Raw genomic sequence first — 52,718 nt, 5'->3', positions numbered from 1 at the left:
ACAGGAATTTGAGACTGGTCTGGGCGACATGGTGAAACTCCGTCTCTACTAAAAATAAAGTGGCCGGGTGCGGTGGCTCCTGCCTGTAATCCCAGCACCTTGGGAGGCGGAGTGGGGCGGACCACGAGCTCAGGAGATCGAGACTATCCTGGCTAACACAGCCCTGTCTCTACTGAAAATACAAAAACAAACAAAAAAATTAGCCAGGAGTGGTGGCGGACGCCTGTAGTCCCAGCTACTCAGGTGTCTGAGGCAGGAGAATCACTTGAACCTGGGAGGTGGAGCTTGCAGTGAGCCGAGATCGTGCCACTGCACTCCAGCCTGAGCAACAGAGCAAGACTCTCTCAAAAAAAAAAAAACAACAACTTAGCTGGGCATGGTTCTGCATGCCTGTAGTTCCAGCTACTCATGGTTCTGCGTGCCTGCAGTCCCAGCTACACAAGAGGCTGAGGTGGGAAGATCACCTGAGCCCAGGAGTTTGAGGCTGCAGTGAGCTGAGATCATGCCACTGCATTCCAGCCTGAGCAACTGGGGTGAGACTGTCTCAAAAAAAAAAAAAAAAAAAAAGTGAAGTTAGGGCTGGGTGCAGTGGCTCACACCTGTAAGCCCAACACTTTGGGAGGCCAAGGCATGAGGATTGCTTGAAGCCAGGAGTTCAAGACCAGCCTGGGCAACATAGCAAGACCCCATCTCTATATTTTAAAAAACAAAAACTCCATAAAAGTGAAGTTAGATTAATAAATACTTGTTGCGGGGCATGGTGGTTGGAGCACACTTATAATCCCAGCTACTCTGCAGGCTGAGGTGGGAGGATCCTTTGAAACCAGGAGTTGGAGGCCAGCCTTAGGAACATAGCAAGACCCCATCTTCAATAAAAATAAAAAGCACTTGTTAAATTACAAGTGGGTTTTGGATAAATGGATTGATGGGTATATATGAAAACATGATCCTGGGTCTTACAGAAATGTTTAGGAGAGTCAGTTTTCAGAGGGGTGGCTGGAAGGAGCTATGCATGAGAATGGAGAGGTTGATGTGAAATGTGAGTGGCTATATACTTTACATGATTTGGTGGTGCTAGAGTGGAGAAAATAAAATATTTGGGACTCTGCTAAGTGCAAGGTGCCCTGAAGAAGATATCTACATATCCTGGTAGAGTATCTGATTGTTAGGGAAGAGGAAATTAATAGGTCAATAGGCATTTATAGAATATTTCCTGATTCAAAGATACAAAAGGTCTTGTTTTCAAGGACAGAACAATCTTGTTTGTGGTATGAAACAGTATATAACGTTTTCTTTGAATAAATATTGAATTATTATGTGCAAAGATATTTGGAGGAACAAAAATCACCAAGGTAGGGTTGGTTCCTACCTCTAAGTAGTCTTCATTCTACTTAAAAGATGTCCGGTGGCTCACACCTGTAATCCCAGCACTTTGGAAGGCCTAGGTGGGCGGATCACGAGGTCAGGAGATCAAGACCATCCTGGCCAACATGGTGAAACCCCGTCTGTACTAAAAATACAAAAAAATTAGCCAGGTATAGTGGTGTGTGCCTGTAATCCCAGCTACTCGGGAGGCTGAGGCAGGAGAATCGCTTGAATCCGGGAGACAGAGAGGTTGCAGTGAGCTGAGATTGCACCATGCACTTCAGCCTGGGCAACAGAGGGAGACTCTGTCTTTAAAAAAAAAAAAAAAAAAAAAAAAGACATCTGAAGGATGTAAAGTTACAAGATGGTGGACCAATGTGATACTCTGCAGAATGTGCAAATGGTCCACATTTTTTAGATTACATCATGACAGAGAACAATTAACATAGCCCTGATGAAAGACCATGACTGTATACTGTTGTTTATCCCCTCCGTGGTGGACTGCTTCTGACCAACATGCTTTAGAAAAGAATGTTGGTTGGGCATGCTGGCTCAGGCCTGTAATCCCAGCACTTTGGGAGGCCAAGGTGGGCGGATCACCTGAGGTCAGGAGTTCGAGACCAGCCTGACCAACATGGAGAAACCCTGACTACTAAAAATACAAAATTAGCTGGGCCTGGTGGCACATGCCTGTAATCCCACCTACTCAGGAGGCTGAGGCAGGAGAATCGCTTGAACTCGGGAGGCGGAGGTTGCAGTGAGCCAAGATCGTGCCATTGTACTCCAGCCTGGGCACCAAGAGCGAAACTCTGTCTCAAAGGAAAAAAACAAAAAAGAAAAGGATGTTCGCCAGGTGCAGTGGCTCACACCTGTAATCCCAACACTTTGGGAGGTTGAGGCGAGAGGATCAGCTGAGCCCAGGAATTCGAGATCAGCCTGGGCAACATGGTGAAATGCTGTCTCCACGAAAAAAAAAAAAAAAAAAAAAAATTAGCCAGGCGTTGGTGGCATGTGCCTGTAGTCCCAGCTGCTGTGGAGGCTGGGTGGAAGGATTGCTTGAGCCTTGGGGGTCGAGGCTGCAGTGAGCTGAGCTTGCGACACTGCACTTCAGCCTAGGCAACAAAGCAAGACCCTGTCTCAAAAGAAAAAGAAAAAGAAAAAAGAAAAACAATGTATTTGCTAAATCAGTGGTCACAAACCACAAATGTGAGGCTATGTTAATCTGCTCCAATAAAGATATCCCATCCAGCAGACAATTAGCACTGGGATTCCCACTTGGTTAAATTGGCAGCAGCTTCATCCAGTTTATACAGGGGTAAGACTGGAAAAAAGAAAAAAAGAAGAGATGTGTATGTAAACAAAATGTAAATTTAAATATGATAATGAAAGCGAGTCGCATGAGAGGTTTTTTTTTTTTTTTTTTTTTTTTTTTGCTGAGGGGGATGATCAGAAAAGGTATTTGTTGAAAAGATGGCATTAGAATGAGCTCTTGAAGCCAGGAGCAGTGGCTCATGCTTGTAATCCCAGCACTTTGGGAGGCCGAGGCGAGCAGATCACTTGAGGTCAGGAGTTCAAGACCAGCTTGGCCAAAGTGGTGAAACCCCATCTCTACTAAAAAAATACAAAAAACAAATTAGCTGGGCATGATGGCACATGCCTGTAATTCCAGCTACTCAGGAGGCTGAAGGGGGAGGATGGCTTGAGCCCAGCAGGTGGAGGTGGCAGTGAGCTGAGATCAGGCCACTACATTCTAGCCTGGGCAACATAGCGAGATCCTGCCTTTAAAAAAAAAAAGGAAAAAAGAATTCCACCCAGTGCAAGAGGCAGATGAAGAAGCATAGTTATGAAATCCAGTATGTCATGACATTTAAAGTTTGTTAATAGCTATGTGTATAGGTGTGGAGAGGAAGAGACACCTATCTTTTCCTGAGGAAGCAGGAATGGGGACGAGAAGGGCTTTAGAGAAGAGGTGACCACTGAGTTGTCTTAAGGGAGTGGAGGCTAGCAGGCTTTCCAGGCAGTTGAAGCAGAAATAAAGGCCTAGAGTCAAGAAACAGCATGGTGTGCATGAGAAAGCTATGAGTGGTATTTACTGGTGGAGCTACTGCTTGTGGTAAAAGACAGGGAAAGAGATGGGAAGCAAGAGTCAGATCCTGAAGATTGTAATGATTATTAAAATTTAGCCTTTAGGGGGCCGGGCGCGGTGGCTCACGCCTGTAATCCCAGCACTTTGGGAGGCTGAGACAGGCAGATCACGAGGTCAGGAGATCGAGACCATCCTGGCTAACACGGTGAAACCCCGTCTGTACTAAAAATACAAAAAATTAGCCGGGCATGGTGGCGGGCACCTGTAGTCCCAGCTACTTGGGAGGCTGAGGCGCGAGAATGGCGTGAACCCAGGAGGCAGAGTTTGCAGTGAGCTGAGATCGCACCACCGCACTCCAGCCTGGGCGACAGAGTGAGACTCCATCTCAAAAAAAAAAAAATTTAGCCTTTAGTAAAATGGTGCAGCCACTTTGGAAAAGTGGCAGTTCCACAAAAAGTTAAGTGTAGAGTTACCGCATGACCCAGTAATTCCACTCCTAGGTTTATACCCAAGAAAACTGAAAACATATGTCCACACAAATACTTGTACACAAATCTCCTTAGCAACATTATTCATAATAGCTAAAAAGAAGAAACAATCCAAATATCCGTCAGCTGGTGAATGGATACACAAAATGTGGTCTATCCATACAATAGAATATGGAATATTATTATTATTATTATTATTATTTGAGACAGAGTCTCGCTCTGTCGCCCAGGCTGGAGTGCAGTGGCCCGATCTCGGCTCACTGCAAGCTCCGCCTCCCAGGTTCACACCATTCTCCTGCCTTAGCCTCCTGAATAGCTGGGACTACAGGCACCCGCCACCACGCCCAGCTAATTTTTTGCATTTTTGGTACAGACGGGGTTTCACCGTGTTAGCCAGGGTGGTCTCGATCTCCTGACCTCGTGATCCGCCTACCTTGGCCTCCCAAAGTGCTGGGATTACAGGCGTGAACCACCACACCCAACCAGAATATGGAATATTATTTTTTTAACTTTCTTTTTAACACTCCTTCCTGCACACTGACAATGGAATATTATTAAGCTGTAAAATGAGGTACTGGCCAGCGTAGTGGCTCACACCTGTAATCCCAACACTTTTGGAGGCCAAGCGGGAGGGGAGGATCACTTGAGGCCAGGAGTTTGAGACCAGCCTGGGCAACATAGTGAGACCCTGCCTCTAAAAAATAAAAAGAAAAAAATAGCTGGGTAGGTTGGTGAGTACCTGTAGTTCTGGTGAGTGCCTGTCATCTTAGCTACTTGAGAGGCTGAGGTGGGAGGATGGCTTGGGCCCAGGAGTTCAAGGCTGCAGTGAACTATGATCACATCAGTGCACTCCAGCCTGGGAAACAGAGCAAGAGCCTATCTCTCTCTCTAAAAAAAAAAAAAAAAAATTGGGCCAGGCACGGTGGCTCACGCCTGTAATCCCTGCCAGCAACAAGAACAAAACTCTGTCTCAAAAAAAAAAAAAAAAAAAAACGGGTGGTGGCTCACACCTGTAATCACAGCACTTTGGGAGGCAGAGGTGAGCGGATCACTTGAGGTCAGGAGATCGAGATCAGCCTGGCCAACATGGTGAAAGCCCATCTCTCCTAAAAATACAAAAATTAGCTGGGCATGGTGGCGGGCACCTGTAATCCCCAGTTACTTGGGAGGCTGAGGCAGGAGAATCGCTTGAACCCAGGAAGCGGAGGTTGCAGTGAGCCGAGATTGCGCCATTGCACTCCAGCCTGGGTGACAAGAGTGAGACTCCATCTCAAAAACAACAAAACAACAACAACAAACCCAAAAATTAGCCGGGCGTGGTGGCAGGCGCCTGTAATCCCAGCTACTCAGGAGGCTGAGGCAGGAGAATCGCTTGAAGCCGGGAGGCAGAGTTTGCAGTGAGCTGAGATCGTGCCACTGCACTCCAGCCTGGGCAACAGAGTGAGACTGTCTCAAAAAAAAAAAAAAAAGAAAAGAAAGAAAAAAAAAGGCATCCTCTTCTTCTTCTAAATCTTAAATGGAATACATGTCTATTAAATATTTGTTATGAATCTCTAGTATATAACTTTTACCAAGTTAAGATATTTCCTTCTGTTCCAAGTTTAACATTCGTTTTGTTTTAATTATAGATTTGCATTTTTTAAAATTCCTTTTACAATATCAAATGAGATAATCAAAAAGAACTAAAACCTCATCTTTTATAACAGGAATCTAATTGATTTCTATAAAACTGATAAAGTGGCTGGGTACAGTGGCTCAAGCCTGTAATCCCAGCACTTTGGGAGGCTGAGGCGGGTGGATCACCCAAGGTCAGGAGTTCAAGACCAGCCTGGCCAACATGGCAAAATCCCATCTCTACTAAAAAATACAAAAATTAGCTGGGCATGGTGGTGCATGCGTGTAATCCCAGCTACTTGGGAGGGTGAGGCAGGAGAATTGCTTGAACCCAGGAGGCGGAGGTTATAGTGAGCTGAGATCATGCCACCGTACTCCAGCCTAGGCAATAGAGCAAGACTCCATCTCAAAAATAAATAAATAAATAAATAAATCTGATAAACTGGTCGGGCATGGTGGCTCACGCCTGTAATGCCAGTACTTTGGGAGACTGAGGCGGGAGGATCACTTGAGCCCAGGAGTTTGAGACCAGCCTGGGCAATATGGCGAAACACTGGCTCTACAAAAAATACAAAATTAGTCTAGTGTGGTGGGATGCGCCTCTAGTCCCAGCTACTCGAGAGGCTGAAGTGTGGGTGGGCGCGGTGGCTCACACCTGTAATCCCAGCACTTTGGGAGGCCGAGGTGGGCAGATCATGAGGTCAGGAGTTTGAAACCAGCCTGGCCAACATGGTGAAACCTCGTCTCTACTAAAAATACAAAAAAAATTAGCCAGGCGTGGTGGTGGGTGCCTGTAGTCCCAGCTACTTGGGAGGCTGAGGCAGGAGAATTGCTTGAACCAGGGAGGCGGAGGTTGCAGTGAGCCGAGATTGCGCCACTGCACTCCAGCCTGGGCAACAGAGCCAGACTCTGTCTCAAAAAAAAAAAAAAAAAAGAGAAAGAAAGAAAAGAGAGAGGCTGAAGTGGGAGGATCACCTGAGACCAGGGAGGTTGAGGCTGTTGTGAGCTATGATTGCACCACAGCACTCAAGCTTGAGTGACAGAGTGAGACTCTGTGTAAAAAAAAAACAACAAAAAAAACCCACCACACTGATAAATCATAATATTATTTCATATTATGATGATAAGTACCAGAAAAAAACAGCTAGGCCTAGCAAGGTGGCTCATGCCTATAATCCCAGCACTTTGGGAGGCTGAGAAGAGAGGATCACTTGAGCCCAGGAGTTTGAAATCAGCCTAGTCAGCACGACCCCCATCTCTACAAACAAACAAACAAATAAATAAAAATAGCTAAAAGAAGTGAAAGTCTCTGATTCTGGGAAGCTAGTCTAGAGGGTAGGCTGGGGTGAAGAAGAGGATTGCTGTTTTTGTCACATAACTTTCTCTTCATTTTGATTTGATTTATACAAAGTAAAGGTAATTTAGAAACAAATCTTCAAGTTTCCCACTCCACTTTTAAAAATTAAGAAATGATAAACATGCCATACAATTCACTCATTTAGTATACAATCAAATGGTTTGTAGTATATTCATGAGGTCGTACAACCATCACCACTACCTAATGTCAAAAAATTTAAAAAGTTATTTATTTTTAAATTTTTAAATAAAAATTACATATATTGATGGTATACATGATGTTTTAAAATATGTATACATTGTAGAATGACTAAAATAAACTAATTAAAGAATTCATTACCTCACATACTTTTCATTTTTTCTGATAAGAACACTTAAAATCTACTCAGCAATTTTCAAGTATACAATACATTGTTATTAGCTATAGTCACTGTGTTGTACAATAGACACTTGAACTTATTCCCAAGTCTAACCAAAACTTTGTATCCTTGGACCAATGTCTTTTATTTTTTGAGACAGAGTCTCACTCTGTCACCCAGGCTGGAGTGCAGTGGTGCGATCTTAGCTCACTGCAACCTCTGCTTCCCGGGTTTAAGTGATTCTCCTGCCTCAGTCTCCTGAGCAGCTGGAACTACAGGCGTGTGCCACCATGCCTGGCTAATTTTTTGTATTTTTAGTAGAGACGGGCTTTCACCATGTTAGCCAGGATGGTCTAGATCTCCTGACCTCGTGATCAGCCCGCCTCAGCCTCCTAAAGTGCTGGGATTATAGATGTGAACCACCGTGCCCAGCCCAGGCCCTTTGACCAATATCTTACCAAACCTGCCCCCGCCCTCCACTTCCAGAACATTTTCCTTACCCCAAAAGAAACCCCTTACAAGTCATTCCCCCTTTTCAACCCCTTATCCCATCCCCAGCTATTTTTTTTTTCTTCTTTGTTGAGATGAAATCTTGCTTTGTTGCCCACTGCAACTTCTACCCCCAAGGTTCAAGTGATTCTCCTGCCTCAGCCTCCTGAGTAACTGAGATTACAGGCACACACCACCATGCCCAGCTAATTTTTGTATTTTTAGTAGGGACAGGGTTTCGCCATGTTGACCAGGCTGGTCTTGAACTCCTGACCTCAAGTGATCTGACTGTCTTGGCCTCCCAAAGTGCTGGGATTACAGCCATGAGCCAATGTGTCCGGCCAACTAATCTATTTCCTTTCTCTTTCTTTTTTTTTTTTTTTTTTTGAGACTGAGTCTCACTCTCGCCCAGCTAGAATGCAAAGGTGCAATCTTGGCTCACTGCAACTTCTGTCTCCTGGGTTCAAGCAATTCTCCTGCCTCAGCCTCCCAAGTAGCTAGTATTACAGGCACGAGCCACCATGCCCAGCTAATTTTTGTATTTTTAGTAGAGACTGGGTTTTGTCATGTTGGCCAGGCTGGTCTCGAACTCCTGACCTCAAGTGATCCTCCCACCTCTGCCTCTCACAGTGTTGGGATTACAGGCATGCATCTCTGAATTTGTCTATTTGGACATTTCATATAGATGGAACAATATTCCAGTCTTTTGTGACTGGCTTCTTTCATTTAGCATAATGTTTTCAAGGTTTATCCATGTTGTTGCATATATTAGTAGTACTTCAGTTTTGGGCTTTTTTTGCTTGTCTTAAGAAATGGGGTCTTGCTCTGTCACTCAGGCTGGAATGCAGTGGTACCATCACAGCTCACTGCAGCCTCGAATTCCTAGGCTCAAGCAATCCTCCTGTCTCAGCCTCCCAAGTAGCTGGGACTATGAGTACAAACTACCATGCCCAGCTAATTTATTTTTTGTAGAAACGGGGTCTTGCTAGGTTTTCCAGTCTGTTCTCTAACTCCTAGGTTCAAATGATTCTCCTTGCCTCAGCTTCCTGAGTTGCTGAGATTACAGGTGTGAGCCACTGGGCCTGTCCTACGATGGCCTCTATCACTGCTGCAATTTAATTTAGTATGGAAATACTCAATGCTATTTAAAAAAAATAGATATGAGGAATGAAAGCGAAGAGATCAAACTGTGATTATTTACAGATAATTTGATTGTCATTGACTAAAACAGACAGGAATTTTTTTTTTTAGACGGAGTCTCACTCTGTCCCCCAGGCTGGAGTGCAATGACATGATCTAGGCTCACTGCAACCTCCGCCTCCCGGGTTCAAGCGATTCCCCTGCCTCAGCCTCCCGAGTAGCTGGGACTACAGGTGCGTGCCACCACGCCCGATTAATTTTTTGTATTTTAGTAGAGACAGGGTTTCACCATGTTGGTCAGGCTGGTCTCCAACTCCTGACCTCGTGATCTGCCCACCTCGGACTTCCAAAGTGCTGGGATTACAAGCGTGAGCCACCGTGCCCAGTCCAGATAGGAATCTTTTTTTTTTCGTCTCCTTTTGCATTTAATATTATTGAAGACTCTATTAATGTCTTAAAAAACACAAAAAGTTCTTGAACATACATTTATTATCTGGAGGAATGAATGCACTCCAAATGCTTATTATCAGAACTCTGGAAAAAGACATATAAATTCTCTCCAGTATTTTAAAAATTGGTATCTAAATTTCATTTTGAACTAGGTTAGTTACCTAAGCTATCTTCATTCAGCTTTTAAAACTGAAAAAAAATTTAAGTTTCAAATATAATAAAGACTTAAGTACATATTCAACATTTATTTTCTATTACACTTTTCTGGCCAAAAGGAGTTGAAGAGTTTTTTTCCTTATCTTACTTATGACAAACGTTGTCAGATTTAAAAAAAAAAACCAAAATATAACAGAATAGTAGTTGTGAAGACTAACTCTATATAAATGGTTTTAATCATAATGCAGTTAAAATAACATTTAATATAGATTCATTTCACTGGATGATGTCACCTTTTAAAACACCAGTATTTCTCATATCATTTCTGGATGGTCTTGACACATTCTTATATCTTCTTCAACATGACTTCTTCACTTTTTTCTCTAGAGTTTTCTTGAATTAAAATAATGGCTTGAAGAAGATCATATGAGATTTAGTGGCCCTGTGATATTTCTTAAATGCTGGGCAAAGCTGGTTGATAATGTAACTCATTAAAATTAGCTGTATTTTCAGTGCCCCAGGCTGGCCAGGCAGTCTGATAGAAGGCCTTAGTTCCTCTTGCAGATAAAGACTAGAGTCCATTCTTCCACTAGTCCAGGGCAGTGGCCTAAAAAATACAGAAGGCCCGGCGCGGTGGCTCACACCTATAATCCCAGCACTTTGGGAGGCTGAGCCGGGCAGATCACGAGGTCAGGAGTTCAAGACCAGCCTGACCAACATGGTGAAACCCTGTCTCTACTAAAAATACAAAAAAATTAGCCAGGCGTGGTGGTGCACGCCTGTAATCCCAGCTACTCAGGAGGCTGAAGCAGGAGAATCACTTGAACCAGGGAGGCGGAGGTTGCAGTGAGCCAAGATTGCACCACTGCACTCCAGCCTGAGCTCCGTCTAAAAAAAAAAAAAAAAATGTCCAGGAAAGGCATTACACGGAATGCCATTGTTTAGAAGAGATTTGGATTTAATGGTGTTGTTATAGGTAAAGTATTTCCGGAGCAAAAATCTCATTCATTCAGTGTTTGGGGGAAGGTTAAACTTTATAATCACAGTTGCCTTTCTCTGTGGAAAAGATTTATTTTTATTTTTATTTATTTTACTTTAAGTTTTGGGAGAAAAAGGTTTCTTTAATTTGCTATGATCACTTCCTCTCAATTTCTTTTTCTTACAGTCATGCATACTCTGTAATCTAAATTTCTTAAGTTTATTTAAAAATCAGAGGAAAAAAACCTAAGGAGATAAAAACGAGCACAAAGTAAACAAAGAAACAAATAATTTTGCCATTATACTTTCTCCTGGATAACTGCAGATATTTCTTGTCATTTCCATTCTGTTTCAACACTACAGAACAATATACTCATGGCCCAATGGTGAAGCAATGTGCACATGAGTGACAAAACATGGGAACTGGAAAAGGAATATAAATGTAAATCAAGCTTTTAAAATCCCAGTAATGCAACAACTTCTTTCCTTATTTATTGGATCAAAGTCCATTCCACATGAATTCACATTTTGGTTCCAGGAGGCCATGCACCATAAGCCCTAATAACAAAGACCACTATTTGTAGAGCCTGTGACCAGTATCTACTGGTGGCAAGCTTGCAAAAGTCTTCTGGAAGACTCATAAAATTATGTTGTACTTGTTTTCTGGATTCGGGGGACCATGGAAATAGAAAATGATAGAAACGAGGCATGCTTTTGAGGTTTCTCAGGCTGGGTAGTAGAAAAATAGGTGTTTTCCTTTGGGATTTTTTTGCAGCTGAGAATACGTCGTCATTTTCCTCAGTCTTTAAGGGAGTGGTAGGCTTTGACAGTCCAGCTGTTGACAAAATCTGTCTTCTTAAACTGAGCCTTCTTGTAGGCATGATGGAGTTCCGTGTGTGCCTACAGAGAATACAGGAGGATGGAAGCAGCTTTACTTGCTTTGTTGGAGGCATAGGCATCGCCTGCACTGATGGTCATAATTTTCTGGATGCCCCCGGTATTTAGAAGGTGCTGTGCACTCTGGTAACTGTTTTGGATTACGTTGTTCAACATGTAACAGGCAGGGGCTGTAGTTTCAATGAGAAGGTCAGTACTCGGGACTGTATCAGGAATGATGGAGACCAAACTGGGGAGAGTTTCTTTGGCAATTTCATTCTGCAGAGAAAGATTCTGGGACAGATTCCTCAGCAGCAAGTTGGCTGTCTTTTTCACGCTTGGGTCACTGACATGCACCATCTTTCGGGTGTGCTGCAGGCCATTTTCCTTCTGGACGACTGTCTGAGCCACTGATGTCGGCATTGGTCCACTTCCGGCTGTGAGGTTCTGGAGAGCACCTAAGGAGGCTTCCTGTGTGTAGTTTGGGACACTCTTGGCGATCAAGGACAGATACATCCTTATCACGATGGAGTGTCACAGCCACTCCACGCCCTTGGGGTTGCTCTTTTCCTCTGGCATCGGCATGTCCTGGTATTGCTGTTTTAGTTTCCTGCTTCGACTGCCAAAACATCCAATACTTTTGTTGTTAGTCTGGACATTTGGGTTTTGAATATAGATATTCTGGGAATATTTCTCTGGGAGCTCTACCTCCAGCTGGTAGGAGAGGTTATGAAGAATGTGCACACAATTCTCCATGGCCTTGTCATCTGGCTGGTAATCCGCAATGGTTCCTCTGACATAATGGACCACTGAGTCAATGAGTCGGTCACGTCTTCTCATTGCTTTTCTCCCATCAGGGCCAGCAGCACTCATGTTTCTTAGACATCCAGTGGCGTTGCAGACTGTGTCAAAATCGAGCAAACCATTCGCTTTTGGGTAGTCTCCTTCAGGCCATCCAGAAAAGGAGATGATTATATTCTCGGTCAGCATAAGCAATGCTTCTGTTATCATGAGATTCTTGAGTTTGTCATTAGATGACAAATTCCACAGCAAACCTGTTAGTTGTTTTTTAGTCTCCAAGACTCTGGTTTGCTTCAGCACCTGGAGCAGCCGAGTTACCCCATTTAGTTCAGCCACCTCCAATTTGTTGTCATTGTCTTCAAATAGTAAGTTTCTCAAGGCCCCCCACACAGCTCGCTGAACATCTTCATTCTGAACTTTTAGGAGCTGCAGAAGCTTGGGGATGCCACAAAACTGGTTAACCCTCTTCCCAGCTTCAGATTTCTGGAAGCACTCGTGCTGTATGAAAGTGGCTGCGGCAGAAATCCTGGACGGCGGCATCTGGTCTGCATCGAGCTTACTCCCTGCTCGCTCCAGAGTCATCTCCATGTCTGCATTCCCCAGCTGGGAGTCAGTGCTTCTCTGGGTGAGCAGATTCCCACTTCCCCCTGCCGCCGCCTGGCCGACGGTCAAGTGCGCTCTCCTCCCGCTGGAATCCACGGCAACACTGGGCCCAGCTTTCCTTGGTGTGCGGGTGCTGTGGAAGGAGCTCCGGTGCCAGGAGGACCTGGAAGCCCTGTTCTGAGTGAGGGGCCGCAGGGGCACCAGCGGCCTGACCTGGCCGACGGTGAGCCCTGCCCTCAGGTAGTTCTCTTTCTCCAAGAGGTTGCCCATGCTGCGGCTGGTCCCTGGCCTGGGGTACGTGAGCAGGGCCGGGTTGGCAGGGATGCTGTCAAAAACGGTGTCACTAACAGAGCCACGCTGGTACTGCCTGTGGTGTCAAAGTGGCGCTGCCTGCTTGTGGTGCCAGTACGGCGGACCCCCACGATCTCAGAACGATCATATCTCGGTGGCACCAGGAAGGCGGCCCGCCTGCTTTCTTGGTGGTGCAGGGTGTGCCCAGCCTGGCTTCTCTGGCTGTACTGGTAATCGCTGTGCGTGTAGTGAGCCCTCTCCGGGCTGCTGTCAGGAGAAATCTCCAGTCTCCTCAGAGGATGCCTCAAATACCTTTCTTCCACGGACTTCTTGGAGCTGTACTGTGCTGTTCCTCTTCCCCAGCGACCTTCATAAGTGGCAGTTGTGCCAGCCTTTAGCATGTAATAGGTTTTAGGAACAGGGGAACGGCCTCCAACAAAATCATTTTCAACCAAGTGTAGGTTGTAGACATACTCAGGAACACTGCTGGTTCGGTGAAGATTTCCGTTGCCCACGGAGCTGCGGCCCTTCCGGGCGAGGATCTGCTGCACCTGCTCCTGGATCCGCAGGCTCTAGACTGGCTGCCGCGGCCGCTGCTCCCAGCCAGCTTCAGCTTGGCCTCAGAAGGCAGCGCCAGGCTGGAGCTGTCCAGTTGTCCCAGGATCTGCTGGCCCAAGATGGTCCGGATGTAGCCGTACTCAGCTGGGGCCCCGGGGGCTGCCATGGGGCCGGTGGGGGCGACCCAGCCGCTCGCTTGCCTTGGGACTCGCGGGTGAAGCCGCCGCAGAGCTGGGGGCTCTCCAGATAGGAATCTTAAAAAATACAGAAGGCCGGGCATGGTGGTTCATGCCTGTAATCCCAGCACTTTGGGAGGCCGAGGCAGTCGAATCACGAGGTCAAGAGATCCAGACTATCCTGGCCAACACGGTGAAACCCCGTCTCTACTAAAAATATAAAAAATTAGCTGGGCGTGGTGGCGCACGCCTGTAGTCCCAGCTACTTGGTCGGCTGAGGCAGGAGAATCGCTTGAACCTGGGAGGCAGAGGTTGCAGTGAGCCGAGATTGCACGACTGCACTCCAGCCTGGCGACAGAGCAAGACTCTGTCTCAAAAAAAAAAAAAAAAAAAAAAAAGAATCAGATGCGAATATTTGTAGGGGTCTATTTCTGCATTCTCTCATCGGTGCCATTGATCTATGTGTCTGTCCTCCCACCAATACCACACTGTCTTGATTACTGCAACTATATAGTAGTAAGCATGAGATAGTTATTCCTCCTATTTTATTCTTCTTTATTCTTCTATAGATAAAATCTATTTATGAGTTGGCCTGAGAGTAAAGACTATTTAAACACGAAAAACTAAGTGAAAGCCAGTAACCGGGGAAGTTGCTGAGTCCCAAAGACTATTTTGCTCTGAGGGTATTTGCTATAAAGTTTAATGTGAGCGTAGCAGCCTCACAGGCTACCACTGTTGCACAGGAAATAAAGCCCAGGGCTTACCCAAGGTTGGAAATCTAATAGAAAGTCCTTACCATAAAGTCAGAACCCCAAAGGACTATATCCTCATCTAAGAATGAATTACGAATATACTAGAACCCAAATTGCCCCAGAGCACTCCATGGAATGTTGTTTGTCTGGAACCCAGGTGCCTGCTGGAGTTCTTTTATTTTTTTCTTTGAAATATTTGCAGAGAATGTATAACCACAGGCTGTGGTGTTTCTGCCTGAACTCTTTGTTGATCCTAAAAAGAAAATGGCAAGAATTTAAAGTGGTTTTGGATTGACAGTACCACCAAGAACCCAGCAGAAGCAATGCAGATCCTTTCTGGATGAACTCATCTTTAATCTAGGCCTCGGGGAATTTCCACAGATACAGTTCCAAGAAAAATAAATTGTGGTCAAAAATTCCAAACAAATAAGGAACAAGGCACCAAGAACAAGAACCAGCAGAGATGGAGACAGGAAATAAGAAAGATAATTAGAAAATTAAGCCAAATAGTCCAATGTCTAATTAATAGTCCGATGTCTAAAAAGAGAAAACAGGATATGTGAGGGAGAGGGAGAAAAAAGGGTGTGTGTGAGATTGATTTTAAAAGAAATACAAGACTCGCGCCTGTAATCCCGCACTTTGGGAGGCTGAGGCTGGCAGATCATCTGAGGTCAGGAGTTCGAGATCAGCCTGGCCAATATGGTGAAACCCCGTCTCTACTAAAAATACAAAAAAATTAGCCGGGCGTGATGGCGGGCGCCTGTAGTCCCAGCTACTTGGGAGGCTGAGGCAGGAGAATGGCATGAACCCGGGAGGCGGAGCTTGCAGTGAGCCGAGATTGCGCCACTGCACTCCCGCCTGGGCCACAGAGCGAGACTCCGTCTCAAAAAAAAAAAAAAAAAAAAAAAAAAAAAAAAAAAAAAAAAAAAAAATTTAGCCAGGCATGGTGGCAGGCGCCCGTAGTACCAGCTACTCAGAAGGCCTCCCGAGGTGCCGGGATTGCAGACCGAGTCTCGTTCACTCAGTGCTCAATGGTGCCCAGGCTGGAGTGCAGTGGCGTGATCTCGGCTAGCTACAACCTCCACCTCCCAGCCGCCTGCCTTGGCCTCCCAAAGTGCCGAGATTGCAGCCTCTGCCCGGCCGCCACCCCGTCTAGGAAGTGAGGAGCGTCTCTGCCCGGCCGCCCATCGTCTGAGATGTGGGGAGCACCTCTGCCCAGCCGCGACCCCGTCTGGGAGGTGAGGAGCGTCTCTGCCTGGCAGCCACCCCGTCCGGGAGGGAGGTGGGGGGTCAGCCCCCGCCCGGCCAGCCGCCCCGTCCGGGAGGGAGGTGGGGGTCGCCTCTGCCCGGCCGCCCCTTCTGGGAAGTGAGGAGCCCCTCTGCCCGGCCACCACCCCGTCTGGGAGGTGTACCCAACAACTCATTGAGAACGGGCCATTATGACGATGGCGGTTTTGTGGAATAGAAAAGGGGGAAAGGTGGGGAAAAGATAGAGAAATCAGATTGTTGCTGTGTCTGTGTAGAAAGAAGTAGACATGGGAGACTTCATTTTGTTCTGTACTGGGAGGGGTTCTTCTGCCTTGGGATGCTGTTGAGCTGTGACCTTGCCCCCAGCCCTGTGCTCTCTGGGGCATGTGCTGTGTCCACTCAGGGTTAAATGGATTAAGGGCGGTGCAAGATGTGCTTTGTTAAACAGATGCTTGAAGGCAGCATGCTCCTTAAGAGTCATCACCACTTCCTAATCTCAAGTACCCAGGGACACAAACACTGCGGAATGCCACAAGGTCCTCTGCCTAGGAAAACCAGAGACCTTTGTTCACTTGTTTATCTGCTGACCTTCCCTCCACTATTGTCCTATGACCCTGCCAAATCCCCCTCTGTGAGAAACACCCAAGAATGATCAATAAAAAAAAAAAGAAAATGGCCAAAAGACATGAACCAACATTTCATCAAATAGGATAATATATACAAGGCAAACACTTTAAAAGATATTTGATATCATTAGCCATCAGTGAAATAAGAATTAAAACCACAATGATATAGCACTGAACACATATTAGAATGGTTAAAATAAGAAAAATACAGCTGGGCATGATGCCTATAGTCCTAGCTACTTGGGAAGCTGAAGTGGGAGAATTGCTTGAGCTCAGGAGTTTAAGACCAGCCTGGGCAACACAGGCAAAGGCAGTTTCTTATAAAACTAGAGATGCAATTACCTTACTGCCCAAGCATTGCACTCAGGCATTTATCCCAGAGAAATGAGAATTTATGTTCACACAAAACCTGTATGAAAGTTCACAGCAACTTTATTTGTAATAGCCCAGTGCTGAAATCACTCCAAATGTCCTTCAGCAGGCAAATGGTTAAATGTACCACGGAATATTAATCAGTGGTGAAAACTAATGATACACACAATAACTTGGATGGTTGAAAAAGTAATGATACACACAATAACTTGGATGAATGAAAAAAGCCAATCTTGAAAGGTTACGTGCTGTATGATTACATTTACGTAAGGCTCTTGAAATAAAGTTACAGAGATGGAGAACAAATTAGTGTTGCTAAGGTTTAGGGATGGCGGTGGGTTGGAATATAAAGGGGTAGCACATGGGAGCCTTGCGGTAATGTGAAAATGCTGTATCCTAACTGTGGTTGTGGTTACACAAATCTACACATGATACAATTGCATAAAACCACTCAAACACACACGAACACAAAAAGAAGTGTTTGGAAAATCGGTGAAATTTGAATAAACTCTGGATTTTGCTAATGTTAATTTCCTGGTTTTAATATTTTAATAATTTTAAACTGTATTTATACAAGATGTTACTGTTGGGGGAACTGGGTAAAGGGGTTTAGGGGAACCTCCCTGTATTGTATTTTTTTTTTTGGCCACCTTATATGAATCTATAATTACTTTAAAATAAAAAGTTTAAGGCCGGGCGCGGTGGCTCACGCCTGTAATCCCAGCACTTTGGGAAGCCGAGGCGGGTGGATCATGAGGTCAGGAGATCGAGACCATCCTGGCTACCACTGTGAAACCCTGTCTCTACTAAAAATACAAAAAATTAGCCGGGCGTGGTGGCGGGTGCCTGTAGTCCCAGCTACTCAGGAGGCTGAGGCAGGAGAATGGCGTGAACCCAGGAGGTGGGGCTTGCAGTGAACCGAGATTGCGCCACTGCACTCCAGCGTGGGCGACAGAGGGAGACTCCGTCTCAAAAAAAAAAAAAAAAAAAAAAAGTTTAAAAAATGCCACCCCCACAACCCCGTTTTTTTGAGACAGGGTCTCACTCTGTTGCCCAGGTTGGAGTGCAATGATGTGATCATGGCTCACTGCTTTCTTGACCTCCTCAGGCTCAGGTAATCCTCCCACCTCAGCCTCCCAAGTAGTTGGAACTACAGGTGTGTGCCACAATACCCAGCTATATTTTTTTGTATCTATTTCTTGTAGAGACAGGATTTCACCATGTTGTCCAGGCTAGTCTTGAACTCCTGGGCTCAAGTGATCCTCCTGCTTTGGTCTCCCAAAATGCTGGGATTATAGGCGTGAGTCACCATTCAATGATTTTAAGTTGTTTTTTTTTTTTTTTTTTTTTTTTTTTGAGACGGAGTCTCGCCCTGTCGCCCAGGCTGGAGTGCAGTGGCGCAATCTCGGCTCACTGCAAGCTCCGCCTCCCGGGTTCACGCCATTCTCCTGCCTCAGCCTCCCGAGTAGCTGGGACTACAGGCGCCCACCATCACGCCCGGCTAATTTTTTTGTATTTTTAGTAGAGACGGGGTTTCACCGTGTTAGCCAGGATGGTCTCGATCTCCTGACCTCGTGATCCGCCCGCCTCGGCCTCCCAAAGTGCTGGGATTACAAACGTGAGCCACCGCGCCCGGCCCCGATTTTAAGTTTTTTTTCAGGGGAAAGTTGGTGGGGATAAATAGGCATTCATGCTGCCAGAAATATTTCCTCCCATTCTTTTTTCTTTTCTTTTTTTTTTCTTTTCTCTTTCTTTCTTTCTTTCTTTCTTTCTTTCTTTCTTTCTTTCTTTCTTTCTTTCTTTTTTTTTTTTGAGACAGTCTCATTCTGTTGTCCAGGTTGGACTGCAGTGGCAAGATCTCGGCTTACTGCAGCCTCCGCCTCCCGGGTTCAAGTGATCCTCCTGCCTCAGTCTCCCGAGTAGCTGGGACTACAGGCGTCCATGCCCAGCTAATTTTTGTATTTTTAGTAGAGACGGGATTTTGCTGCGTTAGCCAGGTTGGTCTTGAACTCCTGGCTTCAAGTGATCCGCCCTCCTTGGCCTCCCACATTTCTGGGATTACAGGTGTGAGTTACTGCGCCTGGCCCTTTTTCTTTTCTTTTGGAGATAGGGTCTCATTTTGTCACCCAGGTGGGAGGGCAGTGGCGTGATCTCGGCTCACTGCAACCGGAACATCTGGGCTCAAGCTGTCCTTCCGCCTCAGCCCCCCAAGTAGCTGGGACTATGGGAGTGAGCCACCACGCCCGGCCCCATTCTTTTTGTCTTTGGGGGCTTATAATTTTTTGCAAATTTTCCCAAATTGTCATTTTTCCCCCTAACTTGCCATTTTGATGTGGTTTCAGGAGGAGAATGGGATAAACACATATGATGAATGCATTATGTTTCCAAGTGCAATTGTTTCCTTAAGAAGACTTGTGGCATTTGGATAGATAACTTTGGTGGACTTTTTAGAGAATAGATGTAAAGGATGGCAAGACTGGAAGCAGAATGATGTATCATTGATCTTAGGAGGCACTTGGGTTTTTTTGTGTGTGCTTGTTTGTTTTTTTGCATTTCAATATCTTCTAATTGGGATGTTTCACTTTAGCTATTAGTCAGACAGCAGTCAAACTATATTTGTCATACCTGCTCATGAGCATCAAAGCTTGCCAAATGGGTGTCTGAGGCTTGGAAGAAAACTCTAGAGCCTGGAGAGGAACACTCTTAGGAAATGCTGCATCACCAAAGCCCTTATGAAATGCACAGAGGACTACATTGCGTGGAAATTCGTGGACATCCAAGACTGAGTCAAAAAAATGAATCATTAACAATCAGTCTCTGTGAAGTTTTAGGGATAGTTACCATGTTATTGTTTTCTATTTCCCTTTTTATGCATGCACAAGAGTGAAATATAGAAATCGGTATGTATATAAACCCATATTTTCAATACATGTAAAACAAAAATGCTAAGTGGTAAGGAAAGCATTTGTCACAGATAATTTGCAACCTTTTTTCTTTTTTTTTTGAAACAGGGTCTTGCTCTGTTGCCCAGGCTGGAGTGCAGTGGCGTGATCTCGGCTCACTGCAACCGCCGGCTCCCGGGTTCAAGCGATTCTCTTATCTCAGCCTCACGAGTAGCTGGGATTACAGGCGCCCGCCACCACGCCTGGCTGTTTTGTATTTTTAGTAGAGACAGAGGTTTCGCCATGTTGGCCAGGCTGGTCTCGAATTCCTGATCTCAGGTAATCTGCCTGACTCGGCCTCCCAAAGTGCTGGGATTACAGGTGTGAGCCACTGCGCCCGGCCTTGTAACCTTTTTTCTTAGCGGGACATAAAATAATGGTGAATTTTCCAACTGATGGAGTCCAGGAAAGGGATAATAGTGAGCAGAGGGGAGATAATCACTGGAATGCCAAGAAGGAAAAATCAACTCGACTTGGCAGATTACTGGGGGAGAGGTAAAAGTGAAGGGGAGGAAATCTAGGATGGTTTCCACGTTTCTGGTCTGGGCAACTGAGTCGATGTGGTAACCTCGACTGGAGCAGGTTTGGGAGGGAGTTCAATTTAGGAAGGCTATGTTGAAAGAAACGAATGAACGAAAGCTTCGTGCTTGCTTTGCTGGGACGGAACCCCGCATCCGGTATCTGGCACCGGGAGTTTGTGGCTGTGTCTCGAGGCTCCTGCACCCTCTCAGAGCGTTAGTCAGAGGCGGGGCGGTGGTGCGGAGCGAGGGCCAGAGCAGGGCACCAGGGCTGGGCGCGCACCAGGAAGCCACCGCCTCCAGCTGAATGCGCGAATCCCGGCGCGGGGTGGGGCAGGGGCGGGCACGGTCTTCAGTAACTGCCCAGCGATTGGTTGGGAGGCACCACAAATGCCTAACAAACTGCTGAAGCGCCCTCCGAAGGGACAGACCTCATCTCCACCCCGCCCCGTCCCTCCGCCAGACTGGAGCGCAAACTATGGTCGCATTGATCACTGAAGGACCCTCACAGCAACCGCTCCTTTCCGGAGTCGGATGAGAGGAGAGTTGTGACTGGCAATTGGCAGGGGCGGGGCGGGCTAGGCCTGTAGCGCTGGGCGACCGTCCTGGGCATGGATTGGGCCGCGGGGTTGTCACCGTTATCCGGGAGGCGTGGTCAGCACTAATAAAGGCGGGGGCCGGCGCGGCAGCTGCAGTAAGTTCCACCGCAGCTAGACCGCGGGGTGGTCGGCGCGAGGCGGAGCTTGGCAGTTCCGTCCACTTCAGCCGCAGCGTCCCTCGCCGGGTGTCTCGCCGCAGCCTCCGGAGAGGAACAGACCCTCACTCTCTCTGTCAGAAAAATGTGAGTTGACTCTGGTGTGGGGGCTCGGCACCTCCTTGACAACTCTCGCCCCAAGCTCCCGACTCTGCGGGACGGAAAATGGCGCAATGCAGCAGCTGCAGCAACGCGGGGAACTACCACCGCGCGCCGTCTCCGGACCGGGCCACCCCCAGGGAGGGGGGCCAGCACCCCATTCTCGCACCAGCCACAGCTAGCACCCCACGGGCGGGGCAGGGGCGCAGGGGTCCCACAATCATTGCACCCTCTCCTCTCGTCTGAGTGGCGCCTCATTCTGGTTTTGGTATAGTGGAGACTCGGAGAGGGCGGGGGCTGAGGGTGGTGGATGGAGACAACTGGGCAGGGGACTCGAAAGGTATTTCTGTCATCTGGCTAAATCACTACTCAGCGCCTCAGGAAAGACAGTCATGGGTGCAACTGCCAGTTGGTAACTTGTGTTGCCCTACAATCTCTGGACTTGTTTACCCCTCACCCAAAGTGTGATGTCTAGCCCCCCTCATGGCAGTGAGCAAAGCTGCAGAAACTTATCTGCCAGTTCTCTGGCACCAGGTGAGCAGCTCAGAAAGACTCAAGGGGTAGTGGGATAGTGGCCTGTCATCCCAAGCGGCTATTCATACCACGGCCATTCGTATAGGAGATGTTTTTCTATCACCGAGTCTTACCAAATAGTTGGAGGAGAAATAGGGAGAGCTGAGCTTTCCCCCTTTCCTCCAACACACACAGTTTAGTCTCCAGCAGTCTTCAACATCACCCCCTTCGCAAGATCCTGAGGGAAAACTACGGCTAAACAAACGAAGTACTTCTCTGTCAAGACCTCAATATGTCTAATACAGATTTTTCTTTCTGATTACTACCCTGGCCTGGTCCTAGATGTATTTATGTTGCTTCTCTAAGTGACAAAAAAGGGAAGGATTTACTTGTGTTACATAAGGGTTGTAATTATCCCTAGATATTTTACTGTTGAGTGTTTCCAACTCCCAACAAGTAGTAAGTGAAATTGGCCTTGCAAATACTTCATAGCCATTTCACTTTTTCTTTTTGATCTCTATGGTTTTAACCAGATATGAGTGTTCTATGCATTTTGGGCAAGCCGTAGAATTCCAGTTGTTTTCATTTTGGGGAGGGGGCTTCCAGATAGTATCTACGTGGGATGAACAGAAGGCAACAGAAAAATCGTGGTGGCTAGCGGGGCATCACGAGGTCTCTGACCTTAATCTTGTCATTGGTGCCACCATCCTGGACTGCTTCCAACACTGGCTGCTACCTACTCATTGAATTTTCTGCCTTAAGTCGAGAGCTAGATTGCTTAGCTAGCTCAGTGGCAGGACAAGAGTCTTGTGGCTCCCATGACTTTGTGTCTATCTTTGCTTTACCTCCTTTGCACCTTAGAGGGAAATGGAAAAGTGATTCTTCAAATGGGGAATGAGTCAGGTGTAATCTGCTACCATAGCCTCTCTGAGGAGTTATTCTCTTTCTTTTTAGACTAAAAGAAATTCACTTAATCAAGGAGAATGAGCTTCTGGGTATTAGTTCTATTGTAATTAGTCAAATAATTTCCTTTTAGGTGACTTTGTGGTTTCATTTTTGTTGCATTTACTCTTGGACTGCTCCTGTGAAGTATGTTTGGTGAGATTCTGCTTCTGTTTGAGGAGTTCTTACTGTAATTTCTATTCTCCATCAAATTTGAGAGATCTCCCCCCTGCCTGTGGGTGCTTCCTTGGCCGAGAACATCTCATGACTTAGGTTATACTTCCGGGAATTCTTTAGGAGGTGAGTTTAGCCTCCGTGTTTTGGGACATGGAGAGGAGTTTGTCTTGAAGACCACACACTAACTTTGAGTGGTACAGAATGAGAGAACATTCTCTGTGTGTATAGTACAGTAAACCAAGATCTCTCTTTGGGATGTAAGTAACCAAGGGAGTCATCTGAGACTCTGTCAAATCCAGAAAAGGAAGGGACAGAATGTCTATAATGCATGCACATTGAGGACAATTTCTAGCATTTTTGCTTCCTGTCTATGCTCTTGGAACAGTTTCCATAACTAATGTAATTGCTTTGGGCCCCAGATTCTATCTAAGTGAAACCCCCATTTTCTCTGCCAAAAACAAAGCAAACAAACAGTCCTGACTCACTCCACCTACATAGACTTTGCCTTTGGTGATTTTCCAAGCTGCCCTTATGGCAGCCCTGATTTCCTCATCTTGTGTGAAGCATAACCAATAACTGGGCATATAAACCAATAACCATAACCAATAACTTGAATATAAAAAGGGATGAGCTGACAGACATTACAGTGTACAGCCTCCCTCCTGGCTCCCTTCACGGACTGGCATTGAGTGTCTGTGGCTTTTCCAGGCGCACGGTGCAAGCTGCCAGTGGATCTACCATTCTGGGGTCTGGAGAATGGTGACCTTTTTCTCATAGCTCCACTAGGCAGTGTTGCAGTGAGGACTCTGTGTGGGGGCTCCAACCCCACATGTCCCTTCTGTACTACACTAGCAGAGGTTCTCCATGAGGGCCCTGCCCTTGCAGCAAACTTTTGCCTGGACATCCAGGCGTTTCCATACATCTTCTGAAGTCTAGACGGAGGTTCCCGAACCTCAGTTCTTGCCTTCTGTGCATCTGCAGGCTCAACACCATGTGGAAGCTGCCAAGGCTTGGGGCTTCCACCCTCTGAAGCCATGGCCCGAGCCCTGCATTGGCCCCTCTCAGCCACAGTGGGAGCGGCTGGGACACAGGGCACTAAGTCCCTAGGCTGCACACAGCATGGGGACCCTGGGCCTGGCCCACAAAATAACTTTTTCCTCCTGGGCCTCCAGGCCTGTGATGGGAGGGGCTGCTGTGAAGGCTTCTGACATGGCCTGGAGACATTTTCCCCATGGTCTTAGGGGCTAACACTAGCTTCCTTGCTACTTACGCAAATTTCTGCAGCTGCCTTGAATTTCTTCGCAAAAAAATGGTTTTTTTCTTTAGTACTGCGTCTTTTCTTCTGCCAGATACCCTAAATTATCTCTCTCAAGTTCAAAGTTCCACAAATTTCTAGGGCAGGGGCAAAATGCTGCCAGTCTTTTTGCTAAAACATAACAAGAGTCACCTTTGCTTCAGTTCCCAACAAGTTCCTCATCTCCATCTGAGACCACCTCAGCCTGGACCTTATTGTTCATATCACTAACAGCATTTTTGTCAAAGCCATTCAACAAGTCTCTAGGAGGTTCCAAACTTTCCCGCATTTTCCTGTCTTCTTCTGAGCCCTCCAAACTGTTCCATCCTCTCCCTGTTAACCCAGTTCCAAAGTCGCTTCCACATTTTTGGGTATCTTTTCAGCAACACCCCACTCTACTGGTACCAATTTACTGTATTAGTCTGTTTTCATGCTGCTGATAAAGACATACCCAAGACTGGGAAGAAAAAGAGGTTTAATTGGACTTACAGTTCCACATGGCTGGGAAGGCCTCAGAATCATGGCGGCAGGTGAAAGGCACTTCTTACATGGCAGCAGCAAGAGAAAATGTGGAAGAAGCAAAAGCAGAAACCACTGATAAACCCATCAGATCTCATGAGACTTCGTCACTATCACGAGAATAGCACCGGAAAGATGGGCCCCATGATTCAGTTACCTCCCCTGAGTCCCTCCCACAACATGTGGGAATTCTGGGTGATACAATTGAAGTTGAGATTTGGGTGGGGACACAGCCAAACCATATCAGCGGGGAAATGCCATTTAGGACAAGGCTAGGCCATATGTCCCTGTAGCCATCATGGCAGAGGACTTGTTTGAGTTGAGTCAAAGGATAGCCCCAGATAAGATGTCTTGATGCCATCCTGGAAGTCCCTGAACCCCATCCAAATGTTGTTGCAGAGTCTTTCATCTTTTACTTCTTGCCTCTATGGTTTGTCTCCCTACTTCAGATTGCCAAGGAGCAAGAATCCATTCTAGTTTTGTATAGCCTAATCATAATTGTTTAAGTGGTTTGGGGTGAGGATGCATGTGAGTCCTTTCTTTTTGTCTGTTTTTTTAGAGATGGAGTCTCGCTATGATGCCCAGGCTGGCCTCGAACTCCTGGGCTCAAGCGCTCCTCCCACTTCAGCCTCTTGAGTAGCTGGGATTACAGGTGTGTGCTACCACGCCCAGCTCCTTTCTTGTCTTGGTCACTTTGTGTACTCTGCACATGTCTTTCCACAGGTCTGCTCCAGCTCAGCCACCTGCTGAAGGGACAGAAGGGACTGCCCCAGGTGGGGGTCCCCCTGGCCCTCCTCCTAACATGACCAGTAACAGACGACTACAGCAAACCCAGGCACAAGTGGAGGAGGTAGGTAGATAGCTGTTTCTCTGAAAGTTTCCAAATCTAGGAGTTTGGAAACAAAAGGGAACTTCTTATCTTTTCTCCTTTTTTCATAGGAGAATAGTCAAAGGCCCTGAGAGGCAAAGCACCCTTTAGAGTTGCACAGGGCCAGACTTGTGATTCTCTGGTTGTTGTCCTTTCCTCTGTCTCTGGCAGGAAGCTTAGCAGCTTTGTTTCTGTGCCCTCCTCAGGTGGTGGACATCATACGTGTGAACGTGGACAAGGTCCTGGAGAGGGACCAGAAGCTGTCAGAGCTGGATGACCGAGCTGATGCCTTGCAGGCAGGAGCATCACAATTTGAGAGCAGTGCTGCAAAGCTAAAGAGGAAGTATTGGTGGAAAAACTGCAAGGTGAATTTTCTTGTCCCCTCCTCCATCTTTTCCTGGGCTTCCACTGGTAGAAGGCAAGAAAACCCTCAGCTTCTACATTTCTTCCCTCTAATGGTGCAGGATCTCTCTGACCAGCATAACGCTTGGGAGGAAATCTGGAAAGCCTCCTCTTGAGATTGCATTACCCAGAATTGGCCACCAGGGTAGGCTAGAGTATTTAGAACCGCTATCAGGGAAAAAGTGATACCCTGAGGAGTTTGGAATGGTTAGTTAAGGAGCTTTACCCCAAAGGAGTTGCCTGCAAAAAATTTCACCTGTCTCATCCTCAGACACACCCAACATCAGCACAATGGCTCAGGCATATATAGATATATTATACACACACACACACACACACACACGCACTATATATACACATATGTATATATACATATATATACATTTATATATATATATACTTTTTTTCTTTTTCTTTTAAATCAGCTTTCTCAGATTGAAATATATATTTTTAAATAACTGCAACTTTTGAGAATGAGCTGAACACTTCACAGTGAAAATTGAACTAATTGGTTAAATATCCAGAGTCTGTATCTCTATTGGAATGCCTTCTAAAGCCCCAAGACACCAGGAACTAAGCAAAAAGGAGCTCAATGCAGGTCCTGTGATGAATCTGAAAAGCTACAGACATACTGCGGTTATGATCCCCTGGGAAGCAGAAGGGTAGGGCCTCTCTAAGAGGCCTGCAGGTCTCCTGGGTGATGGGTGGTTTTTTCCATTGTCCCAAGGATGGAAGGAATTCTGTTTCCCACTAGAGATGTGGCTCTTTTCCTCATTCCTGAAATCCAAGGGCTCATTTTTTGTCCATGTTTCCTCAGATGATGATCATGCTGGGAGCCATCTGTGCCATCATCGTGGTAGTTATTGTAAGTAAGTATCGCTGAAGTTGCTGGTGGGGTGAAGAGGTGGGAAGGTCCTGGAGTCTTCTCCCTGCCTGCCTGCCTGCCTGGGGAGTGGGGCTGCTCTGACTGAGGTATGGAGACCGCTGCTATGGGATCGTCATCTGGTTCGGGACGGGGGAAGGGCAGAGACAAGGGATTTCTTTAATGGACAAGCCTTCCCCCTGCAAAGCATTGCAGGGAGATGGCGCCTCCTGTTCTGAGGAAGTGGGGCTATGCTGTGTGTCACTGGCTTGGGTTGGAGGGAGACCATGGGGATGGGGCACTTAACAATGGAAAGACCTGAATGTCTGGTAACTTGGTGTAATTTGCCCTCTTGTTTTCTCCTGTCTCTTTCTCTTTTCCGTCTGGGACTTCCTGATTCCTGTGTCCAGTCTACTTTTTTACTTGAGAATGTACCACCCCTTCCCTGTTCTCCATTGCCATCCACATTCATGTCCTCTGCCCTCTGTTTGCTCTCTCAACACACTTCCCCACCCACCGTCCTCCATTCCAGCCCAGGCTTCTCCATCACCCATTCCTCCTTTTTCGTTGCGTTCATTTGCACTCTGTCCCTCAACACTAGAAATGCTGCTCGTGGCACAATCTAAGTCACTACCCGAAGAGCAACAGCTGGCGCCTCCTCCCCGCCTGCTTTTTCTGTACTCTCAAGTTCCCCCAAAGCCCCAAAGAGTTGGAGGCCAAGGGAAGGGGCAGGGAGGGGAGTGGCTGAGGCGAAGTACCCATGAAGCTGCCCAGACTTGGGAGGAGAAGAGTATCGGTGCCCATGGTGACTTCTAGAAAACCTGGCCACTGGTAGGAGCTAGGGAGGGGCTGGGAAGATGACAGCTCACTCAGTGCTGCCTGGTCGTGTGGAGCTTTCCCTCCTGGGCCAGGCCTGGAGAGGGTCCTGGGGGTGGACCAAAGTCCAACTTGGTTTCAGTGCAGTACCCTTTTCGAAAGTAAAAACTTGTTTTTTGTAGTTATTTCTAATCTGTTCGTCCAGGATTTTCCGTGTCTTTGGGGATCTTACAACTTGACTTTGTTCTCCAGAGGCCTGGAGAACACTTAGGGATTGTGAAAATAGCAGGACTTGTTTCCATCCTAGAAGCAGTCCCATGTGCTTCTAGCTGGAAGGAGCTTTCTCTTCTTTACATTTTCTACAGCATTCTGTATGAGGGCACCAAATAAATCCATCTAGCTGGTAGTTTTATCTAGCCAAATAATTTAACCTAGCTCCCAGTTAATTGTTGGCATAAAGAGAGAGATTGCCTGTTAGTTATAGAGAAACAGTGAGTCAAGTGCTTAATTTGAAAGTAACAAGCTCAGAGGAAGCCACTCCTTGCCCTCGTTAAAGAGGGTCCTGTTCCTCTCTTCCTGTTGATGAAGGAGCGTGAGGGTGTTAGCAGTGTGAGATCTTTGGACACCCATGGAATCCTTTCCTCCACACCACCCGTGCACTTGCCAAAGACAGGGATGAGGCAAGAGGTTCTTCCTGAGGCCCGGCCGATCCTCAGGATGCAGAGAAGTCATGTAGACCCACCAGCCCCACCTTGGGGGGAGGCGTGCCAGCCTGTGACAGGTGTGCTTGTGTATTGCTGTGCTGTCATGGGGCCCTCTCCTTGAGAGCCGCCTCTCTGTTCTTCCTGTAGTATATTCCCCTTTGAACCACCCTTTCCTGTCTGAATTCTACTTTGCCTCCTTTCTCTTCCTCCTCTTTGCATGGTTTGTGTGTATAGACAGTGGAACCTGAGGATGGGATCTGCTCAGCCTATCTTCGGGGCAATTGCTGAGCTTCAGGATGGGCTATTAATGTGGGATAAGCCCAGGTGCAAGGGGAGGAGGGCAGGCTGGGAACAGAGCGGGGAATGCCCATGGCCCTTTATTCCTTCTTCCCTCGGTCCACGAACAGGAAGAGGCTGAGGCCATGCTGGGCAGGGTCTGGATGCCCACTTTCCATGCAGCAGCATTTCATTGCGCAAAACCATCCTTCCTTTCCCTTCGCCCTTGTTTCCCACATTCCCTTCGTCCTGCCCAAGGGCGGGACTGAAGAGCTGGAAGAAAGCAGTCAGTACCCTCCCAACGGCCCCCCTCGAAGGTCTCCACTCTCCTCTGGGCTCCTCCTTGCCTAATGCAGGGGGTCACCGCTGGAGAAGAACCACCACTGTCCTCGATGTGTCCCAAGCCTGGAGCGAATCCATCCTCTTGGCTCTCCCAGCCCTATCACAGGAATCATTCCTGGGTTTCTGTCCCTCTGAGGCTCACCAGGCGTAGTTGGCCTTGTTCTTTGGGGGTATTAGCCCTTCTACTTTCTTTCTCACCCACCCTGTACCCTCTTCTGTGTGTCTTTGCTATCCCCCTTTCCTCCCACCACCCATGTGCATGAGCAAATGTGCAACAAAACCCCGGGACTTTGCAGTCAAATGAAGCTGAGCTTCCCACATCCCATTCTTCGGTTTGCCATGAGACGATGTGGGGTTTCCACTGTGTGTCTGTCATCACCTCTTTGTCTTTTTTTCCTAACCCTGATCTCATACTTGTATAGAGTAATAACAACAGTTGTACTTCCACCAAAGGCATGTGGCATATTTACCAATGTCATGTATTCTGAACAAAGGCAAAAAATACAAATTCCTACCATTAAACTGGCTTGGTTGTTGTTTGGGTTGGAGTAGCTGGGGGGGGCTTGGGGGGAAGGGTGTCGTTTCTTTCTAGTAGTCTCACGTCACTTTAGCGTGTAAGCTGGGCTGGCTTACACGCGCTGTGCGGTCTTCATGGAGATGGGAGCTCTGTGTGTCAGCACAGGAAGTGGTTTCCCAGCGTTCAGCCTGAAGCAGCCCAAGTCCTGTAGGTGCTGGTAAGAGGAAGTGAAGACAGGAAGTTGCGTGGGCATCTCACACTGGCAAACAAGCACAGGTTCCCTCAGGCCTCTTCCATCTGCCTCCTGTGCTCCTTCCTAGGTCCTTGGCCTGCTTGTCCTGTCCCAGGGGATGTGCCCAGATAAGGCTGTCAGTGAACACCCCCTTACCCCCTTTTCCCCATCATCCTCATGTACAGTTTTGGTATGCTGAGTTCCACCGTATTGACCAGGCACATTTTAGAAACGAATAAAAAGGAGAAGTCTCTCCTTGCAGCTGAGGGAGTGAGGCATTTGCAGGTATCCTGAACCTCCCAGCAGTCACCCGAGGGAGCAGAACCCTAATTGCAGCTGAGGTGCAACTGAGATGGAGCCCCGGGGGTGCCTCTGAGGGCCTTTGTTTCATACTTAAACACTTTGCAAGTTGGAGCCGCTAGGCTTGGTGACAGGGCTCAGTTGGGACCAGTGTGGAGAAAGACAGGAAAGTGGAAAAGCTTGGTCGCAGCAGACACAAAGGGCTTTTATTTTGACAGAGCTGAGTTTGGGAGGGGTAGCCCAGCCCCAACCCATGCCTCATTGTCCCTCACTTGTTCCTTCTCCATTTCTTCCAGCTTTGTTTTCCTACCATCACACCACCAACCTGGCTCTTTGGTCTTAACCTCCATCTGGACATTCTGCCTTCTTCTTGTCCCCTCACTTCTTCCTGTTCTCTGCCTTGGTACATGAGCCCAGGGTGCACAGTGAAGGAAGGCAGAGGCCTCTGCAGAGCCAGGCCCAGTGCCCCGTGAGCTGGTGCCACCTTCATGTATTTTTAGCTCTGCGACTTGACTTAGAGTCCTTCTGGGAGCACGTGACTACTCTTTCTTTCTACTCTGAGGCAGGAGAGTGACAGACTTTAGTGAGGTAGCTAGGAGAAAACAAGAGGGAACACGACTGGTTTCATTTTCATTTAGGGCAAACTCAAAAGCAGGAGGCTGTGATGGGTGGGTGGCTGGAGCTTGGGGCATCTGGGCTTCCACCCTGGTCTGGGTGGGGAGGTGGTTAGAGTGGGTGAGGTGGGCCAGGGCCAGAGCCAAGGGCACCCAGGCTCTTACCTTGCCGTCTCTGAAGCCCCAGGAACATCAGTGCAAGAAGGAAGAGACTGCTGGCAAAGATGACTCCCAAGGCTGTTCTCCGCTCTGTAGGTGAGAGCAACGTGGGCGGGGATCATCGTGCGCAGGAATCATGAGCTGAGCCCTCACCTGCAGTGTCCACCCCAGGGAGGAGGAGCTAAGGATTGTGTGTGTGAGTCCCTGGTTGAGGAGCCTGGAACAAGGCACTCAGCAGCATTTGTACTTATTCAAGGTTGCTGGATACTTGTGGGTTACTCCACACAGAATTCTCTACCTCTTCCCACCTAAGGACAAGGTTTTAAAAATTGCTTTGCAAGTGAGATTTAGGTGGGTTTATTTGTTAGCACTTAACTTGCCTGGACACAGTGGCTCATGCCTGTAATCCCAGAACTTTGGGAGGCTGAGGTGGGTGGATCACCTGAGATCAGGAGTTCGAGACCAGCCTGGGCAACATGGTGAAACCCTGTCTGTACAAAAAATACAAAAAATTAACTGGGCATGTTGGTGTGCACCTGTGGTCCCAGGTACTTGGGAGGCTGAGGTGGGAGAATCACTTGAGCCTGGGAGGCAGAGGTTGCAGTGAGCTGAGATCGTGCCACTGCACTCCAGCCTGGGCGACAGAGTGAGACCCTATCTCAAAACAAAGCAAAATAAAACAAAGCAAAACAAAAAACCACCAGTTAACTGGGATTTTGTAAATAGTTGGGGAATGATGTGAGCTGAAGTGAAACCTCAGTTTTGGGGAAGTTCACAGTCTAATGAGCAACCAAATAATGCCCAGTGCTCCTGGATGTTTCCATTTCAAGTTGCGGGTTCTTTCCTGTCCCTTTCCTGCTTAAAACCTCTCAACAGGCAGGGTGCGGTGGCTCATGTCTGTAATCCCAGCACTTTGGGAAGCTGAGGCGGACAGATCACCTGAGGTCAGGAGTTTGAGACCAGCCTGGCCATCATGGCGAAACCCCATCTCTACTAAAAACGCAAAATTAGCCAGGCGTGGTGGTGCGCGCCTGTAATCCCAGCTACTCGGGAGGCTGAGGCAAGAGGATGGCTCGAACCCAGGATATGGAGGTTGCAGTGAGCTGAGATCATACCACTGCACTCCAGCCTGGGGAACAGAGCAAGATTCTGTATCGAAAAAAAAGTAAAATAAAATAAATAAATAAATAAATAAATAAATAAAACCTTTCAACAGCATGCTATGGCTCTCAGGAAGTTCCAGCTTGAAGGCCCAGTGAGATCTACAGGGTTTAATTAAGCCCGTAAGGGGAATCCGGTTGCCTGTTTTTCACATTCTTTCTTTACCATTGATTGATAGGTGACCTTGGGCAAATTCACTGACATCTGCAAGTGCCTGTTTACTCACCTGTAAAACGGGAGTCATGATCCATGAAATCATACATTTAAGTGCTTTCTACACTGCTTGATTCATGTAAATGCTCAATAAACAGAATTACCTCCGAAGCTTCAGAGCCACTTTCCCTTTTTCCCATATACCCTAGGCTCTAGCTGTGCTGAATTACTTGCAATTCTCCAAATTCTCTTTAGGCTGTTTTATGATTTGGCTTTCATATATGCTATTGTTTCTATCTTGAGTGTTCCCTTCCCTCTAAGCTAGTTAACTTGGCTCAAATGCCATCTTCTCTGTCTACTTAGTCTTGTCTCTATTACTGGACTAAGCTCCTGGAGGGCATGATCAGGAATTATTCATCTGTGATCTCCAGCCTTAAGCACATTGCCTGACACCCTGGAGGCTGGAGTATAATGAAGTCTCAGGGGATGTGTGGTAGAAGCTGTGGCAGCTGCCGCCTTGGGAAAATAGCCAGGAGCAGAGGCAGGAGCATGAAGCCAGGGCTGCGAACAAAGTGGATGGGCAGCAGAACAAGGCCATAGATGAGCTGGGGCAGGAGAGCCATGAGCCCTAGTGTGGAGGTGGGGAAAAGGAGGACACTCCCAGTACCTGGTGGGACAACCTGGGTGCTGGCCCCAAGGGGCTCCTCCAGAGAGATGTGTGTGACCTGGCAGGTGTAAGTGGCACCTGCAGAGCCAGGTTCTGCGGTGAGAGAGGAGGAGATGCTGTAGGTGCCTGCCACGCTTTGCCTGAGGCTGGAGAAGGAGGCACCAGAGACTTGGGCTGGGGATCCACCCAGCTCCTCTCGGGTCCATGTCACCACCACATCCAGAGGGTAATAGCCAGCAATGTCGCAGATGAGGGTGGGCAGCAGAGCTTCGTTTGCCAAGCTCAGTCGTACTTTAGGGGAAGCTGGAGAAAGAATGAGGAATAAGATTACACATGGATCTAACTGGGGACAGCGGAGGAGCCTGAAGCCTTTTCTTCCTGCCAAGATGAGAGTAGACTGTGGAGGCTACGGTGTCCCTTGGTGGTGTACCAAGGCGGGGGTGTGTGAGGGGCCCGCCTGGATGCAGGCCGTAAGGTGGCAGGGTTACATTTTCCAGAAAACTGATAGATAGTAAAGCCAACTAAAGATTGGCTGGCTTCTTACTGTCATTCTAAGCCAGTTTTTTTTTTGTTTTTTTGTTTTTGTTTTTTTTTTTTTTAAGATGGTGTCTTGCTCTGTCGCCCAAGCTGGAGTGCAGTGGCATGATCTTGGCTCACCTCCACCTCCACCTCCGGGGTTCAAGCGATTCTTCTGCCTCGGCCTCCTGAGTAGCTGGGACTACAGGCGCGCACCACCATGCCTAGCTATTTTTTGTATTTTTAGTAGAGACGGAGTTTCACCGTATTGGCCAGGCTGGTCTTGAACTACTGACCTCGTGATCCGCCTCCCAAAGTGCTGGGATTATAGGTGTGAGCCACCGCGCCTGGCCTCTAAGCCAGAGATTTTAAAGGATAGCAGTGATAATGGTCAGAACCGCTTCCACTGCTCTGCCTTGGTTTGCTGCTGCTGCTCCTCAGGATGTGGTCCAAAAGGACTGGGGTGATGGAGACAGCTAGCCACAGCAGGGCAGCAGGATCCTGGGCTGGAAATCTCTTGGTGGAATAATCCTGGAGTCCAACGGGACTCCTTATCTGATGCCATCTGTGCTTCCATGGTGAAGATGGCATTTAAGTTGTGGGATTGAAGCCTGCTTCTCAGGAAATCATTCTTGCGTTTGGGTCCCAATCTGGAAACGCTCCCAGTAGACATGTTATATCCCCTTCCCTGGGATAACCATGTCCTAGCCTCACCTTGGATGTTGAGCTGGATGATCTGCTGAGCTCGGTACAGAGAGGTGGTGATCTGGCAAATGTAGGTCCCCTCGTCCTGTATAGTGAGGCCGGGCAAGGTGAGGGAGGCATCCCTGGCCATGCCCAGTTGCGCAGGCTCCAGGATAGCGCCCTTCCGCACAGCCTGCCCCTGCCCTGCTGTCCAGCTGTACACCAGCTGACCCCTGCCCTTGTGCTGCAGTCGCCACTCCACACTGATGAGGTCCAAGCCCGGTGCCATGGAGAAGCCACAGTCCAAGGAGGCTGAGGACCCCAGCAGGAAGCTCAGGGATTGGGTCTGTGTCATCACCTGGAACTCCACTGTGAAGAGGAAAAGAGGGGTGATTTGTGGGCTACTTCCTCCTTGAGGTCACCTGATCTCCAAGCTGTGGTCATGTTGTGGGCATACACCTGCCTCTTCCTCTCCTGACAGGCCGGTTGAGCTTATTTTCCTTCACATGGAACCACAAAGAAATGGGGCTCTGGAAAGGTAGCATGGTACACATGATGGCCATCACCATTTTGGGATCACTTACCCTAGGATAATTTAGTGAAAGCTATGGATCTCCCACCAGGAAAAATAGATATGCAAAATTAAGAGTTACCATCAATCTTCAGGTAAGAACTACTAGAGTAGCAGAAAAAGCTCTGAAACCCTGGTTGTTCCACTTACTGGCTCCGTGACCTTTGACAAGTCACTAGGTGTTACCAAGCTCACCTGCTTAAGCAAGGATGCTGTGAAGACTAGAAACAATAGTTTAAAAAGTACGTGGTGGCTGGGTGCGGTGGCTCAAGCCTGTAATCCCAGCACTTTGGGGGGCCGAGGTGGATGGATCACCTGAGGTCAGGAGTTTGAGACCAGCCTGGCCAACATGGTAAAACCCTGTCTCTACTAAAAACACAAAAATTAGCCGGGCATGGTGGCAGGTGCCTGTAATTCCAGCTACTTGGGAGGCTGAGACAGGAGAATTGCTTGAATCTGGGAGGTGGAGGTTGCAGTGAGCCAAGATCGCGCCATTGCATTCCAGTCTGGGCGACGAGTGAAACTCCGTCTCAAAAAAAATGTAAAAAAACAAAACAAAACAAAAAAACACGTGGTATTAAAAAAACAAAACAAAACAAAACAAAAAAACACACGTGGTATTGGGAAGCCCAGGTGGGTGGATCACCTGAGGTTGGGAGTTCGAGACCAGCCTGACCAACATGGAGAAACCCCGTCTCTACTAAAAATACAAAAATTAGCTGGGTGTCGTGGCGCATGCCTGTAATCCCAGCTACTTGGGAGGCTTAGGTGGAGAATCACTTGAACCCAGGAGGCGGAGGTTGTGGTGAGCCAAGATCGAGCCATTGCACTCCAGCCTGGGCAATAAGAGTGAAACCCCATCTCGAAAAAAAAAAAAAAAAAAGCATGTGATAGTAGTATCTGTGCCAAACATGCTTAACCTAAATCCAGTCATGAGGAAATGAGGAAAACAATCAGACAAATCTAAATGTTGGGATACTCTACAAGACCACTAGCCTGGACCCTTCAAAAATGTCAATTCTATGAAACATGTTCTAGATTAAAACAAGGGACAGCACAACTAAATGCACTGCATGATTCTTGTTTGAATTGTGTACTTAGAAAAAGAAAGCAGTAAAAAAAAAAATATTGGGACAAGTGGAGAAATTTGAATTTGGAGACATTTAATTATTTTTTAAAGAGAAGGGTCTTAGGTTGGGCACAGTGGCTCACGCCTGTAATCCCAACACTTTGGGAGGCCGAGATGGGTGGATCACCTGAGGTCAGGAGTTCAAGACCAGCCTGGCCAATATGGTGAAACCCCATCTCTACTAAAAATACAAAAATTAGCTGATGTGGTGGCGGGCGTCTATAATCCCAGCTACTTGGGAGACTGAGGCACAAGAATCACTTGAACCTGGGAGGCAGAGGTTGCAGTGAGCCAAGATCGTGCCACTGCACTCCAGCCTGGGAGACAGAATGAGACTCTGTTAAAAAAAAAAAAAAAAAAAGAGGGTCTCGCTCTCTATGTTGCCCAGACAGGACTCAAACTCTTGGGTTCAAGCAATCCTCCTGCCTCAGTCTCCTGAGTAGCTGGACTACAGGTGTGCACCACCATGCCCTGGACTTTATAGTTGAGACTATTATCATATCAATTAAAAAATATCTAAAAGTATGAAGATCTGTGGCATACTAGGCAGTCGTGTGGGGAGATAGGGACAGTCTGCCCTAGCAGGGAGGAGTATTTTATCACTGATAATATTCAGAATTGCCAATGTCGGGAGATGGTGAGACTATAAAGCCATCTGACTTTTAGCTGATTTTATTTTTGTTCTGAAATATTTTACAGTCTGCACTCCCTTATTGCCTGCACTACGGGTAGACTACTTCCCCACTTTGGTTTGTTTCTGACATGATGGCTTTGTAACTATGAAGGATTACATCCTTGTCCTTCATTGTAAACTAATACATGCTATGGATGTATTGGGGGTTCAAACATGCGTTTGGGGTTCAAGTGTTATCTTCTGCAACTTACTCTCAGTTCAGAGGAAAATACACACATACACATATACACACACGAGGAGTCGGGGGAGAGAGAATGTGGCAAATTGGTAACAACTGGTGGATCTAGGTGTAGGGTATATAGGTGTTCATTATATTATTATTTCACCTTTTTTTGTAGGTTTGGAATAAAAAGAGAGAAATACCTACGCATGCCAGGAGTATGGTAGACACTGGACAGACATGAAGACCTTTTTCTAATGGGTCAGGATAGATTTAGGTTGGACCACAGAGAGGTTAGAGTGTTCTGGGGTTTTCCAAGGATAGGACGGTTGCCCCTAATTTTCTCTGGACTTGGCTGTTTCTTCTTGGAGACTCAAAGAAGCACGGCACAGAGTATTGGATTAATGGGCTCTGGGGAACCCTGTCATCATGTTCTCAATTTCTTGTGCCCTCGAGGATGTGCTGAGCTGGAGAGGGCAAGTACTGGGTTTACTAATAAGATCATGAACAAATGATGCATCCCTGAGCTTTACCCCTGAAGCACCAGAGCAGCCTAGCCTTTCACTGGGAGAAAACCGGGTTTTGGCTCGATAAGACTACAGTGGACAGCACCCATGTACAGAATAGCATCATGTGTCTTATTTCCTCACGGCAGCCCAGTGAGATGAGAACGATCTCCATTTTGGAAATAACACAGGTTGTCTGTGTGCCTGGACCTTCAGGTAGGGGCTGCGAAGCATTCTCTTGTGGACTCAGGGTTTTTGTTGTTGTTGTTGTTTTTGAGACGGTGTCTCACTCAGCTGCCCAGGCTGGAGTGCAGTGGCGCAATCTCGGCTCACTGCAACCACCGTCTCTGAGGTTCAAGTGATTCTCCCGTCTCAGTCTCCTGAGTAGCTGGGATTACAGGCACCTGCCATCATGCCCGGCTAATTTCTGTATTTTAGTAGAGAGGGGGTTTCACCATGTTGGCCAGGCTGGTCTTGAACTCCTGACCTCAGGTGATCCACCTGCCTTGGCCTCCCAAAGTGCTGGGATTACAGGCATGGGCCTTCGCACCTGGCCTGACTCAGGGGTTTTTAGGAAGAAAGGACCAAGGCCTAGGGGTGCCCTGAGGTGACCAGTGTGGATGGAGGTGGATTTGTTCCCTTTCTTCTTCTGTCCCCCATATCTTACCACTTTAGAAAAGCAAAACTTTCTGTGACTTGCTTTTCTTTTCTTTTCTTTTCTTTTCTTTTCTTTTTTTTGAGATGGAGTTTCGCTCTTGTTGCCCAGGCTGAAGTGCCATGGTGTGATCTCGGCTCACCGCAACCTCTGCCTTCCGGGTTCAAGCGATTCTCCTGCCTCAGCCTCCCTCGTAGCTGGGATTACAGGCACCCGCCACCATGCCCGGCTAATTTTGGTATTAGTAGAGACGGGGTTTCACCGTGTTGACCAGGCTGATCTCAAACTCCTGACCTCAGGTGATCCACCGACCTCGGTATCCCAAAATTCTGGGATTACAGGCGTGAGCCACCACACCTGGCCTTGCTTTTCATTTTCTTACCTGCAGTTCGCACAGTCCCCTGGGGGCTCAGGGGCAAGTTCAGCGTCGGGTGCCAGAGAGCCTCATTCTTGGCGACCCTGGGAGTCTTCATCACCAAGGAGATGCTAGGTCCCCCTCCAGAGACCTGCACGTTGGCCATGAACCAAGCTGCTGTCTTAACAGTGGTCTCTGTCATCTGGAGAAAGTAACGGGAGATCTCACAGGTCACCTCCTTCCCACTGCAGTCAGCATGGAGCAAGGCCTCGGCCTGGGGAATCTGGACCAGGTCCACTGGGGAGAAGCAGGGCACACACAGAGGGCAAATTAGCGTGAGAACACCAGGGCCAACGGGAGGCAGTATGTGTGGCTGTAATCGGGACCTGGGCTGTCCTGGTGGAGGGAGCCCGGGAGGACCAAGGACACAGGTGGAAGGCTTTTACCTGAGGCCTCGAAGATAATAGGTGGGTCATCTTGGGCCAGCGTGCCCCCTTGGAAATCGGTGAAGTCCTCCAGGGAGCCATCGTCCAGCACTGGCACCTGCTTCAGCACAAGGGAGGCCCTTGCCCTGTCCTCACTGCTGGCGAGAGCTCCACGGTGCGCACTGTCCTTCGCCAGGAAGCAGTCTAGGACCACGTCCACTGCCCGCCACTGCCCCTCTGCTGGGTGGGGCTCTGCAGACAAAGGCTGGGGTGAGCACCCCCTTCCCCAGAAAGCTACTCCACACTTGCTTCCTGCCCCCGCCCTCAAACTGTGGAGTCATCAAAGGGTAAAAGTTGCCATCCAAGATCCTAGCTGTTTCTGTGTCCCTCTATTCTCCCGTCATCCCCAAACCAGCTTTCTGGAGAGCACCTGCTAGTCCAGGCAAATACTTCTTGGTGAGAGTTAAAGTCCTGGATTTGCCTTGCTCAGAGGAGTTTATACTTGCATTTCCAACTGTTGAATAAAAGACTATCTTTTCAGTCAAAGGAATTCTCAGAAAACAAGCAAGTGCCACCGCAGAGAGAGGAGACTGGACGGTTACTGTTGCTGGGGCACTGACAGCCTGCACTGCTTTCTCCCATTTCGGGTAGCCTTCCCCTCCCCCGCCTTCAAGGTCACCTTCCAAGTGATTTCCTCACCTGGGGAGTCCTTTCCTCTTCTGAAGTGTCAGCTCCCAGGCCAGTGCCCTCTCTGTAGGACAGTGGCTCCTGACCACAGCCACAGAGGCAGCCCCTCTTTAGCATTTTCCCTGTGGAGTCCCCACCCTCCCTCCACACACACTATTGGTTCCTTCCTTTGCCAGCCGCTGAGCCTTTCCCCTGTTGGGCTTAGAAGGCGATTGGGTCATCCCCGGCCCCTTTGCTCTTCTGGAATCTCGGGGAGGGTGGCACCCTGGGGCTTCAGTAGCTCTTCTCCCAGCCAGCTCTCCCCGACTCCCAGACTCACTGGTTTCTGCTGCTCCAGATAGAGCCAGGCAGAGCAGCAGGCACCAGCCCTCCTGTGTGCCCATGGAGGCTGCTCTCGAGTTCCCTCCTTGCCCACCGCCCTTCTCCACAGTCCTACGCTGCTTGCGAGGCCGGGCGGAAGAAGGGGGCTCTCCAAGCACACCTGGCAGCCTGCGGCCTTTAGGTTTCTTCCCTGTTCCCTCTGCTGCCGACTTTTCTTTCACTTTCACTTAGAGCAAGATGGCAGCCCGCGTCCCTGTGTGAAGCCGTCTGCAGCAGCTGCCAGAGCCCTGCTTGCTGTTTCCTTTCTCACCACCCACCTCACCCGGAAATCCCCTGGTGATTTCGAGACCTGACCTCTGCACCCTTTTGCTCCCCACCTGTCCCCAAAAAGTGGAGCTATAACTGTGGGAAAAGGGGATCTGAAGTCAGACACAGGATCCACAGTAGCCTGGGGACCTTTCTCACCCCCGCCCTTGAGCAGGCCCCAACATAACCGGCCGAGAAACCTCCTCTGCCAGATCCTGACCTGAGCCAGGAGGCGGCCAGGAAACTGGATTTTGGGACTGGAATTTCAGAGAGGAAGCTGGAGAGCTGCAGGGTGGTCATCTGTCACTTTATTTTGCCCGTCTTGTAGCATGTGGGTCTTTCGCAGCAGGAAGTGTGTTTTACAACCAGAGCCCCCGCCCTCCTGCAGCGCAGGCGCAGCTGGCTGGGCTCCTGCTTCCCACTCTCCACCTCATCCATATTTGTCCTCGTCCCTGCCAGTCTCGAAAAGGCACTCTGTCACGTGTACACAGGAAAGGGCCCTGACAAGAGGATGGGACTGCAGTTGTGGCTGCCAGGTCTCACTCTCCCTTGGATGGTCGGCGGGGTGGGGGTGGAGGCCAGGGCTGTAGTGCAGCTCCCGCAGGTGCTGGCTCAGGGGGAGCAGGCAGGCTCCGGTTTTCGGTAATCCTCCTGGATGGGGATGGTGCTGCCCTCCTCCTCCCTGGGGCAGCTGTAACGACAAGGCTCTGCAGGCTCCACAGGACTTTCTCCTTTGTCTGCAGAAGGAGATCCGATGAGTCTTGGCCAGCAGTGGGGGCAGGGGGAGACGGGAGAAGGAGATGGGTAGAGGCGGGTGCCCTTGGGGGAGGGGTGTCAGGAGCACGCCAGCTAAGGGGAGAGAAGGGGTAGGACCAAGGCTGGTGAAGTGGAGCTGGTGGGTTTCAGTGAGATTCCAGGCGTGGGCAGTGGAGTTGAGCCAGTGGGGTGTGGTGCAAGGGCAGGACCGGAGACCTGTGTTCTGTCTCTTACTTGATCTATATTTCCTTCGTTGATGGAGGAACAGGGCCCCGGCCAGGGTGAAAACAAGGAACATTCCAGAGAAGATCACAAGGATGCGAATAAAATCGGAGCTGCACAGGGATCTTTGGGCTGTAATAGGAGGGGACACACAGGGGTTAGGGGAGGGTCTAGCCCTTGGCTCCCTCAGCCCAGCCCTCCTGTCACCTTGCCTCTCCCCTTCCCCCACCTTATTCTATCCCACCCGCCACCGTTGGCCAACTCCTCTCCTAAACAGTGGACTCTGCTTTTTCCCCTCCTCTTATCCCTAATCCTAGGAGCTTTCTGTCTGGCTTCCCTCCTGGCCCCTCATGTATGCATTCTCTCTAGCGGTGGGGATTAAGGAGAAAACTCACGTGGCCAGTGGGTAGAGAGAGTCCGGGCAGGCAGCTGCCTGAAGTCAGCCAGAGTCTGCATGTGCCCAGCTGTCCTGGCCTCCAGCATCTCTGGAAAAACAGAGACAGAATGAGTAGCAGCAGGGAACCCCATAGGGCACATCTGAAGGCCTGAGAGGTGCTGGATGGGATGGGAAGGCAGAAACAGGCTGACCTTATCTAGTGGTAGGAGTGGGGAGTACTGGTTGGGGTATCACCGCTACCCCACGTGATGGCACAGAGAGTTGCCTAGAACTTACCACTGACATAAGGTAAGTGGGTGGGCTGAGGGTGTGGGCTCAGGGCCTGAGACGACCGAGCGGTCAGTGAAGGGTTTGGAAGAGGATCACACTCGGTGCACTCCTTGTCCCTGCACTGCCAGCCATTGCGACAGGCACACTCAGCATTGGCAGTGATGGTGCAGTTGCGAACGAGAAGACCTGGGGGAAGAGAGGACCAGGGAGCATAGGACACTCAGACCTGTGGAGACCTTCAAGGTCCACTTGCTTCATCCCCCAACCCCCATCCCAGGCCCACCTCTAGGGACGTGCTTCCCTTTCCATTCCCACCCCTGCAAAGGCCTGCCCTTTGCTCACGGCCCCCCAATGCCTTTGCCATTATTATTGTTATTAAAGAAGAAAGTTGGACCTTTCAGAAGGAAGATTCATGGGTTCAGACATAGAAACCATGAAAAGTAGAAAGAGCTTATATGACTTTCTCTTGTACTCCCTGATACATTTTTTATTTTTTATTTATTTTTTTGAGATGGAGTCTCGCTCTTGTTGCCGAGGCTGGAGTGCAATGGCGTGACCTTGGCTCATTGCAACCTCTGCCTCCCGGGTTCAAGCAATTCTCCTGCCTCAGCCTCCCAAGTAGCTGGGATTACAGGTGCCCGTCACCACACCCGGCTAATTTTTTGTATTTTTAGTAGCAACGGAGTTTTACTGTATTGGCCAGGCTGGTATTAAACTCCTGACCTCAGGTGATGCACCAGCCTCAGCCTCCCAAAGTGTTGGGATTACAGGCGTGAGCCACTGTGCTCGGCCCCAATACTTTAATAACTTTTAATTAAAGTATAATATACGTACAGAGAGGCACGCATGATTGTAAAGCTTAAGAATTTGTACAAATTTGGCTCACAGGGATAACCAGCAGCAGATCAACAAATAGAAAATAGCCGGGTGAGGCAGGGAATTGCTTGAACCCGGGAGGTGGAAGTTGCAGTGAGCCGAGATCATGCCACTGCACTCCAGCCTGGGCAACAGAGTGAAACTCCGTCTCAAAAAAAAAAAAAAAGAAAAGAAAGAAAGAAAATAGCCAGGTGCAGTGGCTTACGCCTGTAATCCCAGCACTTTGGGAGGTTGAGGTGGGTGGATTGCTTGAGCTCAGGAGTTTGAGACCAGCCTGACCAACATGGTGAAACCCCGTCTCTACAAAAAATACAAAAATTAGCTGGGCGTGGTGGTGCACACCTGTAGGCCCAGCTACTGGGGAGGCTGAGGTGGGAGGATCGCTTGAGCCCGGGAGGTGGAGGTTACAGTGAGCTGAGATCATGATACTGCGCTCCAGCCTGGGTGACAGAGTGAGATCCTGTCTCAAACACCACCAACAAAAAACAAAACAAAGTATATTAGGGATTCCCAGGGGCTGGGGCTGGGGCTGGGGTTGGTTGGGGGGAGGAAATGGGGAGTCATTGCTAAGGGGTACAGGTTTCTCTGGGGTAACGAAAATGTTATAGAATTAGATAGTGTTGATGGCTGCACAACCTGTGGATACACTAAAATAAATAAATAATAAATAGTTACTTGATTACAGTTACTTAGCCTTTATTTTGTTTGTTTGTTTTTTGACAGAGTCTTGCTTTGTCGCCCAGGTTGGAGTGCAGTGGCACGATCTTGGCTCACTGCAACCTCCGCCTCCTGAGTTCAAGTGATTCTCCTGCCTCAGCCTCCCTAGTAGCTGGGATTACAGGTGTGTGCCACCACACCTGGCTAATTTTTTGTATTTTTAGTAGAGATGGGGTTTCACTGTGTTAGCCAGGATGGTCTCAATCTCCTGACCTCGTGATCCGCCCGCCTTGGCCTCCCAAAGTGCTGGGATTATAGGTGTGAGAATTTGCCTTTAAAATATACATTTTGCTCAAGTGTAGGGGTCCGATGCTGGGTGGCTGGGTGTTAATTATCCTGGGGGCGGAGGTGGTAGGGCACTAGCTGGGCTGGGCTGGGCTCGCTGGTGACTGGTTTGAGAGGAGGGTGATTCAGAGGAAGGCAGTGACACCCAGATGTGGGACAGGCTGCAAGGAAGCCTGGTGGGCCTTAGGGCAGACACTTGTGGGGACCCGGGGAGTCCTAGGTGCCCTGACAGGTGGAAGAGGGGTGCAGAAAGGGAGGATGTCAAAGAGAGAATGTCAAAGGTCATAACCAAACCTAACAATTTTCTTCTACTTATGCCTTTTGTCAGGACAAGGAGAGGGACAAATTCCTTCTTGGCATCCTTATGGCCCTGTGACCTGCTAATGAATGCTGACCCTGAGTTGCTACTAGAATTTGGTTTCCTTGTGGCTTCCCAGGAATTGTGAGCCATGTTGGATAAGGACCTGCAAGGGAAGAATGAGGAAGCCTGGGACAGTGCAGGAGGGGAGAGCACTGGTGGTAGGCAGGAGTGATGACAAGGGTCTCCACCAAAAGGGAAATGGAGGGGTTAAAGAAGCTGCTGGGGGGGGGGGGTTCAAAACAATGTGTTCTCACTCGTAGGTGGGAATTGAACAATGAGAACACTTGGACACAGGAAGGGGAACATCACACACTGGGGCCTGTCGCCTGTCGTGGGGTGTGGGGAAGGGGGAGGGATAGCATTAGGAGATATACCTAATGTAAATGATGAGTTAATGGGTGCAGCACACCAACATGGCACATGTATACATATGTAACAAACCTGCACATTGTGTACATGTACCCTAGAACTTAAAGTATAATTAAAAAACAAAACAAAACAAAACAAAAACAATGAGGTGCTATTGTTTTAGTGGTGAGTATCCGGAGACCTGGGAGTTCTATTTACCAGGTATAACCTGGGCTCAAAATTCCAGGCTGACTTCAGGCATGTCCTCATCTCACAGATGCCAGCACTAAGGCCCAGAGAGGGCCGAGCTCATTCAGCCCACCCATCTTCTCACCCCTGGCTGCATTTCCTGGGGGTCCTTCTGCAGCCAGGTGCTGCTGCGGTACTTTGGGATCTATTGGCTGAGCTCCCAGAGAAGGGTCATGGATTGGGCTAGTTTGGAACAAGTGAAGGGACTGAAGATGGGCTCAGTATGGGGCGAAGACCTTCAGGAAGTGTCTGCAGAGTGAGTAGGGGGGTTTTAACTAGGAAAAGTTCTAACCCTGTAGGGGCTGCTGCCAAGAGAAAAGCATCTATTACAGTTACATTTTTAAGTTAAGTAGACTGAAGAATATTTCTTGTGTATTAAAGATGTTCCTTTTTGGTTGATTTGCAATGGAAAAGCTTTTGTTTTCTTTTTTTTTTTTTGGAAACAGGGTCTCACTCTGCTCACTCTGTCTCCCAAGCTGGAGTGCAGTGGTACAGTCACGGCTCACTGCAGCCTCCACTTCCTGGACTCAAGTGATCTTCTCACTTCAGCCTTCTGAGTAGCTGGGACTACAGGTTCGTGCCACCACGCCTGGCTAACTTTTTGCATTTTTAGTAGAGACAGGGTTTTGCCATGTTGCCCAGGGTGTTCTTAAACTCCTGGGCTCAAGGGATCCGCCTGCCTTGGCCTCCTAAAGTGCTGGGATTACAAGTGTGAGCCACTGCTCTGGCTTTTTGTGTGTGTGTGTGTGTGTGTGTGACAAAGGGTTTTGCTCTGTTACCCAGGCTGGAGTGCAGTGGTGTGAGCAGCCTGGACCTCCTGGGCTCAAGTGATCTTCCCATCTCAGCCTCCCAAGTAGCTGGGACTGCAGGTGCACTACCATGACCAGCCAATTTTTTTAGAGACAAGGTCTCACTATGTTGCCCAGCTGGTCTCAAGCTCCTGGGCTCAAGTCTCTACAAAATATGCAAATACCCTTCTGCCTTGGCCTCCCAAGTGCTGGGATTATAGGCATGAGCCACCACATCTGGTGTTGGTTTTTGTTTTTGTTTTTACGGGACCAGGCACTGTAGCTCACACCTGTAATCCTGGCACTTTCAGAGGCTGAGACAAGAAGATTGCTTGAGCCCAGGAGTTCAAGGCTGTGGGGAGCTATGATTGCACCACTGCACTCCAGCCTGGGTGACAGAGCTAGACCTTGTCTCTAAACTAAACAAAACAAAACCCAGTACCAAGAGACCCAGTGACACCAAACACATTTTGCAAGTAGGTAGTTTAATAGTTACAGTTACCTAGTTCTAAAAAGTGTCTTGCTAGAGAACATTTGTTCAAAGGGGCCGCTTTAAAGCCTGCTATTCTAGTGTATACTGGCCGTAGTTTCTGAAATTGTAGCGAAGATGGAGAAATAATAACAGCATTCATAAGCACAACTGCAGATATTATACTTCTTAGTTTAAAAAAAAACTTTTTTTTTGGAACTATAAAATAAAAACACAGGCTACATACATACTCATTTTCTCAAATTGGCTTTTGTGCAAAAAAAGGTCGTTACCTATTGGGTTGTTTTGTTATTTCCTTAGAAAGATGTATTCCAAATTCCCAATGGCCAACCTACACATGTGCACTCTGGGAACACAGTCAGTTTATTGGTTGGGGGTTGCTTGCCCGAAATCTGGGGTCGTAGAGCCACTTCTCTCATTTTATTGTCTTGATCCTATCCATAGACCCATTCTCACCAATCCCTGAAATTCTATTTATCCCTTTCCTGAAATACTAGATGTCTGCCCACGTTAATTCATGCCCCACCTAGGGTGCCCCATTTCCCAGCATTGGCTCCACTTGCTGTGAGCCTTGAAGAAGGCCAAAGCTTTGGCCCCCTCATCCTCCTTGCACCCCCAAACCTGTCACCAGCCTTGCTCCCCCAAATGCTTGTCCAGTGTCCCCACCTACACACCCTTGCCCACCTCACCAGAGTTACAGTGCCGACAGCTCTCACAGTGGGGCCGGGTGTGGTGGTCGGGAGAGAAGGAGACCCCCGGTATGCAAGGATCACACTGAGCAGCCTTTCTGTGCTGGTCACAGTCCTTCACGAGGAATGTTCCTGGGAGGAGAGGGTAAGGGATCAAGGCCTGAGAAGGGCTGGTTCTCTGCCCTCTTCAAGGTGGTACCTCCCCACAGCTGCAGGATTTCCCTCCTTGCTTGAGCTCAGTCTCACCCTGCGCCTATTTACTGTATTAACCCCAGTCCTCTCTCTTTCGCCACTCACCTGGCCCTTACCAAGGCCCCCTCTTACCTGGCTCACACATCTGGCAGCACAGCTTTCCCTGAGCCCAGTAGTGCCTCTCTGGGCAGCTCTTGGGGGCTGGAGTAGCTGAGAGCCCCACCAGGGTCCCCAGAACGCACAGCCACCAGGGATGTGGCCGTGCCATGGTCCCTGCCCAGGGAGCTCCTTTCCGTGCCCAGTTGCTGATGCTGGCCTCTGGAGTTAGCACCTCCAAGCTGGGCGCTGCTGTCTCTTCTTTGCACCCCCTGGGCAGTGGCTGCTTCAGGTGGCAAGCCAACCTTTGAAGGCAGAATCTCTATTGTGGCTGTTTTTTTTTTTCTCTCTCATAGCAGCAACCTCCACCCCCTTCCCCTTCCGTGTGCTGGGGAGAGTATTAAAGAGCAAACTCTGTCAGACCTGCTGCTCTTCAAACATGCTTCCTCCAACACATGAGCCTTCCTTAGTTTCCGCCTCTCCTGCTCATGAAGCATGTAGCCCACTGACTCCTGCTTCTTTGACAAAAAGGTGATGGACACACAGTCGCTCACCCCTCCTATTCATGCACTTGCGCACAAAGGTGCCCACGTTACCCCCCCACCACCACCCACCCCCCCGTCCACAGTTTACAAACGAATTCGCACGTCTCCTGTCTCCCATACCTGCATCCCTCCTTTCACAGACAACAGTTGAAAGAAGGAAGGAGAACCAGAATTCAGCACAGATCCACAAGCTCTTATCTGAAACTTTGGGGGTCAGATAAGTTTTGGAATTCAGAATTTTTCAGGTTTATACAGAAACTAGCACCACAAAACACCCTTGGGGAGTTGGGGTAGTCTCATAATCAAACGCAACATTTCTGCAGCAAAACTATTGAATATTTACACCAACTGGGAAGAAGCTTAAATAGCCTTGTCTCAACTGAGGTCTGGTTTGATGGCCAAACGAGTTTGCTACAGAATGCTCAGAATTGCAAGCAAGGGGCGTAGAGCTGCCTCTCTTCTGTCACACTCTGACAGATCACCTATGCTCTCCTTTAATCCTCATGTCAGTCTCTGATGTGGGTGCCACCTACTGCCCACATGGCCTTCCCTCTCAGACCCTTGCTCACTCCTCTCTTTTGTGCCATCTTTATCCTCCCCTTCCCACCTCTGGCTGTGTCAGTCACTGGTGTCCTGGATCACCTGGAGCATCTTCTCTCCTAGCCTTGGGCGCTTGGGATTAAACGTAGCTTCCTACGGGGCTCATCTCTTTTTTATTTTCCCAGTTCTCCCAGCAAGACTGATTTCGGGATATTGGAAACAGCTAGACTTTTCCCTCTTTGAGTCATGGGGACACACACGGGTCAACAGCCTCCTCCACTCTTTCCTCAGCAACCGATATGTGGAGTGGCTTATTTCCCCAGGAAGTTTTTAATTCAGGGGCTTTGCCGTTGTTTCCACACTGTTCATAAATGTCACACTGCTGTGGTCACACCTGTCAGATCTGTTCTCTATCTCACTCTGTAGTTTCCTTTCTCCTCATTTTCTCCATTCTCTTGTCTTTTCCCAGCCCCCTCTGCAGCTCTTCATGGGGGTCCACTCAAGTCAGAAGCCACATCTGGGTGTGATTCAGAGAGCTGTTTATGCAAAACTACCCTTGTCACCATCAGGCAAGGCACCTGAATTCCCACCGCAGAGAGTGCTGTGGCCCTGAGGACTTTTCTGTCACCAGCCATTTCCAGGTTGTGGTAAATGTCTTCACTGCAGGCATGGGGCAGTGGGGTGGCTAGCTGACAGCAGGCCCTGGGAGGATGGATGAGACCCTCAGAAGAATCATGAGGAACTGGGGACCTTTAGGAAGAAACTTGTCGAACAGGGACTTGGAGTTCGCTGAGCCTAGCAACCTTGAACCGACTGGGAACTGCTCACTAGCCTAAGGCTGCTGTCCTCTGGGCCAAAGCCCATCTCCTCTTTTCTACATATCACTTCTCCAGGGGGTCAGAGCAGGAGCAGGGTCTGCCTGGCTTTCCTGGAGGGCCTCGGCCAAGAGGAGGAAAGCCAGGTTTCTGGACGTTTTTCTTTCCTAGGCAAATAGAATGAGCTCATCTCCAGCACTCTTTGCATCCACTTCTGGTGAGCCTTCCCCATCCTAGGCTGGCTCCCTGGACGGGACCTTCCTTTTTTTTTTTTTTTCCTCCCTCCATTTCACTCTGTCACCCAGGCTGGAGTGCAATGATGCAATCTCAGCTCACTGCAACCTCTGTCTCCCAGGCTCAAGCCATTCTCACGCCTCAGCCTCCCGAGTAACTGGGATGACAGGTGCGTGCCACCACGCTCAGCTAATTTTTGTATTTTTAGTAGAGATGGAGTTTTGCCACGTTGGTCAGGCTGGCCTCAAGTTGATCCGCCCACCTTGGCTGCGATTACAGGGGAGAGCCACCGTGCCCAGCTTATTTTTTGTATTTTTAGTAGAGATGGGGTTTTGTCATGTTGGCCAGGCTGGACCAGAACACCTAGCCTCAGGTGATCTGCCTGCCTCGGCCTCCCAAAGTGCAAGGATTACAGGCATGAGCCACCATGCCTGGCTGGGCCCTTCCTTTTGTCTAGAGGCCCTGGGATGCAGCCTGACATCTTCCTTGAAATCTCACACAACCACTTTCTCTTTTGGGGTCAGCCTCTCCCCCATGCCTGGCTGGGGCATAAAAACATATGGTATTTTCTCAACAGCTCCCTGCTTTTCTTTCCTTTCCAGAAACAGGCCCACAGCAGCCCTTCTTGAGAACTCTGCGGACTCTCATGACTTTTTTTGGTTCTTTTTTTTTTTTTTTTTTTGAGACAGGGTCTCTCACTGTTGCCCAGGCTGGAGTGCAGTGGCATGATCTCAGCTCACTGCAACCTTTGCCTCCCAGGTTCAAGCGATTCTTATACATCAGCCTCCCAAGTAGCTGGGATTATAGGTACCGGCCACCATACCCGGCTAATTTTTTGTATTTTTAGTAGAGACGGGGTTTCACTATGTTGGCCAGGCTGGTCTCAAACTCCTGGCCTCAAGTGATCCGCCCTCCTCGGCCTCCCAAAGTGTTGGGATTACAAGCGTGAGCCACTGTGCCCGGCCTCTCATGACTTGAGAGGGCCTGACCAACCCTCCACCTGGCCCAGTGACTGTAGCCTAGATGTCAGCCAGGGGCACTCTGCTCCTTAAAATCTAGATAAGATGCTCCTTGCTTCCCACTCAGGGCAAGTCCTGGGCAGGCTGTCCACCTGCATGAGTTCCAGTAGGTTGGGTGTTCTTGTGGCTGCCTCTGGCTCTGATTTCTCTTTCAGCTGAAGTCTTGTTCTTGCCTCCGTGTCTCCTGTCTGTTCCCTTACCTGTACCCTGCCTCAGGCCCAAATTGTCGGACACAAGACTTGCTTAAAGTTTCCTCTAAACCAGCTCTAAACAGAAGGCTGTTAGGTGTGGCAGACTTTGTCTTTTTTCTCCAATTTTTATGAATCGATAACCTGTTAAAGCGCCCAGCAGGACTAGTCTCTGCGAGACCTTTCCTTAGGAGGAAATTCTGTTACAGGACAAAGATGTCCGCAATCACTGTTCCTGACTTAGGCTCCTGAGTCTCATCACCTGCAGCTCTGAGTTTGTCTGGCCTTCTTTGTCCCCTGCTCCCCATTGCTTCCTCCCCGACGACCACCACCAGCACTGCTGCCCCCACCACCTTAAAGCCTCCTTCCCAGCAAGGCTTTGAGAGGCCACCTGGTCAGGACAGTGAGTTAAGCTCATTCATGAGGTTCTGGGTCCTCGCAGCTCTGTAATTTTCATTTCTGCACCTCCCCAGCCTGGGTGACACAGGAGACTGACCAACTATGGGTATTTCCAGCCTCTGCCCACTCCTCAGAAGCCCAGCACAGCTCCCAGTGTCTCCTAGCACATAAGGCACTGGCTAAACATTGGACGGTCCAGCTTAGCTTTGTGCCGTAGCGGCTCTGTCCACAATTATAAAATGGAAACGTCAGAGGGCTCAAGGCCCCTTAGACCTCCTCATTCATTTGACAAGCGTTTTTTGCACATCCATTTTGTGTTAGGAACCAGCTCAGTAATGGGGCACAAAGATGAAAAACAAACAGACAAATATGTGGTTTCTGCCCTGACGAGTTGACACACCAGTGTGAGAGTCAGACATCGATCATATAATCTCAAAGACAAATGTAAAATTGGCCAGGTGAGGCGGCTCACACCTGGAATCCCAGTCACGTTGGGAGGCTGAGGCGGAAGGATTGCTTGAGCCCAGGAGTTTAAGACCAGCCTGGGCAACAGAGTGACACCCCGTCTCTACACATAATAAAAATAAATTAACTGGGTGTGGTGGCACATGCCTGTGGTCCCAGCCACTCGGAAGGCTGAGGTGGGAGGATCACTTGAGCCCAGGGGGTCGAGGTTGCAGTGAGCCATGATCATGCCAGTGCACTCAAGCCTGGGAGATAGAGCAAGACCTAATCTCACAAAACCCAAAAAACAAAACAAAATTACAATTAGTTAGTAATGGTCATTATTGCTATGAAGGAGAGAGTTGGGGTGCAATATAGGTGTCTATACCCCTAATAGGGGGATTTAAGGGGTAGGGAGTGCCTCATCCAGGAAGCAAAGTTTAACCGAGATATGTGGGATCTGGCAGCTCTCCACCTACGTGACAATTATTACTTCCCTTGGTTTCTGTGACACGATTCTATTTTCCTTGCTTTGACCACTTGTTTTTTAAGTGCTATTTTTTATTTTTTTATATACAGATTATATACAATAGGGATAATCTGTTCCTTGAAAGCCTGGTAGAACTTGATTTGCTTGTGTGTAGCTGTTTCACTGTTATTATTATTATTATTTTTAGGCTGTCTTGCTCTGTTGCCCAGGCTGGAGTGCAGTGGCATGATCTTGGCTCACTGCAACCTCCTCCTCCTGAGGTCAAGTGATTCTCCTGCCTCAGCCTCCTGAGTAGCTGGGATTACAGGTGTGCGCCACCACACCTGGCTAATTTTGTATTGTTAGTAGAGACGTGGTTTCACCATGTTGGTCAGGCTGGTCTCGAACTCTTGAGCTCAAGTGATCCACCCACCTTGGCCTCTCAAAGTGCTGGGATTACAGGTGTGAGCCACTGCACCCGGCATACTTTGCCATTCTTTTTCTAATGTATTGGATGCTTAATTAATTTAGAAATTTCTTATTTTCTAATATATGCATTTAAGGCTATAAACTTCCCTTGAAGATCTACTTTAGCTACATCTCATCAGCTTTGCTATATTGTTTTTTTCATTATTGTTGATTTGCTTTTCCCGTTATTATTTATTTTTACCTATATTTCATTTATAAATGCATTACAAATTTTCCAGATCTGTGGGGCTTAACTTTTTGTTGTTTATTATTTTAATTTTAAATTTATTGTGGCCCGAGCACTCTGTCTGTGTAGCATGGCAGGCAGCACGTTGGTCCCCCGAGGACATCTGCGCCCCTGAACTGCATGTTAATATGGCAAAGGGGAGTTAAGGCTGCAGATGGAATCAAGGTTGGCCTTGCAATGGGTGATTATTCTGCATTATCCAGGTAGACCCAGTGTAATCACAAGCATCCTTGTAAGTGGCAAAGAGGCAGAGGAGACAGCGCCAGAGAGGCAGCTGCATGAGAAGGATCAAGATGTTGCTGACTTTGAAGTTGGAAGAAGAAGGCCATGAGCCTCAGTATGTGGGCGGCTTCTAGAAGCTGGAAGGGGCAAGGAGATGGATTTGACCCTTCAGCCTCCAGGGGCAGCTGTACCTGCCATCACTGATTGTAGCCTGGTGAGGCCTGTTTTAGACTTCTGACCTGTAGAGCTGTAACATAATACATTTGGTTTGTTTTCAACCACTAAGTTTGTGGTAATTTGTTGTAGCAGCTGTAGAAAATGAATACATATGAATCCTCTGGCATTTGTTTGAGATTTGCTCTATGGCCTAGTATGTGGTTGTAAATGTTCCATCTGTGCCTGAAAAAATGTATATTTCTAATTCAGTAGTCTCTGCTTTTTTTTTTTATTTTGTACCCCATCAATAAAATGATTTTCAGCATGTATCCCCAAATAAACAATATTTTATTTATTGATTGATTGATAAACAGACATGTTTAATGATAGCTTGCTTTTCACAGAGATGACTTCAGAGACTTCTAATCTATAATCCAGGAGTATATAACCATGCAGCACAGACCAATTAGCCACATGTAAAATAAACTAGATTCTTACCACAACTACCCTGTAAACATGGCAACTATTCTTTCCAAGAGGACCCTAATCTTATGTGAAAACACCTACTGTGGGGGAACCAGAAACCTAGCTATGTGGCCAAAAGTAAAAACC

The 52,718-nt window shown here is 48.3% G+C and overlaps 3 protein-coding genes, 1 long non-coding RNA gene and 1 pseudogene across 17 annotated transcripts; 2 read left to right on the top strand and 3 right to left on the bottom strand.

The window, feature by feature from the left end:
* Positions 1 to 10,873: 10,873 nt before the first annotated feature.
* LOC466935 (plakophilin-2-like) lies at positions 10,874 to 13,870 on the bottom strand (annotated as a pseudogene).
* Positions 13,871 to 20,521: 6,651 nt separating this feature from the next.
* On the top strand, positions 20,522 to 52,467 carry VAMP1 (vesicle associated membrane protein 1). Of its 5 annotated transcripts, none has more exons than XR_010147949.1 (9): positions 20,522 to 21,085; positions 25,266 to 25,392; positions 25,617 to 25,775; positions 26,630 to 26,681; positions 42,869 to 42,986; positions 43,476 to 43,589; positions 44,552 to 44,678; positions 47,915 to 48,086; positions 51,932 to 52,467. XR_010147949.1 is itself a non-coding variant. In XM_003313441.7 (5 exons), coding segments are annotated over exons 1-5 (357 nt in total). In that variant the 5' UTR covers positions 20,522 to 21,083; the 3' UTR covers positions 27,102 to 29,334. The 5 variants fall into 5 exon arrangements, 1 of the variants encoding a protein (XP_003313489.1); XR_008538427.2 differs by having other exon boundaries at positions 43,476 to 43,666; XR_010147947.1 differs by having other exon boundaries at positions 43,476 to 43,666; positions 47,915 to 48,092.
* TAPBPL (TAP binding protein like) lies at positions 29,269 to 40,008 on the bottom strand. 8 transcript variants are annotated; one of them, XR_010147945.1, is made up of 8 exons: positions 39,317 to 39,611; positions 38,332 to 38,562; positions 37,913 to 38,182; positions 33,846 to 34,184; positions 32,616 to 32,918; positions 30,641 to 30,724; positions 30,187 to 30,453; positions 29,269 to 29,543 (listed from the first exon to the last, which is right to left on the bottom strand). XR_010147945.1 is itself a non-coding variant. In XM_063785417.1 (7 exons), the coding sequence occupies exons 3-7, from the start codon at positions 38,085 to 38,087 to the stop codon at positions 29,410 to 29,412; spliced, it is 1,035 nt and encodes a 344-aa protein (XP_063641487.1). In that variant the 5' UTR covers positions 38,088 to 38,182; positions 38,332 to 38,562; positions 39,845 to 40,008; the 3' UTR covers positions 29,269 to 29,409. The 8 variants fall into 8 exon arrangements, 6 of the variants coding, with proteins under 6 accessions (XP_063641487.1, XP_063641486.1, XP_063641488.1 ...); XR_010147946.1 differs by having other exon boundaries at positions 30,187 to 30,418; XM_063785417.1 differs by lacking the exons at positions 30,187 to 30,453; positions 39,317 to 39,611 and adding an exon at positions 39,845 to 40,008.
* LOC134807459 (uncharacterized) lies at positions 40,036 to 42,329 on the top strand. Its single transcript, XR_010147950.1, has 2 exons — positions 40,036 to 40,160; positions 40,649 to 42,329. It is a non-coding gene; the product is annotated as an uncharacterized LOC134807459 (long non-coding RNA).
* Positions 40,055 to 46,859, bottom strand: CD27 (CD27 molecule). 3 transcript variants are annotated; one of them, XM_054663990.2, is made up of 7 exons: positions 46,397 to 46,679; positions 46,068 to 46,204; positions 45,396 to 45,483; positions 41,276 to 41,455; positions 40,998 to 41,087; positions 40,615 to 40,734; positions 40,158 to 40,361 (listed from the first exon to the last, which is right to left on the bottom strand). In XM_054663990.2, the coding sequence occupies exons 1-7, from the start codon at positions 46,530 to 46,532 to the stop codon at positions 40,237 to 40,239; spliced, it is 876 nt and encodes a 291-aa protein (XP_054519965.1). In that variant the 5' UTR covers positions 46,533 to 46,679; the 3' UTR covers positions 40,158 to 40,236. The 3 variants fall into 3 exon arrangements, with proteins under 3 accessions (XP_063641489.1, XP_054519965.1, XP_508952.2); XM_508952.7 differs by lacking the exon at positions 45,396 to 45,483 and having other exon boundaries at positions 46,073 to 46,204; positions 46,397 to 46,859; XM_063785419.1 differs by lacking the exon at positions 45,396 to 45,483 and having other exon boundaries at positions 40,055 to 40,734; positions 46,073 to 46,204.
* Positions 52,468 to 52,718: the final 251 nt, after the last annotated feature.

Source organism: Pan troglodytes, chromosome 10, assembly GCF_028858775.2.
Source record: "Pan troglodytes isolate AG18354 chromosome 10, NHGRI_mPanTro3-v2.0_pri, whole genome shotgun sequence".
NCBI lineage: Eukaryota > Metazoa > Chordata > Mammalia > Primates > Hominidae > Pan > Pan troglodytes.
This window is presented reverse-complemented; position numbering and strand designations above follow the sequence as displayed.

Coding starts and splice junctions, on each gene's coding strand:
- VAMP1 (XM_003313441.7), top strand. Junction 25,393..25,616: donor CCCAGGCACAAGTGGAGGAG/GTAGGTAGATAG, acceptor TGCCCTCCTCAG/GTGGTGGACATCATACGTGT. Junction 25,776..26,629: donor ATTGGTGGAAAAACTGCAAG/GTGAATTTTCTT, acceptor ATGTTTCCTCAG/ATGATGATCATGCTGGGAGC.
- TAPBPL (XM_508953.8), bottom strand. CDS start 39,380: ATGGGCACACAGGAGGGCTGGTGCCTGCTGCTCTGCCTGGCTCTATCT. Junction 38,563..39,316: donor ATCTGGAGCAGCAGAAACCA/GTGAGTCTGGGA, acceptor CTTTGTCTGCAG/AGCCCCACCCAGCAGAGGGG. Junction 30,725..32,615: donor CACCCAGGTTGTCCCACCAG/GTACTGGGAGTG, acceptor TCTCACCTACAG/AGCGGAGAACAGCCTTGGGA.
- CD27 (XM_063785419.1), bottom strand. CDS start 46,532: ATGGCACGGCCACATCCCTGGTGGCTGTGCGTTCTGGGGACCCTGGTG. Junction 46,205..46,396: donor CTGCCAGATGTGTGAGCCAG/GTAAGAGGGGGC, acceptor CTCTCCTCCCAG/GAACATTCCTCGTGAAGGAC. Junction 41,456..46,072: donor CTGTCGGCACTGTAACTCTG/GTGAGGTGGGCA, acceptor CTCTTCCCCCAG/GTCTTCTCGTTCGCAACTGC.